This window comes from Rhinolophus sinicus, linkage group LG11, assembly GCF_036562045.2.
Source record: "Rhinolophus sinicus isolate RSC01 linkage group LG11, ASM3656204v1, whole genome shotgun sequence".
In the NCBI taxonomy this organism is placed as follows: domain Eukaryota; kingdom Metazoa; phylum Chordata; class Mammalia; order Chiroptera; family Rhinolophidae; genus Rhinolophus; species Rhinolophus sinicus.
In genome coordinates this window covers 79578547-79650635 of record NC_133760.1, presented here as the reverse complement: position 1 = coordinate 79650635, position 72089 = coordinate 79578547, and positions in this window count along the sequence as shown.

Here is a 72089-nt window from a genome sequence, read left to right as displayed (position 1 = left end):
AGCACCGAAATACACCAAGCAACTACTAACAGAACTAAAGGGAGAAATTGACCAAAACACAATTATACTAGGGGACTTAAATACATCATTGACAGCTATGGATAGATCATCCAAACAGAAAATAAATAACGAAATAGTAGCCCTAAATGACACATTAGATGAAATGGACATAATTGACATTTATAGAGCACTTCATCCTAAAACATCAGACTATACATTCTTTTCTAGTGTACATGGAACATTCTCAAGGATAGACCATATATTGGGACATAAAATCAGTCTCAACAAATTTAAGAAGATTGAAATCATACCATGCATATTCTCTGATCACAAGGCTTTGAAATTGGATATCAACTGTAAAAAGAAAGCGGTAAAAACACAAATACATGGAGATTAAACAACATACTTTTAAAGAAGGACTGGGTCAAAGAGGAAATTAGAGAAGAGATCAAAAGATACATAGAAACAAATGACAATGAAAATACATCCTACCAAAATTTTTGGGATGCAGCGAAAGCAGTTTTAAGAGGGAAATTTATCTCATTACAGGCCTATCTCAAGAAACAAGAAAACTCTCAAATAAATAACCTCATGTTACACCTTAAAGAACTAGAAAAAGAAGAACAAGTAAAACCCAAGGTCAGCAGAAGAAAGGAAATAACAAAAATTAGAGCAGAACTAAATGAAATAGAGAACAAAAGACAATAGAAAAAATTAATATGACAAAGAGCTGGTTCTTTGAAAAGATTAACAAAATTGACAAACCCTTGGCTAGACTTACTAAGATAAAAGAGAAGACACTGATTAACAAAATCAGAAACGTAAAAGGGAAGTTATCACGGACACCACAGAAATACAAAGGATCATCCAAGAATACTATGAAGGACTATATGCCACCAAATTCAACAACCTAGAAGAAATGGACAAGTTTTTAGAAACATATAGCCTTCCAAGGCTGAACCATGAAGAACTGGAAAATCTAAACAGACCGATCACCAGTAACGAAATTGAATCAGTCATCCAAAACCTTCCCAAAAGCAAAAGTCCAGGACCAGATGGCTTCACTAGTGAATTCTACCAAACCTTCAAAGAGGATCTAATACCAATTCTGCACAAACTCTTCCAAAAAATTGAAGAAGAGACAGTACTCCCTAACTCATTTTATGAGGCCAACATTACCCTGATACCAAAACCTGGTAAGGACAGCACAAAAAAACTACAGACCAATATCTCTAATGAATACCGATGCAAAAATCCTAAATAAAATTCTAGCAAATCGAATACAACAATGCATTAAAAAGATTATTCATCACGACCAAGTGGGGTTCATCCCCAGGGCAACATCCGCAAATCCATCAATGTGATACATCACATAAACAAAATAAAGGACAAAAATCATATGATTATATCAATTGATGCAGAAAAAGCATTTGACAAGATACAACATCCATTTATGATTAAAACACTTAATAAAATGGGTATAGAAGGAAAATACCTTAACATAATACAGGCCATATATGACAAACCCTCTGCTAATCTCATAATTAATGGAGAAAAACTGAAGCCCTTTGCTCTACGTTCAGGAACACGACAGGGATGTCCCCTATCACCTCTGCTTTTCAACATAGTGTTGGAAGTCCTTGCCAGAGCAATCAGGCAAGAGAAAGAAATAAAAGGCATCCAAATTGGGAATGAAGAAGTTAAATTATCACTCTTTGCAGATGACATGATGCTATATATAGAAAACCCTAAAGACTCCACCAAAAAGCTATTAGAAACAATCAACGAATACAGTAAAGTTGCGGCTACAAAATCAACGCACAAAAGTCCATTGCCTTCCTATATACTAACAATGAAATCTCAGAAAAGAAATACAAAAAACAATTCCTTTTGCAATTGCAGCAAAATAATAAAATACCTAGGAATAAACTTAACCAAGGATGTGAAAGACCTATATGCTGAAAACTATAAGACATTTTTGAAAGAAATTGAAGAAGACACAAAGAAATGGAAAGACATTCCATGCTCATGGATTGGAAGAATCAACATAGTTAAAATGGCCATATTACCCAAAGCAATATACAGATTCAATGCAATCCCCATCAAAATCCCAATGGCATATTTTAAAGAAATAGAACAAAAAATCATCAGATTTGTTTGGAACCACAAAAGACCCCGAATAGCCAAAGCAGTCTTAAGGAAAAAGAACAATAATGGAGGTATTACACTTCCTGACTTTGGCTTGTACTACAGGGCTACAATAATCAAAACAGCATGGTATTGGCAGAAAAACAGACACATAGACCAATGGAATAGAATTGAGAACCCAGAAATAAAACCACACAAATATGGACAGATAATTTTTGACAAAGAAGCTAAAAACATACAATGGAGGAAAGACAGCCTCTTCAATAAATGGTGCTGGGAGAATTGGATAGCCACGTGCAAAAGAATGAAACTAGACTGCTATCTATCACCAAGTACCAAAATTAATTCAAAATGGATCAAAGACTTAAGCATAAGACCTGACACAATAAACTGCATAGAAGAAAACATAGGTACTAAACTTATGGACCTTGGGTTCAAAGAGCATTTTATGAACTTGACTCCAAAGGCAATGGAAGTAAAAGCTAAAATAAACAAATGGGACTATATGAAACTTAAAAGCTTCTGCACAGCAAAAGAAACCATTGACAAAATAAAGAGGCCACCAACTGAATGGGAGAAGATTTTTGCAAACAGTGCCTCCGATAAGGGGCTAGTATCCAGAATATACAAGGAACTCATGCAACTCAACAACAAAAAAACAAACAACCCAATTGAAAAATGGGCAGAGGACTTGAAGAGACATTTCTCCAAAGAGGACATACAAATGGCAAATAGACATATGAAAAAATGCTCAACATCACTAATCATCAGAGAAATGCAAATCAAAACCACAATGAGATATCACCTCACCCCAGTCAGAATGGCTATCATCAACAAGACAAATAGCAACAAATGTTGGAGAGGCTGTGGAGATAAAGGAACCCTCATACACTGTTGGTGGGAATGCAGACTGGTACAGCCGTTATGGAAGGCAGTGTGGAGGTTTCTCAAAGAATTACGAATACAATTGCCATATGACCCAGCAATCCCTCTTCTGGGTATCTATCCAAAAAATCTGAAAACATTTAGAGATAAAGACACGTGTGCTCCAATGTTCATTGCAGCTTTGTTTACGGTGGCCAAGACATGGAAACAACCAAAATGCCCTTCGATAGATGAATGGATAAAGAAGTTGTGGTATATATACACAATGGAATACTATTCGGCTGTAAGAAAAGATGATATAGGAACATTTGTGACAACATGGATGGATCTTGAGAGAGTAATGCTGAGCAAAACAAGTCAGACAGAAAAAGCAGAGAACCATGTGATTTCACTGATATGTGGTATATAAACCAAAAACAACAAAAGAACAAGACAAACAAATGAGAAACAGAAACTCATAGACACAGAAAATAGTTTAGTGGTTGCCAGAGGGTAAGGGGGGCGGGGGGTGGGGGGTGGGAGATGAGGGTAAGGGGGATCGAATATATGGTGATGGAAGGAGGACTGACTCTGGGTGATGAACACACAATGGGATTTATAGATGATGTAATACAGAATTGTACACCTGAAATCTATGTAATTTTACTAACAATTGTCACCCCAATAAATTTAATTAAAAAAAAAATCCATTTAGATTAGTGTCATTTAAGGCTGTTGTTTATTTATTGATTTTCTGTCTGTAAGATCTGTCCATTGGTGTCTTTGGGATGTTCAAGTCCCTTATGACTATATTACTCTCGATCTCTCCTTTTATGTCAGATAATATTTGCTTTATATATATATATATATATATATGTGCTCCTATGTTGGGTGCAGAGGTATTTATTAGAATTATAACCTCTTTTTGGATTGATCCCTTTATCATTATTTAATGTCCTTCTTATTTTGTTATTATATTGTTAGTTTTAAAGTCTATTTTGTCTGATGTAAGTATTTTTTTTTAAGTTTATTGGGGTGACAATCATTAGTAAAATTACATAGATTTCAGATGTATAATTCTGTATTACATCATCTATAAATCCCATTGTGTGTTCACCACCCAGAGTCAGTTCTCCTTCCATCACCATATATTTGATCCCCCTTACCCTCATCTCCCACCCCCTTCTCCCCTTACCCTCTGGTAACCACTAAACTATTGTCTGTGTCTATGAGTTTTTGTTTCTCATTTGTTTGTCTTATTCTTTTGTTGTTTTTGGTTTATATATCACGTATCAGTAAAATTGTATGGTTCTCTGCTTTTTCTGTCTGACTTATTTCACTTAGCATTATACTCACAAGATCCATCCATGTTGTCACAAATGGTCCTATTTCATCTTTTCTTACCGCCGAATAGTATTCCATTGTGTACATATACCACAACTTCTTTATCCATTCATCTACTGAAGGACATTTTGGTTGTTTCCACATCTTGGCCACCGTAAACAAAGCTGCAATGAACATTGGAGCACACATGTCTTAATGGATAAATGTTTTCAAATTTTTTGGGTAGATACCCAGGAGAGGGATTGCTGTGTCATATGGTAATTCTATTCGTAATGATTTGAGGAACCGCCAAACTGCTTTCCATAATGGCTGAACCAGTCTGCATTCCCACCAACAGTGTATGAGGGTTCCTTTTTCTCCACAGCCTCTCCAACACTTGTTACTATTTGTCATGTTGATGATAGCCATTCTGATTGGGGTAAGGTGATATATCATTGTGGTTTTTATTTGCATTTCTCCGATGATTAGTGATGTTGAGCATTTTTTCATATGTCTATGTGCCATTTGTATGTCCTCTTTGGAGAAATGTCTCTTCAGGTCATCTGCCCATTTTTCAATTGGGTTGTTTGTTTTTTTGTTGTTGAGTTTCATGAGTTCCTTGTATATTTGGGATATTAGCCCCTTATCGGAGGCACTGTTTGCAAAAATCTTCTCCCATTCTGTTGGTTGCCTCTTTATTTTGTCGATAGTTTCTTTTGCTGTGCAGAAGCTTTTAAGTTTCATATAGTCCCATTCGTTTATTTTAGCTTTTACTTCTATTGCCTTTGGAGTCAAATTCATAAAATGCTCTTTGAACTCAAGGTCCATAAGTTTAGTACCTATGTTTTCTTATATGCAGTTTATTGTGCCAGGTCTTATGCTTAAGTCTTTGATCCATTTTGAATTAATTTTGGTACTTGGTGACAGATAGCAGTCTAGTTTCATTCTTTTGCACGTGGCTATCCAATTCTCCCAGCACCATTTATTGAAGAGGCTGTCTTTCCTCCATTGTATGTTTTTAGCTTCTTTGTCAAAAATTATGTGTTCAGATTTATGTGGTTTTATTTCTGGGTTCTGAATTCTATTCCATTGGTCCATGTGTCTGTTTTTCTGCCAATACCATGCTGTTTTGATTATTGTAGCCCTGTAGTACAAGCTAAAGTCAGGGAGTGTGATACCTCCAGTATTGTTCTTTTTTCTTAAGATTGCTTTGGCTATTCGGGGTCTTTCGTGGTTCCAAACAAATCTGATGATTTTTTGTTCTATTTCTTTAAAAAATGCCATTGGAATTTTGATGGGGATCGCATTAAATCTGTATATTGCTTTGGGTAATATGGCCATTTTAACTATGTTGATTCTTCCAATCCATGAGTACGGAATGTCTTTCCATTTCTTTGTGTCTTCTTCAATTTCTTTAAAAAATGTCTTATAGTTTTCAGCATATAGGTCCTTCACATCCTTGGTTAAGTTTATTCCTAGGTATTTTATTCTTTTTGCTGCAATTGCAAAAGGAATTGTTTTTTGTATTTCTTTCTCTGAGATTTCATTGTTAGTATATAGGAATGCAATGGAATTTTGTACGTTGATTTTGTAGCTGGCAACTTTACTGTATTTGTTGATTGTTTCTAATAGCTTTTTGGTGGAGTCTTTAGGGTTTTCTATATATAGCATCATGTCATCTGCAAAGAGTGATAATTTAACTTCTTCATGCCCAATTTGGATGCCTTTTGTTTCTTTCTCTTGCCTGATTGCTCTGGCAAGGACTTCCAACACTATGTTGAAAAGCAGAGGTGATAGGGTACAGCCCTGCTGTGTTCCTGAACGTAGAGCAAAGGGCTTCAGTTTTTCACCATTAATTATGAGATTACCTGAGGGTTTGTCATATATGACCTTTATTATGTTAAGGTATTTTCCTTCTATACCTATTTTATTAAGTGTTTTAATCATAAATGGATGTTGTATCATGTCTAATGCTTTGTCTGCATCAATTGATATAATCATATGATTTTTGTTCTTTATTTTGTTTATGTGATGTATCACATTGATGGATGTGCAGATGTTGAACCATCCTTGTGCCCCGGGGATGAACCCCACTTGCTTGTGATGAATAATCTTTTTAGTGCATTGTTATATTTGATATGCTAGAATTTTGTTTAGGATTTTTGCGTCTGTATTTATTAGAGATATTGGTCTGTAGTTTTCTTTTTTGTGTTGTCCTTACCAGGTTTTGGTATTTGGGTAATGTTAGCCTCATAAAATGAGTTGGGGAGTACTGTCTCTTCTTCAATTTTTTGGAAGAGTTTGAGCAGGATTGGTATTAGATCCTCTTTGAAGGTTTGGTAGAATTCACTAGTGAAGCCATCTGGTCCCGGACTTTTGCATTTGGGAAGGTTTTGGATGACTGATTCAATTTCGTTACTGGTGATCTGTCTGTTTAGATTTTCGAGATCTTCATGGTTCAGCCTTGAAAGGCTATATGTTTCTCACTTGTCTATTTCTTCTAGGTTATTGAATTTGGTTGCATATAGTCCTTCACAGTATTCTTGGATGATCCTTTGTATTTCTGTGGTGTCCGTGTTAACTTCCCCTTTTTGATTTCTGATTTTGTTAGTCTCTTCTCTCTTTTTATCTTAGTGAGTCTAGCCAAGTGTTTGCCAATTTTGTTAATCTTTACAAAGAACCAGCTCTTTGTCACATTAATTTTTTCTATTGTCTTTTTGTTCTCTATTTCATTTAGTTCTGCTCTGATTTTTACTGTTTCCTTTCTTCTGCTGACCTTGGGTTTCATTTGTTCTTTTTCTAGTTCTTTTACGTGTAACGTGAGGTTATTTATTTGAGATTTTTCTTGTTTCTTGATATAGGCCTGTAATGATATAAATTTCCCTCTTAAAACTGCTTTCACTGCATCCCCAAAAAGTTTGGTAGGATGTATTTTCATTGTCATTTGTTTCTATGCATCTTTTGATCTCTCCTCTAATTTCTTTTTTGACCCGGTCGTTCTTTAAAAGTATGTTGTTTAATCTCCATGTATTTGTGTTTTTTCCTGCTTTCCATTTGCAGTTGATATCCAATTTCAAAGCCTTGTGATCAGAGAATATGCTTGGTATGATTTCAATCTTCTTAAATTTGCTGAGGCTGATTTTATGTCCCAATATATGGTCTATCCTTGAGAATGTTCCATGTACACTAGAAAAGAATGTATAGTCTGATGTTTTAGGATGAAGTGCTCTATATATGTCAATTATGTCCATTTCATCTAATGTGTCATTTAGGGCTTCTATTTCATTATTTATTTTCTGTTTGGATGATCTATCCATAGCTGTCAATGATGTATTTAAGTCCCCTAGTATAATTGTGTTTTGGTCAATATCTCCCTTTAGTTCTGCTAGTAGTTGCTTGGTATATTTCGGTACTCCCTATTGCGGGCATAAATATTGATGACTGTGATGTCTTCTTGTTGTATAGTCCCCTTTACCATTATGAAATGTCCATCTGTGTCTCTTGTTACCTTTTTCATCCTGAAGTCTGTTTCATCTGATATCAGTATGGCTACACCTGATTTTCTCTGGGTACCATTTGGTTGGACTGTCAATTTCCACCCTTTCACTTTGAGTCTATGCTTGTCCTTGTAGCTGAGATGTGTCTCTTGGAGACAGCATATGGTTGGGTTTAGTTTTTTGATCCAATCTGCTACTCTGTGCCTTTTTATTGGTGAGTTCAGTCCATTTACATTTAGGGTGATTATTGATATGTGAGGATTTCCTGTCCTTCTATCTTTAGTTTTCTGGTAAGGCTGTGTCTCCATTGTTTCTTTGTCTTTTTGTTGTTGTCTGTTATTTCTGTGTGGTGGTATTCTATGATGTTTCCCTCTGTTTCTTCATTTATTGCAGTATATATTTCAGTTCTGGATTTTTTTTGAGTGGTTACCCTTAAGTTTATGTAAAAGAAAGTTTGATATTTGGCGTATTCCATTTTCTTCAGCACGCTTACTTTCTCCATTCTCATATTCCGGTTCAGGCCTTTACTCTTCCCCTTTTTATGTTTTGGTTGCCACAAATTGTCCCTGTTGATGGTGGTCGAATAGCCTCCTTTAGTATTTCTTGTAGTGCAGGTCGTGTGTTAGAAAATTCCCTCAGCTTCTGTATGTCTGGAAATGTCTTTATTCCTCCTTCATATCTAAAGGATATCTTTGAGGAATTTATTATTCTTGGCTCATAATTTCTCTCTTTCAATAGTTTGAATATTTGGTTCCACTCCCTCCTGGCTTGTAGAGTTTCTGCTGAAAAATCTGATGATAATCTAATGGGCTTTCCTTTGTAGGTTACTCTCTTTATTCCCTGGCTGCCTTGAGGATTCTTTCTTTGTCGTTGATTTTAGACAGCTTCAATACAATGTGCCTTGGAGAAGGCCTGTTGGGATTGAGGTAATTAGGTGTTCTATTTGCTTCTTGGACTCGAGGATCCAGTTCTGTCCACAAGTTTGGGAAGTTCTCATCGACAATTTGTTTGAATATATTCTCTGTTACCTTCTCTCTTTTTTCTCCTTCTGATATGCCCATTATTCTTATATTGCTCTTTCTGATGGAGTCAGAAAGTTCTTGTAGAGTTCTTTCATTTCTTTTAAGTCTCAAGTCTCTTTCTTCTTCCATCTGTGTAATTTCCAGGTTTCTGTCTTCGATGTCACTTTTTCTTTCCTCCATCTGGTCAACTCTACTACCTACGCTGGCTATTTCATTCTTGATTTCTTCTATTGAGTTCTTAATCTCCAGAAATTCTATTTGGTTCTTTTTTAAAATTCCAATCTCTTTTGTAAAGTGCTCATGTTGTTCTTTGATTGTGTTTCTGAGTTGATTAAACTGCCTTTCTGTGTTTTCTTGCATCTTGTTGAGTTTTTTCAGAACTGCAATCTCGAATTCTCTGTCAGTTAAGTTACATATTTCCATATCTTTAAGTGCCTTTTCTGGAGACTTTTCACTTTCTTTCTGAGCTGTCTTCTTTCCTTGGTTATTCATGGCAATGATTCATTTATTATTTCTCTTCCTAGACATCTACAGGAGTGGGTTCTGCAACAGGTTGATAGGAAGAGGTCTTTCTTTTGTTTTCCAGTACTTGTTGGTAGAATGTTTTGTTTTCTCTCCGACTGCAGCCTTTTTTTTTCTCTCTCACACAGTAGTGCGGTTTTCTCTGCACTATTCCAGCTTCTCACACAATGGGGGTATTCCCTGGGAGAAGGGTTTCTCTATTAATAGTTCGCCTGGGTCACAGGGTGCAGTGTCCGTGTGGGTATGCAGAGAGCTTTTGAAGTTCCAAAGCTCTTCCTGCACCAGATTCAGAGCCCGTATGTTTCAGCAGTTCTGTTTCCTCCTGCAGGGATCCACCCAGATAGGTTGGGCCAGGGGCGGGGTGAGTTGTGAGAGGTGGCCCAGAGCAATGGCAGCAACCACCGCCACAGCTGGTCCTGCTTCCACAGTTCCCTCCCCTTTGTCGGAACTAGTTGGGCTGCGAATCTGTGTCTGAGGTCCACAGTTCTCAAAACAGCAAATATTCTATTCTTTCGATCTGACACTGCTACTGTTCTGCTTCTAGCACCGAGCAGGTGGGGGCGGGGTGAGCTCTGGGAGGGTAAGGAGGGGGCGGCTAGTCTCAATGCCTAAGCCTTCTGTTCTCTGCTTGGCAGTGAGGGCTTAAACCACCTTTTTCAGCCGCCCTCTTCCCTCAGTCTTTTCTCCGAGGTCTCTGCCGTGTGCGTTGGGTTCAGCTGTGTTATATGCTGCCCCCTCAGACCTGTGGGCCATAAGCGGAGCCCTACCAGTCCAAGTTCTTCCCTCTCCTGCAGCTGAGGTAGTTCCAGGATGCAACGAGCTCGGAGCACTGAGCTAGGCCTGCGTCCTGTGCCCGCGCGGCTTCGTCTCCGCACTTCTCCCTTCCATCCTCCCCCGCTTGTGCGATTCGCCCACCTTTAGGTGAATTCAGTATTAGGCCTCTTCGTCTTGCCTGTCTGCTGTGCAGGGAGTCCTTTGTGGTGTTATTGTTGTTCGATTAGTTGTAAATTCCAGGGAAGCTTTACATAGGCTCACTTCACGCCGCCATTTTGATGACAACTCTCTGTTTTAAAATAATTATTAAGAATATTTCAGTGTGAGGAAAAAAATTTGTACCATTTATCAACAAGCTGAAGTTATAAAACATTTTAATTTCTCATTTATTTTATCTTTTAACTTTCCTATTATTGTAGGTTTTGAAATGTTCCTAGTAACACAGTAAAACATAGATATAATTTATATGTTACATATATTATATACATGTATATGAATGTTAAAATGTTTTTACTCATATAAGAGTATAGTATAAAAATTTGGAGACACTGGTCTAGGTTCAATTCACTGGGAGTGAAAGAGAAACACAGTATCATATTTCTTTTCCCATGAAACATAGAAGAGTGGATCTCCACCCCATATGCATCTGCTTCTTTTCCCAATGAGAGAAGCGCCCTGTCATTCAGTTATAGGAAACCACTATTAAGTTAGCAATTTATTTGTACTTGACAGAAATTTATACTTAAAGTAACAGATAATGCATTGCTGTGGCAGGGCTCTTTTTCTGTGTGGCAATTTCTACCTATATATAAAACTTATATTTTCTTAAAAGGGTGGCACATCAGCATGTGCTGTTTTCCTGTGATCTATTTAGGAGTTTTCTTTGTGTCTATATGCTAGGTTTACATTAGCTAAGACAAATGAGACTACAGATTGATGACCGAGTAATTAATTTCTGTACTTCAAAATGGTGGTACCAAAACAACAACAACAAAATTCAGAAAAAAACAAAGACCTCAAAACCTAGAATTCTTTCATATCCTTTGAATTGAGAAGTGGATGGGATAAAAGAATAGTTGATTCCATGGCACCTTTTCGTTTATATTCAAAGGAGATATTTTATAACATTTTTATTTTTTATGTTTAAAAACATGTTTATTAAAATATAGCTAGCATACAATATTATATTAGTTTCAGGTGTACATCATAGTTATTCAACAGTACCTAGCTAGCCTGCAAACTTTCTGTTGAGAAATCAGCTGGTAGTCTTATGGGGTCTCCCTTGTAGGTAACTAACTGCTTTTCTCTTTCTGCTTTAGGATTCTCTCTTTGTCTTTAACATTTGCCATTTTAATTATGATGTGTCTTGGTGTTGGCCTGTTTGGGTTCATCTTGTTTGGGACTCTCTGCACTTCCTGAGCTTGTATATCTATTTCCTTCACCAGGTTAGGGAAGTTTTCCATCATTATTTCTTCAAATAGATTTTCAATACCTTGCTCTTTCTCTCTTCCTTCTGGTGTCCCTGTGAGGTGAATGTTGGTATGCTTGATGTTGTCTCAGAGTCCTTTTAAACTCTCCTCATTTTTTTTTTGTGTGTGATTCTTTTTTCTTTTTGCTGTTCTGATTGGGTGTTTTCTGCTACCTTCTAAATCGTGGATTCAATCCTCTGCTTTATCTAATCTGCTGTTGATTCATCTTCTTCATTTCTGTTATTGTATTTTTTAAAATGACTGGTTCTTCTTTTTTATGTTTTCTATCTCCATTTTTATGTTTCCTCTCTCTTGTTGAAGTTCTCCCTGAGATCATTGAGCATTCTTATAACCAGTGTTTGGAACTCTGCATCTGATAGATTGCTTGTCTCTATTTTGTTTAGTTCTTTTTCTGGAGCTTTGTTCTGTTATTTTATTTGGGACATGCTTTTTGTCTCCCCTAATTCTGGCTGCCTCCCTGTGTTTGTTTCTATGTATTAGGTAGGGCTGCTATGTCTTCTGGTCTTCATAGAGTGGCCTTAAGTAGTAGGTGTGCTGTGGGGCTCAGTGGTTCATTCTTCCTGGTCTCTTGAGCCACACACTCCAGGTATGTCCCTTGTGTGTGTTGTGTGTGCCCTCTTCTTGTAGTTGAGCCTTGGTTGCTATTTGCACATCAATGGGAGGAACTGACCCTCAGGGCGATTGGTTGTGAGGACTGGCTGTGACTATAGTGGAGGAGTTGTGGTGCAGGAGCTGACCCTACAGAGCAAGATCTACCTCAGCATGCCTGCCCAATCCACCCCTTGGTTACGTTGTCCTTGGAGGTATCTGGGTGATGCTCCAGCTCATTTTGAAGCTGGCCACTAGGGGCACCAGCACCAGGGCCACCTGGGAGGGGATCCACTGCAGGTCTATTTCAGCTACAGCCTGTGTGCCACCTGGGGCCACAAAGTAATCGACAGATGGTTGCTGCCTGTGCTGTGCTTGGAGGTACCTTGAGGGGCCAAGCTTTGAGCCAAGGCCAACTGCCACTAGTACAAGGCTTAGGGCTGCTCACCCAGAGGTACAGGACACACTCTAGCCAGATGCTGCTTGTCTGGGTTCCGCGAACTTTGAGAGACTTTGAGAGGAAAGTCTGAAGCATGAGGCAAGGCAGACAATTTGTAGGAAAAAGCCACTGGAAGCAGCTTGGTTGTGTCTGAAAGCCGGGTGGGATGGGGTCTCAAATCACCAGGGTGTGGCAAATGATTGATGTCAGCCAACTTGATGGAGACTGAGATATGGTGGCCTCCTACATCTACACACTGGGAAGGGGGAGGGCTCAACAAAGAAACAATGGCCTCCACTAGCTCCTACATCCGGGAGAAAGCTGCCCCTCCAGCCCTGGTCCTGAAGCCAGACAACTAATTTCCCTGCTTCCCTATATGTCCCTGTCACCTCTCCAGCTGATGTCCCAGCGCTGGAGCTCAGAGCCAGTGATTCCATCAGTGAATAAGTCCATGTGTGGTCCCTTTAAGAGGGGAGCCTGGGAGTGCACCCACCCTCTGTCTCAGTCACAATCTCTGCTGGTTTTCACAACCAGAAATTATAGGGACTTCTTTCCTGAGCACTGGCACCCTGGACTGGAGAGGCATATCTCCATAATTGAGATATGCCTCCCAATTTTTAATTGTCCTTCTGTTAACCAGGCCATATCTAACCACAGTGAAAAGCAGCTTTCCAAAAATTTCATGTCACCAGCGTGACCCTGAAACAATAAATCTTGATTTTTATATTCATAAAACTAGAGAGATTTCTTAGCAAACTCATGACTTGGTTTTCTGGAGAATATAAAACCATATATTTCAATATTTATAGAACTTGGCTTTGATGATATCAAGGTCTCTGTCAACCCTTAACAGTATAGAGTTAAAATGGCCAGGGTGCATGTGTGTCTAAGCATTTAAATGTGGGATGCAAAGCTGAGCAGCTTAATTCGTTGTTCTTTATCCTGGATCTTTATCCACACATGCTACAGTTAAAGCAGTCATGAAACAAAATGGTTGGACAGTTTTCACTTTTAAAAACAAATCCTGATGTGTTGGGGAAGCAAAAAGTGAGCACCCATTGGTGATAATCAATTTCTATGGGGGCATCAAGTAGGTAGAGGAGAAGGCATCCTGGAAGAACTAACATCTGAGATTAATCCTTTACACTGAGTGAGAATCAGCCATGTTAAAGGCTGGAATATGGCAAAGAGGGTTTGCTAGAAAGGGGAAACAGGTGCAAAGCCCTCAGAGAGAGCTTGTTTGAGTTCATGATAGATAGAAAAGGCTATTTTTGTAAGAGTCTGTAAGGAGAAGGGAGGTTAAAAGATTAAGCAAGGGTCTGATTTAAACAAATGATATGGTGAGTATATAAGACTTTATCATAAGTACATGGGGAGCCATTGAACTGTCTTAAGCAGAGGAGTTCCTTGCATTTTAGATTGATTATTTACAGTGTGGAGAGCAGTTGGAGTTGGCCATGAGTAGAGGCATCAAGACCAGTGGGGAAACAAAGAGGAGACTGTGGGGACCCAGGTTGTATAGACAGTGAGAAGGTGGAAACTGAACAGAATTTGAGAGGTTTTAGCAAGAACGTTGTGTCTTGGCAACTTATCAGATGCAGGAGGATGACAAGCCAAGGTGGCATGCCTAAGCTTTTGATGTAATCACCTAGGTAGACAAAAAATAGTTTATTTTTTTCCACTGGGGTAGATGATGTGCGGGGGTCTACCTTGTACGATTGTTACCAGAGAGTGGGCCCTTCTCGGTGAGAAGTCTGGGCTTGGCTCCCTGTGGGGACAGTGCCAGCAGTGCAGTTTCCAGGCTCTCGGCCTCACATGGAAAGGTGATGGCTCAGGTAGTAAATGGCCATCAACTGTGATTGGATGGCCATCAGCTGTGGCTAGTTGGCCGTCAGCTGTAACGAGTGAGCCATTGGCCACTAATATAACTGCCATGGCTTCGCTAGCAGAAATGGGGGCTAGCAAGAAGATGGTGGCTGAGCTAGCAAAAGCAGATTGCAGTTAGCATGTCAGATTGCAGCTAGCAAGTGAGGTTGGTTGGCAGAGAACTGGACGGCAGGTGGGATATTGTGGCTCCTGCATCCTGTGTCTCCAATCCAGCCGCCAGTGAGAATATAGTGGTGTGACTCCCGTATCTGTGGCTCCATGGGTGTTCCTTTTTGGTCTCACCATATCCTGTGTTCTTATGTGGGGAGCAGGACCAGAGACCCTGCCTGACGCCCCGCATGACACTCCCACACCCCGGGGGTTGAACCCGAGCCTCAGGGAGGAACACTGGGAAGCTACTGAGCAGCTATATTACTGGAGGATAGGCCCACTTTGACGCGGTGTCCAGGTTCTTGGTGTCTCGAGCAAAGAATTGAACAAGATACCGAAGTAAAGTAGTGAAAGAGCAGTTTAATAGAAGAAAAAGTACATTCCAGATGGTTTGGAGTGGGCCCCTGAGGAAAGGCAAGGCTCAAGAGATGGGCAAAGGCCCAAAGGCCCAAAGGTGGCATTCTTATTAGGAGAAAATGTACACTCCAAATGGTTTGGAGCAGGCCCCCGAGCAAAAGCAAGGCTCAAAAAGGTAAAGGCCCAAAGGAGTTTGGGGGTTTTATCTGGGATGGGCAGTTCCTCTTCAGGTGCGGGACCACTTGATTAATACCTGTGATGACAAGAGGCTATTTACTACCTCATCTCTTCAGACTGCCCATGTTTTCTGTAGTTTGAAATTGTTAACTATAAGCTGATTGGCTCTTCCCTGTAACTGGGCAGTTAATCTTGGCGGGCTCTGCAGCTTGAATGGCTTTGTTACAAGCTAAATGCTCCCTCCCGTCCCTGCCCCCCCCCCCCCCCCCACACACACACACCTGAGTCGATTATTCTGGCTGGGCCTGCAGTTTGAATAAAGTTATTTCCTCTGGCTTCGTTGTGGTCTCGGCCTTAATTTCTTCCACTGTGGCCATGTCCCTGAGTGCCTTTGATTTTTCTGTCTCTTGATGATCCATTGGTCTTCAAATACAGTTTCAGATAGGGATTGAGGTGTATGCAGATGTATTGGTACTTTTTTTTTTTTTCGTACAATTAGAAGAAAAGAGAAGCTGGAGAGATGAAGAAAGGGAGAGAGTGAGGAAGAAAAGAAAGAAAGAAGGAAGGAAGGGAACCTGATTGGAATTAACAAGGGGAACAAAGGCCTCATTTTATTAGATATCAGTTGGAGGTACCTAAATGACATTAAATGAATACAGCTAGTGTATTAGTATTATCATCACCACCCACAGTGATCAGACTTCATGGCACAGAGAGCAGAAGTTTCTCGGATGCTTTGTGAAACTGCAAAAGCAGTCCTGACTTCTATTTCTTTGGGGTCCTATTTTTTGTGAAAATACCTCATTTTGGCAAGAGGACATTGTAGGGTATTCTGGTATATATTTAAAATACTTTTAGCAATGGAAATAGTATTACCTGTTTTGGAGATATTCTATAAGTGGAGTCTCTGATCTCTGATTTCTTTTTGTGTGCTTAAGGAAATCTGTAGGACAATTAAAAATACATCTTTAAAGGCAATAGAAATAGCACAGTCACTAAAATATCTGGTAGAATCTATTACCAGAAGTTGTTTCTTTCCTTTGTTAAGGAGAAAGTGTATTTTCACCCTTGAGATATTTATGAGATCCATTAATTTCCCTTTGAATTTCTTTTTTGTTAATTTGTATTTTTCTAGTGCTGAAGTTGGTCAGTTGGTAATAAGGCCTTTTCTTTTGCATGTACATTACTTGAAATATATACATCATATGCTAAAATGTCTGTGTAAAGTTTTATGATACACACATTGTCATTTTAATATATGACTGCTGTAGAAAACGCACAAGCAACAATCTACAAGCATTGTAAACCCTCATAAACTACTCAAAAAGTTTCGGTGTGAGTCATCTTTCTCCATGAATCTTCAGGCACTTTATTTTCCCTCTGGGCAACCGGAGAACTACAATGGGATGAATAAACATGCTATTATATATGAGAAGGGGATGAATAAACACACTATGATGTGCAAAAAGGCAGGACTCACCTTAGTCCTTAGCCTACTGTCTTCTGATGTCATAATTGCAGTTTACTTTTCTGCAGGTATTGAACATGGGAAAGCTATATAACCGTTTATCTTCAGTTTGGCATGTGATCAGAGATTTTGATAATTCTGGATGTGGGGATCGGACTAAGAAGACTGATTGTGAGAGATAAAGAGTTTTGGGTTCCCAATTCCTAGTAAGTTACTTTCATGTAATGAGAACCTATTATTATATCCTGGGAGACATAATCTTCACTAAATAATGCTAAAATTACCCCAAATAACATTGACCTTCATATTCCTTCTGATCTGCTTATGTTTTAACTAGTATCACTATTGTTTATTATAATAAATGAAGAAATGTCACTGGAATTAGCCTGCACAATTTCATCTGTACATCTAATGTGTACATCTAATTAAAGTGACTTTATTAAACATTTTTTCACTAAATAATTTTATTTTTCATAAGGAAAATTACTTTTAAGCCTCCCTATAAAAATTATTGGTCTTTTTCAAGCCTGAGACTTTATATTCATAAATAATATTGACCTTTTGGCATTGGAAATTGTGTTTAGAAAAAAATAATTTCTACATAAATACATTTGTCAAAAAAAAAGGTACTTCTGCTCACAAAGACCAATATTTGTAACTGAGGCAGTGAGGCTTCTAAACACAAGTTATTATGAGGAAATTTAAAATCCTTTAGAAGAGCAGTGAGACAGGTTAGTTAGCATGTTGTTAAGCAGACAAGAAAGTCCCTGCTGGAATAAACAAAGACAGCCATATCCTGAAACTTCAGGTTCTGAGATAACTCCTTCACTCCAGGAAACAATGTAACAGTGCCTTGAAGTTAATAAATTATCTCACAAATTCCTTTTGGCCTGACAAACCGAACAGATCTGATAGATAGGAATGGGATATTTTACTAATCCCTTCAGGATGGGCTAACAGAACAAACCCGGTAGACGAATTCCATTAAAAGGCGCCAGCTCCCCTTCCCCAAACAGGCAAGGGAAGGTATAAAAGTAAGAGCTTTTGCCTCAGTCATGGGGCATCCCCATTCGGGACCCCTTCCTGCTCTGGAGCTCTGACTCTTTGCTTTCAATAAACTATCCTGTTTTTTAAAACTCCTCACCTCTCCTCGGTCTGTGCTTCCATTCTTTGGTTTCACAAGACATGATCTCGGCACTCACTCAAAAATCTCCTACATCAGCAGTAGAAACTGCCTGATGCTTAGACCCTTAACTAAATCTCAAGGTGACATCCTACAATTGTAGTAAAATGCTAGGGTTCAGTAATAGACTGATACATTTCTCTAAGCATACTGAGCACCAACTCTGTGCCTCAAGGTGGTGCTAGATGGAGTGTGATGAAGTGGCCATGTACAAAGGGGGGCACTATCAAACCACAGCTTTTCTTTCAGTTCTGTTGCACATCACTGTCAGGTCTCCCACCTTCATCCTTTTGTGATCCCAGTTTCTCTCTTGTGCTTAGGTGTTTTAATGGAGGAACTAGCAGCTAACAAATTCCGGCTCTATTTTTGATGTCTTCAGGGGTCCCCTTATTTATCTTGCCCTCCTCGTCTCCTCTGCATAATTCATTAAAACTGTTTCTTCTGCTATATTCCTGCTACTCTACACCAGAGAAGCATTCATCTCCAGTAATACATGATCCGCTGGAAAGTGTCTGCTTGTTTCTGCAGATTCAATTTCGGGAGCCTCCTTTCTCAGTCCTCTGATTTCCTCTGGGTAGAGCTAGCCACTCCTGCCTTGGCTCCCCAGTGTGTCTTGGACCTGTTTCTTTCATAACCACATAGCCCTTTATTGTACTTATCCTTGTTTTCCACTGCCACTCCAGACTGTAGGCCCTTCTAGGACGGGAAGTGTGTCTTATTCATTCTTTTTTTTTTTACCTTTTGGATTTGTAAATTATTTATTTATTTATATTTTCCATTACAGTTGACATACAATATTATATTAGTTTCATGTGTACAACATAGTGATTAGATATTTATATAACTTACAAAGTGATCACCCCATAAGTCTAGTACCCACCTGACACCATACATAGTTATTACAATATTATTGACTATATTGCTTTCTTATGCTTTACTTTACATCCCCATGATATATCATAAATACCAATTTGTATTTCTTCATCCCTGTACCTTTTTCACCCAGCTCCCCAACCCTACTCCTATATAGCAAACCTCAACTTTGTCTCTATATCTATGAGTTTGTTTCTTTTTTATTTATTTATTTTGTTTTTTAGATTCCACATGTAAGTGAGATCATATGCTATTTGTCTTTCTCTCTCTGACATATTTCATTTTGCATAATACCGCCTAGGTCCATCCATGTTGTTGCAGATGGCAAGATTTCATTATTTTTTATGGCTGAATAATATTCCATTGTATAAATGTACCACCTCTTCTTTATCCATTAGCCTATCAATGCACACTTAGGTTGCTTCCATATCTTGATTATTGTAAATAACATTGCAGTGAACATGAGGAGGGTATGTATACCTTTTTGATTTAGTGTTCAGATTTCTTTGGATAAATACCCAGAAATGGATTGCTGGGTCATATGGTAGCTCTATTTTCAATTTTTTCTTGGAAGCTCCATAGTGTTTTCCATAGCAGCTGCACCAATTCTCAATCCTACCAACAGTGCATGAGGCTTCCCTTTTGTCCACATCCTCACCAACACTTGTTGTTTGTTGATATATTGATTATGGCCATTCTGACAGGTGTAGGTGATATCTCATTGTGGTTTTAATTTGCATTTCCCGGATGATTAGTGATGTTGAGCCTCTTGTCATACATATGTTGGCCATCTATATGTCCTCTTTGGAGAAATGTCTATTCAGGTCTTCTGCCCATTTTTCAATTGGATTGTTTTATTTTTTTGGTTCTTTATAAATTTTGGATATTAATCCCTTATCAGATGTATCATTAGCAATATCTTCTCTCATTCAATAAGATGTCTTTAGAAATGAAAATATGTCTTTTCATTTCGTTGATGGTTTCCATTGCTGTGCAAAATCTTTTTAGTTTGATATAGTCCTACTTGATTATGTTTTCTTTTGTTTCCCTTGCCAGAGGAGATAAGCAGAAAAAAATATCGCTAAGAGGAATGTCAGAGCGTTTACTGCCTGTTTTCTTCTAGAAGTTCTATGGTTTTGGGTCTTCCATTTAAGTTTTTAATAATCTATGTTGAGTTTATTTTTGTATATGGGGTAAAAAAGTGATCTACTTTCATTCTTTTGCATGTGTCTGCTTATTTTTCCCAGCACCATTTATTGAAGATTCTGTCTTTACCCATTGTATATTCTTACCTCCTTTGTTATTGATTGACCATATAGGTGTGGGTTTATTTCTGGGCTCTCTGTTCTTTTCTGTTGATCTATTTGTCTGTTTTTATGTCAATATCATGTTGTTTTGATTACTATAGCCTTGTAGTATAGTTTGATATCAAATGGTGTAATATCTCCAACTTTGTTCTTTCTCAAGATTGCTTTGGCTATTTGGGATCTTTTGTGGTTCCATATAAATTTTAGGATTATTTGTTCTAGTTCTATGAAAAATGCTATTGGTTTTTTGATAGGGATTGCATTGGATCTATAGATTGTCTTGGGTAGTATGGACACCTTAAAGATGTTAATTCTTCCTATCCATGAGTGTGGTATATCTTTTCATTTATTTGTATCTTCTTTAATTTTTTTCTTCTTCAATGTCTTATAGTTGTCTAAGTACAGATCTTTTACCTTTTGGTTAAATTTATTTCTAGGTATTTTTTTTTTATTATTCAATTGTAAATGGGATTGTTTTCTTATTTTCTCCTTCTGGCAGTTTATTATTGGTGTACAAAAATTCAACTGACTTCTGAGTATTAATTTTGTATTCTACTACTTTATTGTATTCATTTATTAGCTCTCATACCGGTAGCTTTTTGGTAGATTCTTTAGGGTTCTCTCTTTACAGGGTCTGAGGATTACATTCGCAAATTCATCCTAGAAAAAGTGCTACATATCTCACTGCTGAATATCATTATTGTCACCAGTGCCTAGTCCACCGTTCAAAGCAATTTTGGAACTCTTTTTCGGAATGGCCATCTGAGCTGTTGTTGTATTACCCTTGATGTCCTGAATGTCATCAAAATGTCTTCCTTTCAATATTTCCTTTATCTTTGGGTAAAAAAAGAAATCATTAGGGGCCAGATCAGGTGAGTAGGAAGGGTGTTCCAATACAGTTATTTGTTTATTGGCTAAAAACTCCCTCACAGACAGTGCCGTGTGAGCTGGTAAATTGTCATGATATAAGAGCTCCTTTGGGAACTTTTTTGCACACACATTTCTCATTCTGAGATTTTCAATTAAGATTTTCCTAACTGTTTCTCTATCAATCTTGAATTGGTCTGCTATGCTTCTCACAGTCAGCCAAAAATTTTGATGAACAATGAATTTTTGCAATGTCTTCGTCAGTTCTGTTCCTTACTGGCCACCCTGGCCTCTCTTCATCAGTGACGCGTTCTCTCCCCTCAGAAAAACCTTTAGTCCATTTGAACACTGCCATTTTCTTCTTGGCATTATCCCCATACACTTGGACCAACATGTTCTTGATTTCACTTCCACTCTTGCCAAGTTTAACAAGAAATTTAATGTTTGTTTGTTGCTCTAATTCAAACTCAGACATTCTTGCAACAGCACACAAAAACACGCAACAACAATAATGAACTCCACTCAGCAAGACACCACCATACATTAACAGGAACACAGCTGTGAGACACTGATATACAAGCTGTTTGTACAGTGCTGTTTGTACAGTGCTGCCAGTGTAAGTGCATGGTAGCAAGTTCATGAACTTAATTGACAGACCTTGTATAGTATCATGTCATCTAAAAATAATGACAGCTTTACTTCTTCCTTTCCAAATTGGATGTCTTTTATATCATTTTGTTATCTGATTGCTGTGACTACAGGACTTCCAGTACTGTATTGAACAAAAATTGTGAAAGAGGTCCTCTTTCTTTTGTTCCTAATCTTAAATGTCTTAATCATTCCTAATACTCCCGTGCCTACCACCATGCCTACTTCATTTTGAAATGACAAATGCTTACATTTATGCTTTCTCTTTTCCTGAACAAATTATTTAAAACAGAAAAGTCTGGTGGGCAGGGAGTTAGACACATCCAGTTCATCACCAAATGCTGCTTATTTTGCCATTTAGAAATGGCAAAACTAGGAAACCTAGTTCTCTCTCTCGCTCTCTCTCTCTACTAAAGTTCAAGTTTTCATCTTCTCTCTGCTGCATACTCAAGCTGTGTACTTAAAACTGTTAGGAGGGTAATTATATGTTAGGTGGTTTTTATCATCATCATCATCATCATCATCATCATCATCATCATCACTGTCTCCTAATGGACTCCCTTCCCTTTAATCTTTTTATTATAGTTACATAATATTTTATTTCCTGACCTCTCTCAAACATGTCAAAATTCATATGGCTAATGGAACTTTTCATATTAAAGTGTTGCTCAACATGACAAATTCATAACAAAAATATTTTAATGTAGGACTCAATGTATGAACATTATATTTAGGTGGTAAAATTTAGGTTACAAATATAAGATAAATATCAAATAATATCATACTTTTGGTTTAATGGAAAACTTAACAAGTTGAGACAGTCATGCCTAACACCTTGGTTAAGTGTAGAGAGTAATGGGTAGGGCTGTCAAAGAGGAAGGCAAAGTCCTACCAGTTTATATAATTCTAAATCCTTCTGAGAAACTATAGATAAGAAATATATGGCAAACATTCCTGTAATATGGTGCTTTCAGTCCATCAGTGATCATTCTGTTCATGCATTTAAAATAACTGCATTTGTTTTGAGCACTGAAAACTAGATTCAAAGTAAGTCTGCTCAACAAGCTAATACTATGAATCTCTTATATTAAAAAAATATAGTTTAAATTTGGAAAGTTTAAGATAAGCCATCCTTATTTTCATAGTTATTTTTGGATATAATCGAGACTACACTACAATATATGATCAGGTATACTGCTGTATAGTTAATTCTAGTTACCATATTTTATATTTGTTGGCCATCACATATGTGTTGACACACATTTTATGCTCTAAAAGAAATCTGTCAATCCAGCAAAAGTGGTTACATTTAATTTTCTTTTAAAGATGGATAAATTAAATTTAAGGAAGAATAGGCTTTTATTGTCATCTCATTTTCAAATTACTGTTACAAATTTACCAAAAGAAATAACTATAAGTTTTACCCAGCATCAAATAATCTCAAAGTTTCCAATATAGATGCATTTCTTGTTCAATTTCCAAAAATAAAGGCTTTCTAACTGAAAGCAATTACATTCCTAGCTCTGTAAGGTAAACAATAAAAAACAAATTGCAAAAAATGATCTCTCAGCTTCTGAATAGCCCAGTTACATAAAATATTTTCTGTTCTAATACTTCCTCAAATTCAAAAGATATTTACTTCCTAGGAACATGGCAAACAGTCTTCATTTCAAATAATTCAGTCCGTTTCCATGGCAACACTTAGGGATTCCTTGGCTACCATAAGTAGCATTAGTCAAGTGGAATTTCTCAGTCTTTAAGTCATGAGCTTGGTCTGTTCTATACACTAAACAAACTAAATCATCTGTTACTTTAATTCACAAACTCCCTTCAGAATGCCTATATTTGAGAACCACAGCTGCCATCATGGGGTCTGTGAGGTAGAGTTAGTTTCTTGACACGTAACTGAAGCTGACCCCGCCCCCCGGACCTGCAACTTTGTGGGCCTGCCACGGAGTGAAAGAGGGAGGCAGGCAAGGTGGTCACAAGGAGGCGCGACCCAATCCATCCACCTACCTCACTCCCACCGCCACCAGCCCTTCCCTCTAGTCTTAGGTTCATCCTCCAAAAATCTGACTTAATCATTTATTAATGTGCAAATCTGAAGACACCCCTCCATACTTTGTAGGGCAAATTCTAAGAGCCTTAGCATGTTACACAAGACCTTTTGGTATCTGGCTCATAATTCTCTAATAGCTCTTGTTATTTCCTGCCCCAGCCATACTAATATGGTCCCATACAGTGCAGTTTCTTGCCTTGTGCCTTGCTCTGATTTTTCCTGTTTGCAAATAATGCTCCTTTTCAGCCCACTTTTCTGGCAAACTTCTACTTATCTGCAGCATACTGTAGAGATGAAGAGAGAACAGGTTCAGATTTTGGTTCAGCCACTTACCATCAACTATTTCAACTCAGGCACCTTGCTCCCTCTCAGTCTTCAGTTTGCTCATCTGTCAATTAGGCTAGTAATAGTATCTGCCTAGCAAGTGCACAAATGGGAGATGTTATTGTTTATTCTATTTCATAAGATTTAACAAAGAAATCTACTCCTCCAGCAAAATGTTCAGGATTTCCCAGAATGGATGAAGTTTCTCTCCTATGTTCTCCCTAACTTTTGCATATTTCTGTTCTTGAACTCACCACACTTTGTTGGAATGGGCTCTTTATGTAACTGCTTGCTCACCTGACTGGGAGCCACTTGAAGGAAGAAATCATGTGGGGTTTTCTTGTTTTTTTGATTGTTTGTTTGTTTTGTTTGGTTTGGTTTTTTTTTTTTTTTTTAGTTTTATATCTTCAGCACAATACTTGCTCTAGTAAATGATCAATAAATGTTTGATTAATGAATGACTTGTATAGTGGAAAGAATTCATGCTTTGGAGTCAGACAGATGTGTTCAAATCCAACGTTTACTATATCTGCATCTGCAGGCAAGTAACTTAATTTCTTTCATGGTTTCTTTATGTATAAATAGAGATAATTACCCTCCTTTTTAGGATTAGTGATAAGTATGTAGATGCTACTGCGGTGCCTGAAATAATATGTTTTTTTTTGTTGTGGTTTGTTTGTTTGTTATTGTTGTCTTGAGACTGTATACTAATTTTCTGTTAGAGTTAGAGTTAGTGGGCAGATGCAATTGTTTTCCCTGAAGAATCATAGCTCTAAAGTATATGTACTCTAGTGCTTTTGTATTTCTAAAGCTAATCTTTCGCTGAATTTCTTCTGAAGTACCCACTACTTCCCAAATTCCTGCATTGTCTGTGACACTCAGTGGATGATAAGGACTTTTTCCTTACAGTTCTACCAATCTCTTTGTCTGTGCAAATAAATTGTAAGCCTTTTGAAGACAATAATCATGTCTTATATGACTTCTTATTTTCTTACCTTTCCTATCCATTGTTTTCGCCCCTCTTCCTATAGAGATCTCTGTATAAACTAACAGATCAATAAGCGAATGTTGATAGATGATGCTGAGTGGAGGCCCAACAACAGGAAGGGGCCACTGCAATGTCTTGCTCTGGGAGGGTCCATTTCATCTGAAGTAGAATCTCAGCCAACAGTTAATGCAAAGATTGCATTAGATATGAAGGAGAACATAAAAGAAAGATAAGACATGATCTCTTCTCTGCTGCAGCTGACAATCTAGGTGGCAATGTAAAGCATGCCCATGCTGATCTTTTAAGGAGCAGCACTGGACAGAATGTGATTACATAGTGTTCAGAGAGAAGAGAAATTAGAAATTCAGGCAGATGAGTCTGAAGTCAGGAGATTTTGGGGAGACTCAAAGATATTTGAATGAATGCTTACAGTGTGCAGGACCTTGTGATGAATAATCAACCTGTGTATGTGTGTGCATGTGCCTGTACACCTGTATATGTGATAGGAACTTTTTATTCATTCATTCAATAGATATGTTTTAATTGTGGTAAAAAACACAGAATATTAAATTTACTATAATCATTTTAATTTTTTTTGGAACTCTTGCAATTTATCATTTTTATTTTCATTTTCTTTTTTTTTCTCAAATGAAGAGGCACAAATCTTTTTTTTTTTTTAAATTAAAATTTATTGGGTTGACAATGGTTAGTAAAGTTGTTGGGACGTTTTTTCCTGCGGACACCGCTAGGAGCTCCATCCCCCTCCTCCTCTGATACCTCATCGGAGCAGTCTCCGGCACCGCAGTTAGAGGCCTTCCTGTCAAAACAAGGTTGAGCGATCACAGATGTTAGGGATGGACCTCCCTGGCACCCCGGCCAGATTTCCCCCCCAACCTGGAGGCCTAACCCTATAAAACAAAGCGCTCGACCACGGTAAGTGCTCAGTCTTTGGGAACAATCCCGCTGAGCCTACCGGTGTAATAAAGTTGTGTTCTTCCTGATCTCTGCATGCCGCTTGAGTCTCTTGGTACTCGCCGCTTTTCCGCAACGAAGTTACATAGGTTTCAGGTGTACAATTTTGCAATACATTATCTATATATCACATTGTGTGTTCACCACCCGAAGTCAGTTCTCCTTCAATCACCATATATTTTATCCCCTTTACCCTCATCTACCACCTCCCTTACCCTCTGGTAACCACTAAACTATTGTTTGTGTCTATGAGTTTTTGTTTCTTTGTTTGTCTTGTTCCTTTGTAGTTTTCAGTTTTATAACCCACATATAGTGAAATCATATGGTTCTCAACTTTTTCTGTTTTACTTATTTTGTTTAGCATCATAACCTCAAGATCCATCCATGTTGTCACAAATGGCACTATTTCATCTTTTCTTATTGCAGAATAGTATTATTCCATTGTGTATATATACCACATCTTCTTTATCAAATCATCTATCGAAGGATACTTTGGTTGTTTCCATGTTTTGCACACCATAAATAAAGCTGCAATAAACATCAGAGCACATATATCTTTATGGATACATGTTTTCAGATTTTTTTGGTATATACCCAGGAGAGGGATTGCTGGGTCATATGGTAATTCTATTCTTAATTTTTTCAGGAACCTTCACACTGCCTTCCATATGTGTACAGTTCAGTAGTGCTAAACATATTCACATTGCTGTACAACAGATTTCCAGAATTTTTTCATTTTGTGAAACTGAAACTATAGGCACTACACAACAATGCCTCATTTTTCCCCTCTCCTTGAACATGTATTGTTTTATTTAATTCCTACAACAAATCTCTGAGATAGTGTTAGGAATTCTATTACACAAGGGATTAAATGAGACTTAGGGGTTTAAGAAAGTTTTCTAAGGTGTTATACTAACTATAAAGATAGAACCATATGAACCATGCATCAGGAAAGGAATGAAATATTAGGAACCCATAACTTCAGAAAAGATAGCAGAAGAGCTATATTTTGCTTTTTTTGTACGAGTTGATGTTTTGGGGCATTTGATGGCCATGGAGGCTCTCACCTGTAAAATGTGCCATAAAGCTTCTGATACTGCTCTAATTTCAATAACTCTCCTTCCGTGGGCCTAAGGTCTCTGTTGTCTGGAATGTTTCTCTTAGATTGAGAACATCAGAAAAATGGTAGTGGGTTCCTTTGTCTGCTTTTTGAGCATGAGATCCTCCTTGGCCGCAAGGTATTGAAGACTATTGTTTAGGGTGAAGTGTGTTGGATCAAGTTTTAGATCTTGTTAGAACTCTTCATGAGATGGAAAGAAGGAACTCGAGTTGTCTTACTGGAAATCTGGCCTATTGGCTTGGTGGTGGCAAGGATAAGAAAGTACATAGATTATGTGTGTGTGTGTGTGTGTGTGTGTGTGTGTGTGTGTATTATATTATATTATTTTATTTTTTCCCCCAGATTTTCAGGGTGACAGGGAGGAATGGAAGTGAAAATATAAGAGCCAAATATGGATCCCAACCTAGAAGAGCTCCCTATTGGTTTAGGCCTCATAAATAGATTTTTCCTGCTGAGGTACGAGCATATTCTGGCAACAGATTAGGCACACATGGAATGCTAGAAAGCAGTCCTTTAAGGAAAGCATTAAAGGTGACATATGTACTTGGAAGGATGAATCAGGAGTGGAAATCATTAATGGCTGTGACATAATACATTTTATTTGTCAAGCACTATGTGAAGAACTTTATATATATATTTTGTCTAATTCTCAAATCATCTTTTTGTGATTGACATTATTGTCCTTATTTGACCAACTGTGTCTTAAAAAGATAAAGAATTTGCCCTAGATTGCTGTGCTGGTTATTAAACTGTCATTTCTCAGCTTCAAACCCACTCGTGCATATTTTGCTTTCTGATACTGGGGATGGGTGTCTGCAAATCATGTTTCTGGTTTGCCGCTTGGTTAAACTTACAGTGCGGGTTACTAGAGGGAGATTGCAAGTGGGAGTAGATAGAGGGAACATACTCCTTCCCCTCAGCAGTTGTTTTCTGTTTTTCTTCTGTTTTGTTCTGTTGGCTTCCTTCCCCCTGCGCGCCACCCCAGAGATGTTCCCTTAGCCTGCAGCAGCAGGTTGTTCCAAAAGCAACAGCTGGGTCCAGTGTGCAGGCTGTTCCTACACCCGCAGAGCCAGCTCTTAGAGCCAGCTGGCTCCCCGTCTTCAGAGATCTGGAACCCCTCCCCCAACACACACACCTCCTACCTCAGAGCTCAGGGATCCAACGCCATCTGAATATCACCCCCTCCTCAGAAGTTTCAACACTGTGGGGTCTGTCCTCCAGGCTTTTAACCGTTATTAATTCCAACTTCTTTCCTTTGTTACTCCAGACTTGGAAATGGCAGTTGCATCTTGCAGTTTTTATCTCTATGATACCTGAGAGTTCTCTTTTTTGTCTTTTCAGTATCTAAGTAACAACTTTATTGAATTAACAATTCTTTATATTAATTTCTTTTTATGTTTAAATAACTAGTGTGATTTTGGTCTCTTGGTTGGACCTGAAACAATGATATAACTTCTCATCATCATTGTTATAATGGCCTTCGTTTATTATTTAGTGGATGTTTATAAGGTGGTAGAACCATACTTCTTTTCTTGCTGCCAATGGGGCTGCCTATGGGCTGGAGCAGCATTTTTCTAGGGCACTGGCAGCTCAGTCTTGCTAGCACTGTTTGTGTTTATGAGCCCTGTTTTGATGAAGTTTTTTAAACTTATATATTTACTACTTCTCAAGCCCCAAAGCAATTCCAGCAAAGCTCTTAAGAAAGGCAGGGATCATGCTTATTTCCCCCATTGAAACCATAGGGCCAGAAACAGTATCTGGCAGGGTTTGGTAGTTGTTTAGTATGCAAGTATTGAGCAAAGGATTGGATGAATGAATGAGTGAATGAATGAATGAGCAAGGCTCTGCTAGAACTTCATCCTTCCCAGTGGATGAATTCTAGGAACTGACTTCCTGGATTTTTGACCTTATTCTTGACTTGCACTTCTATTATCATGTGGGACTCAAGCCTCGATCTGGAACCCAGTATGTCTGACTGAGGCTTAACAGCCATTCTAGAACTTGTCACCTCACACTTCTTGTTCCTTTCACTATCTACACCCTTTGGGCTACTGGCTGGGAAAGTGCTTCCTATCAGATGGACCTTGCTTGAGGCATTACCTTGCAGCAGGCATTACCACAGTACTACCTACTGCCTGAGCTGTCTCTGTGGGGGTAACTTCGCCCTGAGCACTGGGGAAGTTTTCTTTGTCCCTAGGATTTGCATGCTCTCTGATTCCTCTCATGCTCTGTGCTTCCAGCTGGGTGAGTTCCCTTTGTCTCTGCCTTGACCCCAGACCTTGCCCCACAAGGATCCTGGCCCATGCTCTTCTCACTGCAAGACTTGGGAGTTTCTACATGTTTTGTGGTTAAGGTTGCACAATTTAGGATGTTTATAATTCACATATTTTCATTGGTGTTTATCATATGCAGCACAAGCCAAGAAAATAAACTTTCTGCTTAATCTTACCTCAGAGGTGAAATAACAATTACTCTTGTGTTTAAACTTTTCTGGTCATTGTTTATTCTTGAATAAACTTGTCCTGGGTTTATGAGTATTTCAGTAATAGTATATATATTAATGAAACTATATTTTTTAATGAAACATGACTTTGTTATTCTTCACATTGAAGTAAAAAATGATTTTATGTAAGATTTAAAATTAATATTTCATGTTTTGTTTCCACTTGTTATTGTCTCTAACTTTTTTGTTTTCCATGCAGAAAAGAACCATTCATGGGTCACATCACCTTAACTGACTTCTTTCTGGTTTTGCTCTCTCTATCTATAATATAATATCAGACAGTAGTAGAAATTTACGTATTACTGTTACAAAACATAACAGCATATCCTGTGATGATTTTTCTTTTAATGATCAGAGTTCTGGTTGTCAGGTCATACTAAGACGCTTTTCAAGATGGGATGCCTTTGAAGTAACCACACAGTTGCTTCTCCCCTATTTCCTCTATGATTACTCTTCCTTTGAGATGAGTAAGTAAGCTATTGATTTTATGGCCAGAACCCAACAATGAGACCCACAGAACAGAGATAATTGGAGCACAGAGATGGAATGAAACCACAAGGTTCCACCCACAAGAGCAGACCTGGGAAGATACCAGCAGGAAATCACCCAGCGAAGTCCCAACAAATAGATTATGGTCAGCTGGGAAGAATGTGGCAGGTAGTAGGGACCCAGCAGTGTGTCTGGGTACAGGCAGTACTGCCTAAGAAAACTGGAAGCCAGGAAGGATTTAGGTATGGAAGGGAAAAATAGAGCCAGGTGTTGGAACAGAGTGTGAGGTCAGGGACTTAGAGCCCAAGTTCACGCAGGCTAACTCAGTGCTAGGCCCCCGAGCTGTGGCATAAGGCTTTGTGGGGCTTTGCGCCAGGAGCTTGAGCAAGCAATCATGAACACAAATTAGGAGCTCAGTGGGATACACAGCCAGTAAGCTGGGCCTGATTTTCCTGTGTATGAAATTTAGAAATGGTAGCATTGCCCCTGGGCCAGGGTTAGATACTGCTTAGGACAAAGGAGGAAGATAGTGCACTCCTTCTCCAGAGAATGACCCCTCCACTTTTTCCTCACTGTTGTCTGGGAGATTCCGTGATATATTGAAAAGGGGAAAGAATTAGAAGTGATCTGGGAAGTCATTGTAATAAAATATTTGTGAATGTCAGGTTTGGTCTGGGGTACTACTTACTTCTGAGGCACGGATGATGCTTGATGCCAAATTCAACACCTTTTTTCTGTAATCCACATGTCTTCAGCCAGGTGTGATTTTCTCCCTCCTCCCTCGACTCAGAACATCTGTCATTGTCTGGAGACATTTTTGGTGGTCGTGACAGAGGGAGAGGAAAAGGAAGCTGCGAGTACTCCATCTAGCGGGTAGAGGCTGGGGATGCTGTTAAATATCTTACAATGCACAGGAGCCCCCATGATAAAGAATTATCCAGTCCAAATGTCAGCAGTGCTGAGGTTGAGGAATCCTCCTTTAAACCAAATGGACTCTCAGCTTTTTATTATCCTGGGACTCTTTGTCACTGTGGCTATATTTCTTGGGAAGTTGTAATACCTCTATAAACATTTTAAACTTATTTTGAAAGTGACGTAATCATCTGTCAGAACACAGTTATCTACTCAGTGTCCACAGATTAGCATTCTCAAGCTATGTTCTCCTCTCTCTCTCTTTCAGTGAAGTTCATAGTGGTGGAACACAATGACACTGCAGATCTTCAAAGATGGATATTCACAAGGGATTAACACATGACCTTGACTTTTGAAGCTTTCACCATCTGAGCTTCTCAATGAAATAGGTGCTTTACACAGAGATGCAAAAACTGTTTTCCTTTCTCTTTAAGTTTGAAGCTGCAATGTGACCTAATATTTGTTTTAATACTTATTAGTTCCTTTAGTGCAGTCAAAAGCAACAAAACCTGGAGTGAAATCCTATTATTCTTGCAAGCTGATGTGCATATTTTCCCCTCATCCAGAAACAACCTGTAGACTTGGCCTGGATTTCATAGTGTCTATATGCCCTGGGCTACCAATAAAATGTGCAGACTTACCAGAATTGAGGGACCTTTGTTAATCTGTGAATCAGCTGGGTTTACTTAGGCCTACTTGATTTTTTCTGTAATGGGAATTTCTATGACTCTTTAATTCTGGGTCACTGAGGGACTAGAAGAGTCCATGCCCCCCCCCCCCCAGGTTGTGTTTAGGTGCCCTAGATGTATCTGACATATAGAATTATTAATTTGAAAAAGACCTGGAGAGGTTGGCAAGCTACTGACAAAACCAAATCTGTCCTGCTCCATGCCTGTTTTTGTAAATAGCATTTTATTGGGACCCAGAAATGCTCATGTGTATACACATTACCTGTGACAGCTTTTGCATTAAAATGGCAGAGCTGAATAGTTCCGACAGACTGTGTGTCCCACAAAGCCTGCCATACTTATTATCTGTCCCTTTACAGGACAAGTTTGTTGACTCCAACCCAATCCAACTTCCTTATTTTACAGGTAAAGATAATCAATCCTATAGAGATAAATGACTAGCCCAAGGTCATACTGTCTATAGAATTGAGGTTCAAGCTTGATTAATACATGTTTTGAGGAATGAAGAAGATGAATATCAAGCTGTGTTCTAACAGCAAAGTGAGGGGAAAAAATAAATATGCTATAAGTTCATTTACCTAAACACAGAAAAAGATTCTTGATTGATTTACCTCATTGAATCAATCAGTTGTCTGTATGTCATACAGATATAGCTGAAGTAAGACTTTAGTCAAGTAATATCACAGTTGTATGCAGTGAGGTCCCTGTTTTCCAAAGACTAGCATAATACCTATTGGTCAGCCTTCTATGTCTCAGTATTGTATTCCTCGAAAGTGAAATTATTGATGGTAGGTCAGGGATGACATTTCGGTAATTGCTGAAATCCTGAATTTACTGAGACTGATTACCTATCCCTGTGTTGTTCTGGGCCACCAGCTGACAGTGATGAAATCCATAGAAGTAGAACACATTTCCATAGTATGAATATTTAAGGATGCTGATGCAAGAATTCTTATTTAAGCACTGGGAAGGAACACATTCTCCTTATTATTTGATTGAATACTAAATACTGCCTTTTCAAAATAATTCAGTATGAATACTTTGATAATGAGGAAAGAGAGATGCTTGGGGAAAAAAAATCTTGTACCTTTTCTCTTGGTACATAACAAGGAAATTAAATTAAGTTTAAAATGCATAGCTGTCTAGAAGAACTGTTTTGAAATCATTAGCTATATTTCACCTAAAGCTGTCTTACATGTACTAAAGTATAATGTGATAGAAGTCAGGATAGAGATTGATTTAAATTATCTATACAAAAATAGAATATATAAAGGAACATGTTTACCCATAAAGAAAACTCCCTGAAAATAAGTAAAATGCCTATTATAAGCAACAATAATTATCACCAAAACAGTATTTGTTAGACATTGGACATTACCCCATTTCTGAGTAAAAATATTTGCTTTCTGTAAATGACGCAGTTTATACTTCTCTAAGGGCCCTCATACCTCTAGGGATCCTGAGTACACAGCTGACATGCCTCCATATGTGAAGTGCATGTGGTTCTTCACGGCAAAGTTTTTATGTATGAGCAATACAAAAGAAAGAGAACCCACTCACCCACTGGACAGTAACTAAGCCTCTGCTCCATCCAGGCAATACACTGGGCTCTGGTCCCACACCAATAAATCAGAGAGAGTCCCTGTCCTCCACAACCCATGACCTGAAGGAACGTTCACGTCAACAGGCTCAGGGGGCTGCTGTGCCCAATTTCTCTTCCGTTTTGCTAGTTTCTCATCATTTGTTCTAGTTCTTCTCCCCCAGTCAGTTTAGGTGGGGTTGTCCCTTTGGCCAAGATTGGCCTTGGTACCCTTCTGTTTTTCTCTTCCCTCCTTGAGGGTTTCATCTCTACCTTGGTTTACTCCTTGGTTTGTGATTCCCTTTACCCTCCCCAAGCTGCCCCACACCTCACTAGTGTGTTGAGCTTTAGACTTCTCACTTCTTCCATTTTCTCTTCGTTTTCCCCCTCACTAAAACTAAACTTCCAATGCCCCGTAACTGAGGCTTACCTTGTCAACCAGTAAACCCAATAAATATTCAGTTAACTCATTAGGTGTTCTCCCAACAAATACATCTCAGTAGCATTTTAAGTGGGAATTCTTCATGACTACAAATCCTTTATCCAAAATGAAAGGAGGGGGAGGAAGGCTTAAGTTTCAGGCAATGTCATCAAGAGGTAGAAGAGATATTTTTTGGTTCCTCAGACCACACTATATACATAAAAGATAAATGAAGAAGAGATTTGGTGAGACAAGATCAGTGAGAGACTGGAGCAGCCATAGATGTGTCACAGGCAATTCTTTTTAGCACAATGGCCACTCATCCCATACTTTCCCCCATTTCTTCAAAGGACACCAGCTCTGTATAATGCATGGCAGCAGGATGTACTGGGAAGAATATGGATTTTGGATTCAGTCACTGCTCAAATGAGACTCAGTTTCTAAAAAAATAAACATATATGTGTGCACACATAATATAGTGTGTGGCTTCAGATGTCAGTATATGTATCCAGATCACTATATGTCACATTTTTTCCCCCTTCCTTCCTTCACTAACAGGGATAATAAGCAACAGATATTTATGAAAGTCTGAGTAAAGAAGGTTTGTAGAGAGAGGAAAACGTTTGTCTGGAATTGACCTCCACAAGGCAAATTCAGAAATTGACGGATCTATATTATTTATTCAAAGAGGAGAGTATATCTTAATTACACTCCTGGATGCACAGGGTGAATGAACGGCAGCTGAACATCCGGTCACTGTGAGATGGCAACCCAAAATTGGTGCCTCTGAGGGGATGGTCAGAGACCTCCTCCAAGTTCACGCAGAAGAAAGACAACAGGCAGCACTGAGGGGAGGCAGCTGCCTGGAGAGTCAGGCTGCCGAGAGGATGCATTATGGGACTCTCTCTGAGGTGGGATGACAGTGTGTATACATTTCAAAGAGTCGGCCGCTACAGATCCTCTCCAAAGGGTCACTCTTTTATTATTATTATTATTATTAGTATTAGTATTAGTATTAGTATTAGTTTCAAAACAACATAATGATTAGACATTTATACCCCTCATAAAGTGATACCCCACAGGTCTACTACCCATGACATCGTACAGAGCTATTCCACTACGATTGACTATATTCCCTGTGCTGTACTTGAATATATATACGACATTCAATATTATTTTATATTAGTTTCAGGTGTATAGTGCAATGCTTAGGTATTTATATAACTTATGATGTGATCCCCCATAAGTATAGTACCCATCTGACACCCTGCATAGTTTTTACAACATTATTAACTATATTCCCCATACTGTATTTCACACCCCATGACTATTTTGTGACTACCAACTAGTACTTCCTAATCCCTTCACCTTTCTCATGCAGCCTTCCAAACCCCCTCCCACCCATCAACCATCAATATGTTCTCTATCTATGAGTCTGTTTCTGTTTTGTTTGCTCATTTATTCTGTTCTTTAAATTCCTCATAAAAGTGAGATCATGTGGTGTTTATTTTTCTCAGTCTGATTTATTTCACTTAGCCTAATATTCTTTAGGTCCATCCATGTTGTAAATGGTAAGATTTCATTCTCTTTTATGGCTGAATAATACTCCATTGTATAAATGTACCACAATTTCTTTATCCAGTCCTCTATTGATGGGCATTTAAGTTGTTTCCATATCTTAGCTATCGTGAATAGTGCTGCAGTAAACATAGGGGTGCATATATTTTTTTGAATTAGTGTTTTGGATTTCTTTGGATAAATACCCAGGAGTGGAATTGCTGGGTCATAAGATAGTTCTATTTTTAATTTTTTGAGGAACCACCATAATGATTTCCATAATGACTGCACTAATCTGCAATCCCAGTAACAGTGCACGAGAGTTCCCTTTTCTCTACACTTGTTTGTTGATTTATTGATGATAGCCATTCTGACAGGAGTGAAGTGATATCTCATTGTGGTTTTTTATTTGCATTTGTCTGATGATTAGTGACGTTGAGCACCTTTTCATATGTCTATTGGCCATCTCTATTGGAGAAATGTTTGTTGAGGACTTCTGCCCATGTTTTAATTGGATTGTTTGTTTTTTGGTGTTGAGTTGTATGAGTTCTTTTTTTAAATACAAATTTTGGATATTAACCTTTCATCAGCCGTATCATTGGTGAATATCTTCTCTCATTCAGTAGGATGTCTTGTTGTTTTGTTGATGGTTTCCTTTGCTGTGATAAACTTGAGTCGTTGTGTTTTCATTTATGTTTGTCTCAAGGTATCTTTTTATTTCTTTCTTTTTTTTAAATTAAATTTATTGCGGTGACAATTGTTAGTAAAATTACATAGATTTCAGGTGTACAATTCTGTGTTACATCATCTATAAATCCCATTGTATGTTCATCACCCAGAGTCAGTTCTTCCATCACCATATATTCGATCCCCCTTACCCTCACCTCCCTCCCCACCCCCCTTACCCTCTGGCAACCACTAAACTATTGTCCGTGTCTATGAGTTTCTGTTTCTCATTTGTTTGTCTTGTTCTTTTGTTGTTTTTGGTTTATATACCACATATCAGTGAAATCACATGGTTCTCTGCTTTTTCTGTCTGACTTGTTTCGCTCAGCATTACTCTCTCAAGATCCATCCATGTTGTCACAAATGTTCCTATATCATCTTTTCTCACTGCTGAATAGTATTCCATTGTGTATATGTACCACAACTTCTTTATCCATTCATCTATCGAAGGACATTTTGGTTGTTTCCATGTCTTGGCCACCATAAACAAAGCTGCAATGAACATTGGAGCACACGTGTCTTTATCTCTAAATGTTTTCAGATTTTTTGGGTAGATACCCAGGAGAGGGATTGCTGGGTCATACGGCAATTCTATTCGTAATTCTTTGAGGAACCTCCACACTGCCTTCCATAACGGCTGCACCAGTCTGCATTCCCACCAACAGTGTATGAGGGTTCCTTTTTCTCCACAACCTCTCCAACATTTGTTACTATTTGTCTTGTTGATGATAGCCATTCTGACTGGGGTGAGGTGATATCTCATTGTGGTTTTGATTTGCATTTCTCTGATGATTAGTGATGTTGAGCATTATTTCATATGTTTATTTGCCATTTGTATGTCCTCTTTGGAGAAATGTCTCTTCAAGTCCTCTGCCCATTTTTCAATTGGGTTGTTTGTTTTTTTGTTGTTGAGTTGCATGAGTTCCTTGTATATTCTGGATACTAGCCCCTTATCGGAGGCACTGTTTGCAAAAATCTTCTCCCATTCAGTTGGTGGCCTCTTTATTTTGTCAATGGTTTCTTTTGCTGTGCAGAAGCTTTTAAGTTTCATATAGTCCCATTCGTTTATTTTAGCTTTTACTTCCATTGCCTTTGGAGTCAAGTTCATAAAATGCTCTTTGAACCCAAGGTCCATAAGTTTAGTACCTATGTTTTCTTCTATGCAGTTTATTGTGTCAGGTCTTATGCTTAAGTCTTTGATCCATTTTGAATTAACTTTGGTACATGGTGACAAATAGCAGTCCAGTTTCATTCTTTTGCACGTGGCTATCCAATTCTCCCAGCACCATTTATTGAAGAGGCTGTCTTTGCTCCATTGTATGTTTTAGCTTCTTTGTCAAAAATTATCTGTCCATATTTATGTGGTTTTATTTCTGGGTTCTCAATTCTATTCCATTGGTCTATGTGTCTGTTTTTCTGCCAATACCATGCTGTTTTGATTATTGTAGCCCTGTAGTACAGGCCAAAGTCAGGAAGTGTGATACCTCCATTATAGTTCTTTTTTCTTAAGATTGCTTTAGCTATTCGGGTCTTTTGTGGTTCCAAACAAATCTGATGATTTTTGTTCTATTTCTTTAAAATATGCCATTGGGATTTTGATGGGGATTGCATTGAATCTGTATATTGCTTTGGGTAATATGGCCATTTTAACTATGTTGATTCTTCCAATCCATGAGCACGGAATGTCTTTCCATTTCTTTGTGTCTTCTTCAATTTCTTTCAAAAATGTCTTATAGTTTTCAGCATATAGGTCTTTCACATCCTTGGTTAAGTTTATTCCTAGGTATTTTATTCTTTTGCTGCAATTGCAAAAGGAATTGTTTTTGTATTTCTTTTTCTGAGATTTCATTGTTAGTATATAGGAAGGCAATGGACTTTTGTGCGTTGATTTTGTAGCCGGCAACTTTACTGTATTCGTTGATTGTTTCTAATAGCTTTTTGGTGGAGTCTTTAGGGTTTTCTATATATAGCATCATGTCATCTGCAAAGAGTGATAATTTAACTTCTTCATTCCCAATTTGGATGCCTTTTATTTCTTTCTCTTGCCTGATTGCTCTGGCAAGGACTTCCAACACTATGTTGAAAAGCAGAGGTGATAGGGGACATCCCTGTCGTGTTCCTGAACGTAGAGCAAAGGGCTTCAGTCTTTCTCCATTAATTATGAGATTAGCAGAGGGCTTGTCATATATGGCCTTTATTATGTTAAGGTATTTTCCTTCTATACCCATTTTATTAAGTGTTTTAATCATAAATGGATGTTGTATCTTGTCAAATGCTTTTTCTGCATCAATTGATATAATCATATGATTTTTGTCCTTTATTTTGTTTATGTGATGTATCACATTGATGGATTTGCTGATGTTGAACCATCCTTGTGCCCCGGGGATGAACCCCACTTGGTCGTGATGAATAATCTTTTTAATGCATTGTTGTATTCGATTTGCTAGAATTTTATTTAGGATTTTTGCATCGGTATTCATTAGAGATATTGGTCTGTAGTTTTCTTTTTTTTGTGCTGTCCTTACCAGGTTTTGGTATCAGGGTAATGTTGGCCTCATAAAATGAGTTAGGGAGTACTGTCTCTTCTTCAATTTTTTGGAAGAGTTTGTGCAGAATTGGTATTAGATCCTCTTTGAAGGTTTGGTAGAATTCACTAGTGAAGCCATCTGGTCCCGGACTTTTGCTTTTGGGAAGGTTTTGGATGACTGATTCAATTTCGTTACTGGTGATCGGTCTGTTTAGATTTTCCAGTTCTTCATGGTTCAGCCTTGAAGGCTATATGTTTCTAAGAACTTGTCCATTTCTTCTAGGTTGTTGAATTTGGTGGCATATAGTCCTTCATAGTATTCTTGGATGATCCTTTGTATTTCTGTGGTGTCCGTGATAACTTCCCTTTTACGTTTCTGATTTTGTTAATCAGTGTCTTCTCTCTTTTTATCTTAGTAAGTCTAGCCAAGGGTTTGTCAATTTTGTTAATCTTTTCAAAGAACCAGCTCTTTGCCACATTAATTTTTTCTATTGTCTTTTTGTTCTCTATTTCATTTAGTTCTGCTCTAATTTTTATTATTTCCTTTCTTCTGCTGACCTTGGGTTTTACTTGTTCTTCTTTTTCTAGTTCTTTAAGGTGTAACATGAGGTTATTTATTTGGGAGTTTTCTTGTTTCTTGAGATAGGCCTGTAATGAGATAAATTTCCCTCTTAAAACTGCTTTCGCTGCATCCCAAAAATTTTGGTAGGATGTATTTTCATTGTCATTTGTTTCTATGTATCTTTTGATCTCTCCTCTAATTTTTTCTTTGACCCAGTCCTTCTTTAAAAGTATGTTGTTTAATCTCCATGTATTTGTGTTTTTCCCTGCTTTCTTTTTACAGTTGATATCCAATTTCAAAGCCTTGTGATCAGAGAATATGCATGGTATGATTTCAATCTTCTTAAATTTGTTGAGACTGATTTTATGTCCCAATATATGGTCTATCCTTGAGAATGTTCCATGTACACTAGAAAAGAATGTATAGTCTGATGTTTTAGGATGAAGTGCTCTATAAATGTCAATTATGTCCATTTCATCTAATGTGTCATTTAGGGCTACTATTTCGTTATTTATTTTCTGTTTGGATGATCTATCCATAGCTGTCAATGATGTATTTAAGTCCCCTAGTATAATTGTGTTTTGGTCAATTTCTCCCTTTAGTTCTGTTAGTAGTTGCTTGGTGTATTTCGGTGCTCCCTGATTGGGGGCATAAATATTGATGACTGTTATGTCTTCTTGTTGTACAGTCCCTTCACCATTATGAAATGTCCATCTTTGTCTCTTGTTATCTTTTTCACCTTGAAGTCTGTTTCATCTGATATCATTATGGCTACACCTGATTTTCTCTGGGTACCATTTGCTTGGAGTGTCAATTTCCACCCTTTCACTTTGAGTCTATGCTTGTCCTTGTAGCTGAGATGTGTCTCTTGGAGACAGCATATGGTTGGGTTTAGTTTTTGATCCAATCTGCTACTCTGTGCCTTTTTATTGGTGAGTTCAGTCCATTTACATTTAGGGTGATTATTGATATGTGAGGATTTCCTGTCATTCTATCTTTAGTTTTCTGGTAAGGCTGTGTCTCCATTGTTTCTTTGCCTTTTGTTGTTGTCTATTATTTCTGTGTGGTGGTATTCTATGATGTTTCCCTCTGTTTCTTCTTTTATTTCAGTATATATTTCAATTCTGGATTTATTTTGAGTGGTTACCCTTAAGTTTATGTAAAAGAAAGTTTGATATTTAGAGTATTCCATTTTCTTCAGCACGCTTACTTTCTCCATTCCCATATTCGGTTCAGGCCTTTACTCTCCCCTTTTTGAGTTGTGGTTGCCACAAATTGTCCCTGTTGATGGTGGTCGAATAGCCTCCTTTAGTATTTCTTGTAGTGCAGGTCGTGTATTAGAAAATTCCTCAGCTTCTGTATGTCTGGAAAGGTCTTTATTCCTCCTTCATATCTAAAGGATATCTTTGCTGGATATATTATTCTTGGCTCATGATTTCTCTCTTTCAATAGTTTGAATATTTGGTTCCACTCCCTCCTGGCTTGTAGAGTTTCTGCTGAAAAATCTGATGATAATCTAATGGGCTTTCCTTTGTAAGTTACTGCCTTCTTTTCCCTGGCTGCCTTGAGGATTCTTTCTTTGTCGTTGATTTTAGACAGCTTCAATACAATGTGCCTTGGAGAAGGCCTGTTGGGATTGAGGTAACTAGGTGTTCTATTTGCTTCTTGGATTCGAGGGTCCAGTTCTGTCCACAAATTTGGGAAGTTCTCATCGACAATTTGTTTGAATATATTCTCTGTTCCCTTCTGTCTTTCTTCTCCTTCTGGTATGCCCATTATTCTTATATTGCTCTTTCTGATGGAGTCAGAAAGTTCTTGTAGAGTTCTTTCATTTCTTTTAAGTCTCAAGTCTCTTTCTTCTTCTCTCTGTGTCATTTCCAGGTTTCTATCTTCGATGTCACTGATTCTTTGCTCCATCTGGTCAACTCTACTACCTAAGCTGGTTATTTCATTCTTAATTTCTTCTATTGAGTTCTTAATCTCCAGAAATTCTATTTGGTTCTTTTTCAAGATTTCAGTCTCTTTCGTAAAATGCTCATGATGTTCTTTGATTGAGTTTCAGAGTTTATTTAACTGCCTATCTGTGTTTTCTTGTATCTCGTTGAGTTTTTTCAGAACTGCAATCTTGAATTCTCTGTCATTTAAGTCACATATTTCTGTATCTTTAAGTGCCTTCTCTGGAGATTTTTCACTTTCTTTCTGAGCTATCTTGTTGCCTTGGTTATTCATGGCGATTACTGGTTTACTATTTCTCTTCCTAGACATCTACAGGAGTGACTTCTGCAACAGGTTGATAGAAAGCGGTCTTTCTTTTGTTTGCCAGTACTTGTTGGTAGAATGTTTTATTATTTCTCCAACTGCAACTTATTTTTCTTCTCCCACACGGTAGTGCTATGTTTTCTCTGCACTATTCCAACTTCTCACACAATGGGGGGATTCCCTGGGAGACGGGCTTCTCCTCTATTAATAGTTCGTCTAGGTCACAGGGCGCAGTGTCCCGGTGGGTATGCGGAGAGCTTTTGATGTTCCAAAGCTCTTCCAGCTCCTGATTCAGAGCCCGTATATTTCAGCAGTTCTGTTTACTCCTGCAGGGATCCGCCCAGATAGGTGGGGTCAGGGGCGGGGTGAGTTGTGAGAGGTGGCCCAGAGCAATGGCGGCGACCACCACCACAGCCGATCCTGCTTCGACAGCTCTCTCCCCTTTGCCGGAACTAGTTGGGCTGTGAATTTATGTCTGCGGTACACAGTTCTCAAAATAGCAAATTTTCTGTTGTTTTGATCTGACACTGCTACTGTTTCACTTCTAGCACCGGGCAGGTGGGGGCGGGGTGAGCTCTGGGAGGGGTGGGAGGGGGCGGCTAGTCTCAGTGCCTAAGGCTCCGGTCTCTGCTCGGCAGTGTGGGCTTAAACCACCGTTTTCAGCCTTTTTCCCTCAGTCTTTTCTCCGAGGTCTCTGCCGTGAGCGTTGGGTTCAGCCGTGTTATATGCTGCCCCCTCAGCCCTGTGGAGCCCTGGCGGAGCCCTAGCAGTCCGATCTCCCGCAGCTGCGGTAGTTCCGGGGAGCAGCGAGCTCGGCGCACTGAGCTAGGTCTGCGTCCTCCGCCCGCGCGGCTCCGTCTCTGCGCACTTCTCCCCTTCCTCCTCCCTCCACTCGCGCGAATCTCCCACCTGTAGGTGATTTCAGTCGGTAGTGGGCCTCTTCGTGTTGCCTGTGTGCTGTGCAGGGAGTTCTTTGTGGAGTTTTTGTTGTTCGATTCGTTGTAAATTCCAGGGGAGCTTTACAGAGGCTCACCTCACGCCGCCATTTTTCTGGAAGTCCTTTATTTCTTTCTTTATCTCATTGTTGACCCATTCATTATTTAATAATGTGTTATTCAGTCTCCTTGTATTTTCATTTTTTTCGTTATTGATTTCCAGCTTCATACCATTGTGGTCAGAAAAGATGTTTGATATAATTTCAATCTTCTTAAATTTATTGAGACTTGCTTTGTGGCCTAACATGTGGTCTATCTTGGGAAATGTTCCATGTGTGCCTGAAAAGAATGTATATTATGCTGCTTTGGGGTGAAATGCTTTAAAAATATAAATTATATCCATCTGGTCTAGTGTGTCATTTAAGGTGACTATTTTCATATTGATTTTCTGTCTGTAAGATCTGTTCATTGGTGTCAGTAGGGTGTTAAAGTGATCTCTGTCTTTATGTTGGTTAATATTGGCTTTATATATTTAGGTGCTCCTATATAGGGTGCATAAATAATTACTAGGATAATATGCTTTTGTTAGATTGATCTTTTTATTATTATGTAATGCCCTTCTTTGTTTCTCATTATAATCTTCATTTTAAAGTCTATTTTGTCCTATATAAGTATTGCTACCCCAGATTTTTCTTGTTTCCATTTGTATCAAATATCTTTTTCCATCCTTTCACTTTCAGTCTGCATGTGTCTTTTGATCTGAGATAAGTCTCTTGTAGACAGTGTATGCATGGGTCCTGTTTTCTTATCCATTCAGCTACCCTATGTCTTTTGGTTAGAGCATTTGATCCATTTACATTTCAAGTGATTATCAATAGGTACATAGTTATTGCCATTTATTATTCATATTTTTAAAATCTTTGTTGGCCTGTTTTTTTTCCTTTTTTTTTGATTAAAGTAGTCCTTTTAACATTTCTTATAATACTGGCTTGGTGGTAACGAACTCCTTTAGCTTTTTCTTGTCTGGAAAACTCTTTATCTCTCCTTCAAATTTAAATGATAGCCTTGCTGGGTAGAGTGGTCTTGATTGTAGGTCTTTGCTTTTCATCACTTTGAATATTTCCTGCCAATCCCTTCTGGCCTGCAAAATTGCTGTTGAGAAGTCAGCTGATAGTCCTATGGGAGCTTCCTTGTGAGTAACTAGTTGTCTTTCTCTTGCTGCTTTTAGTGCTCTCTCTTTTTCTTTAACCTTTGCCATTTTAATTATGATGTGTATTGGTGTGGGCCTATTTGGGTTCATGTTGTTTGGGACTCTCTGTGCTTCCTGGGATTGTATCCTTCAGCCTGTTAGGGAAGTTTTCAATCATTATTTCTTCAAATACATTTTCAATTCCTTGCTCCCTTTCTTCTCCTTCTGGTACTCCTATGATGCAAATGTTGTTACACTTGATGTTTCCCCACAGGTCCATTAAACTATCTTCATTTTTAAAATTATTTTTTCTTTTTCTTGTTCCAATTGGGTGCTTTCTGCTACCTTGTTTTTTAAATCGCTGATTAGATCCTCTGCTTCATCTAATCTGCTGTTGATATTTTCTAGTGTATTCTTCATTTCAGTTATTGTATTCTTCACTTCTGACTGGGTTTTTTTTTCATGGTTTCTATGTCCTTCTTTATGCTTACTATCTTTTTGTGGAAATTCTCACTAAGTTCCTTGAGCATTCTTATAACCAGTGTTTTAAACTGTCTGTGGTAGGTTGGTTGCCTCCATTTCACTTAATTCTATTGCTGGAGGTTTCTCCTGTTCTTTTACTTAGGGCATGATGCTTGTTTTCTCATTCTGGCTGCCCCTCTGTGTTTGCTTCTATGTATTAGGTAGAACGCCTGTGTCTCTCAGCCTTTGTGAGTTGCCTTATGTTGTATGTGTCCTGTGTGGCCCAATGGTGCAATCTCCCTGATCTCCTGTGTGTGTTCCAGGACTGTCCCCTGAGTGTATTGTTGTGTGTATTTCTTTTGTAGTTGAGCCTTGATTGCTTTTGATGTGTCAGTGGGTGAGATTGACTTCCAGGTTTACTGACTGTGAGGATTGGCTACACCCACGGTGTATGAGATGATCTGTGGGGGCTGACACCTCAGAGGAGGATTTGCCCCTGTAGGCTCTTGTGCCTGTGGAACCCCCGCCCCCACCCCTGCTTTGGGTGTGCCACTTGTGGAGCTAACCAGGTAGTGCTCTGGTGTGGTCTGAGACTGGTCTCTGGAAGTGTTGCTTTTGGGGTCTCTTGGGAGGGGCTCTTGTGCAGGTTAATTTAGTGTTGCCTGTGACTGGCCCACGGGTACCTGGTAGGAGCTACAAAGCTAGATGTCGTTGGTTGCTGCCTGTGCTGGACCTGGAGGCATGTAGGAGTGGCCTTGTTGTGAGCTGAGGCTGGCTTAGTATTGGGACTGAGGCAGCTTAGCAAAAGGCCCAGAGCCCCTTAGGCCTATTGCCACCTGCCAGCTGCCTGTAAGGCTCAGACATTGCAAGAGTCTCCTTAGGTGTGTTAGGCTGGTTGACCTGGTGTTGAGAGTGTCCTCTGGGTGCAGCACTGGCTGGGCAGGGCAGGGCACCAGGATGTCACAGGATGTGGCCAATGGTTTTAAAAAGTTAGTGCAATTTTGGTTCTTACACTGGTGCTGAGCCCATGACCACTTAGCAAAAATGCCCTGAGAACACCATGGCCAGCCATCATTTGCCCAAGGCCCGCAGTTCTCTGTGAGCTGACCAAGAGAAGCTGTAGCATAGATTTTGGATCACTGCCTAACACCATAAGTTTTCTGGGCTGCCATGGGCTGTCTGCTGCTGTAAAAAGCTTCCGCAGCTTGAGGGGTGGGGTCAACAGCTCAATAGTTAAGAGTGTTCTGGGCGATGCAGTACTAGCTGTGCAGGGTGGCAGACCCAGGTTATCACCAAGGAGGTGCACACGTGCAAATTTTACAAGACTAATGCGGTCTCAGATTTGGCTTTGTGGGGGAGGGTTCAACATAGAAAAAATATGGCGCCCTCCTGTAGGCTACACATGAGACAGGCTGCACACAGGGACAATGGTGGATGTCCCTTTAGCACTTGCCACACAGCTCAGTTTTACATCGTTTGTCTCTGGAATCTCTCGAGCTGCTGTCTCTTCACTGGAGACCAGGTGAGTATTTGCGAGCGAGTGAGTCTGTGTGCTCAGTTAGAGGGTGCCTGGGTTCCCAGCTGCCTACCATGTCACTGGGAGAGGGAACCAGATCCTCGCTGATATTCACTGCCAGATGTCATCGGAATTCCTCTTCTTGCCATAGGACCCCTGGGCTGGAGAGCCCAGCATGGGGCTGGGACCCCTCTCTCCTCTGGGGGTATCTTTTCCACCAAGGCGACCCTCCTGGTGTTCAACCATTATCTATGGGTTTGGGGTCAGCCTATCTCACATCTCCACCTCTCCTACCAATCTTGATGTGGCCTCTTTTTTATATCCTTAGTTATAGGTGTTCTGTTGAGCTAGTCATCAGATAATTCCTGAGGTTGATTGTTCTATAATTTATTTGTAATTTTGGTGTGATTCTGAGATGCCGCAAGCATAACATTTACCTAATCCGCCATCTTGGACCTTCTCCCCCAAAGAGTCGCTCTTGAAACTCTGGTTTTGGCGTTATTCTTTGAATTTTTAAAAAGCAGTACCCTTAAGCTATTTTGTCTTATTTTGCTTTTAATGACTTACAATATTACAGCATGGGTTTAAGCACAAGAGAGTTTAGGAAACATTTAGAGAAATAGAAATTCTCTGATGTACGAGGTGTGATCAAAACATACAGTGAGTGTTTAAATAAAAATAATATTACAGTAAAAGACACATTACTATTAATCTCCTTCAAAATACTCTCCCTTGCTTTGAACACACTTATCCCATTGTTCTTGCCAGTTTCTGAAGCAGATCTGGAAGTCCTCTTTCATGAGTGTCTTTACCTCATCCTCCATCATGACAGTGCTCCATATCACACTCGCTTCTGGTATGGCAATTTCTGTCAAATAAAAACATTATGGTGTGTTCTTATCCACCTTATTCACTGGATCTAGTACTATGTGACTTCTGGCTCTTCCCCAAAGTCAAAATGACCATGAAAGGTAAACGTTTTTAATGAATTCAGGACATTGAGGCAGCCATGACAGCACAACTAAAGACATTCATGAAAGAAGACTTCCAGAACTGCTTCAGAAAGTCGCAAGAACAATGGGATGAGTGTGTTCAAAGAGAGGGGAAGTATTTTGAGGGGTACTAATGGCAATGTGTCTTTTACTGTAATAACTTTTTTAATTTATGTATTCACCGTGTTGTTTGTTCACACCTCGTATTTCTCCTCATGTTGATTCTTGGGGACTTCACAGGAGCAGGGCAATATCCCAACATTAATAGGAGTATTGACACCGGAGACATTTCCATTTTTACTTCTTATATTAGTTTATTAGGGCTGCCATAACAAAATACCACAGACTAGGTGGCTTAACTAACAGAAATTTATTCTCACAGTTCTGGAGGCTGGAAGTCTATATCCAAGTGCCAGTAGGTTTGGTTTCTCCTGATGCCTCTCACCTTGACTTGCAGAGGGCCACCTACTTGCTGTGATCTCATGTGGCCTTTTCTCTGTGCATGCACACCCTTGCTGTCTCTTCTCTTCTTACAAGAACACCAGTCTTATTGGTTTATGGCCCCACCCTTATGACATTACTTAACCTTAATTACTTCCTTAAAGGCTCTATCTCTAAATATTGGGGGTAAGGGCTTCAACATATGGATTTGAGAGCTCACAAATTGGTCTATAACACTTGTGCAGCTTCTGTTTGTGGAGAACATCAGTGGGGTGTAGCATGAACTAAAAATAAATGTGCATGTGCTTTTTTTTTTTTTTTTTCTTGAGCCACTGAAGTTTTAAGATTGCTTGCTAAAGCAGTATGGCACTGTCTACTCAGATTGACAATTATAGCTTACATTTTCTCTGAGTTGATCTGTAGCCTATTGTCCTGTTTAATAAGACATGATGACTTTTAGTAGATCCTGAACTGTATATACCTGCACATAACCAGGTATACTAGACTCCCTAGAAAGGATGTTTGAGAGTGGTGACATTTAGGTGAAAGGTGGCATTACAAGCATATATAACAACTATTTGTTGGGCACCCACATTGCCAGGCTCCAGAGATACAGTAGTAACTAAGACACTGTGTCCCCACTGACAGCCCAGGGAAAAAAAGATATTAAACAAACACATAGATTAATATTTTATTACAATTTAGTTAAGTGATAATAAAAGACTATATTTCAATTTTCATCTTTTCATCTTTGGCTTCAAAGATTACTGGTTTGTTGTAAATCAAGACCAGTCCATCTAGAAATTAGGTGATAGCTACTACATGGACACAGAGAAACACTGAAAGGGTAGTGTGCTAGACAGGGTGAGTGTGAAATTATGTCAGCTCTTTGTGGTCAGAACTGGGAGTCATTAGTATACATGATAAGTGAAGTTACAAGAACGGGTGAGATCATCCATGTTGTGTGAGATTAATGTTGGGTGAGAAGAAAACTGGGACTAGAGCAGGAGCCTGAGAATATCACCACTTAAAGAACAGGTAGAGAATGAGGTTCATTCAAAATGATTGAGACAGAACCTCTTGAAGAGGTAGGGGGAAAAAGTCAAGAAAGCAGTACGGTAAGTGAAATGAAGAGAACATTTTCAGGAGTAGGAGGGAGGGGATAGTTCTGCTAATAGTTAAGTAGCTTGAGAACTAAAACATTCACATGGGATTTAGCAACAAAGAGGCCATTGGTGACTTTAATGAAAGTGATTTTAATAACACGGTGAAGATAGAACCAGATCCAGTAGGATGAGGTGTGAATGGAGTTGAGGAAATGGACCTAGGGGTATGTACGTCTCTTTTAAAAAATGTTGCCATGATAGGATTGAGAAAAAGTGATGGTTGGGAAGAAATAGAAACAGGAAGGTTAAGGGCGAGTTCTTGTTTTAAATCAGGAGAAGCAAATGTAAATCAATGATGACAAGGGGCAGGAGAACACAAGGAGTTGAAGACACAGAGAGGCCCAGTTGATGGAGCTGGGTCCTGAGACATTAGGGGCAGAGCCAGAGGGCTAAATGTCAGTTGGGAGGAAGGCCTTCTCTTCTGCTGTTACAGTGGGGCAGGATGAGCAGGTGGCTGGAGGACAGTTCATAGATCTGTAACAGGCATGTGAAGGAATTTATATCTGATGTTGTGGTAGCGGTTAGTGCTGTTGTCAGTTATTTCTGGTTTCTCCTGCAGGGCATTTTGGTATTGCACTTCCTGGCCTCTTTGGAGTGGTCATGAGACATGCTTTGGTCATTAAATTGTGAGCAAAGTCTTCTAGGTTGAAACATGTAGAGCCAACGGGTGATTTGCCACCCTTGGTCCTTTACCCTTCACCAGTGGGATTCACAGCATTCTAAATAGTGGCTGCTCGATTGGCCAGGGTCGTGAGTGAGGGCAGCACAGCACAGACCCAGGTGAGCTACACTGGACATGTAGTGAAGGGAAAAATAAACCTTCATTTTATTTTTGAGCCAATAAGAATTTTAGGATTGCTTGTTCATGCAGTGTAATCTTGTCTATTTGAACTATAATTGTGGCTTGTATTTCATCTGAGAATCCAGAAGGGAAATCCTTCTGAGCCAAGCTCTAAAGTGAAATTATTATTAATTTTAAAGTCAATGTAGCTTATCAATCACACTTACCAATTTTACTCAATTGGTTAAAAGTAGAAGAAATGATTGACGTGTTCATTTATTTCAGGATTTTAATTTTTCTTCATATATAAGCAGTAGTGAATCACAGTTATAACAATAAAAAACAGCTTTTTTGAAATATGCAGAATAGGCATTTGTGTTGAAAAGTTTTTAAAAAGTGAAGGACAAGCAGGCCACTGACAAAGGAAAGCTTTATTGCTAAAAACTTGTTTTAGACAATGCCCTTTGTAAATTACCACAGAATAAAAGATAAAAGCATAATATGAAGAGATCTACAATGTGGGAGAAGGACCCGTGGGTTTCTGGGACATCAAGGAGACTTGCTTTTGAACCAAAATATCAAGGCAAGGTTAGGAACTTAAGAACACAGAAAAAGATGGTAGAAGACCAGATCTTGATTCACGATAAAAATATGGGAAAGCTGATGGTTTTATAAAATCTTTTAAACAGATAACTAGTGTTCAATTAAAAACAGTTTCAATACATAGGACCCCATATACCGATATCTAGCTCACAAACAGAAACACACACATCTATACACGTATAGTATATATGAGTAGTTCAAAGAGCCTAGATAATTCTAAATGCCAATCTTATAACAACAATTTGATAATAAGAGGTTTTTTGGGGGAGGTCTTCGTTCCACTTTAGTTTAACATCATTTTAAAAGATTTTGTAGTGAAAGACTGCAAGAGAGCCAGAAAAAAATTCTCATTTACCTCAAAACTCCATCATCGCCCACGATCATTGTATGTGTTTAGTTGCTTAGATTGTTTAAAAGCAAATAAACAAAAAACAATGCATCTTCTTATATTTTTCTAATTTCTTACCTCAAATGAAATTCTAGGCGAAGTTACTGCTACTGTTTAGAGCCTCAGACAAGCTTTAGTATGAATTAGTGTAGGTTCAAAGGCTCCGCACTGAAGCTGGAATTCATAACAATATTCACACAATAGAGGAATAGAGAGACAAGTCAGTTTATCTGAAAAGAAATATATTTTATTCTAATTAATTTGGAAATATTCCATACAGCCACAAAAATTATGAAAAACGATGATGAGCCTTAGTAAAACAAAGGAAATGCCAGGGTGTCCTGCTTGAGTTTCAGTGAGGCAATTGGTGTTTGGCTCCACCAGCTTTTCTTTGGTAAAGTTGCAAAGTTATTAAAAATAGAAACAAAACAAAGGAAAATAAAGGAACCAGTAGCAACAGGAAGCCCAGCTGAAATGATGTTAAGCAACACAGAGGGGTGTTGGTCCCATGTTTATAAGTCCAGAGATACCGTGGGCTCAGCGCTGCCTCCACCAGTGTTCTCTTCACTGAATGAGCTGATGGCCGCAGTTCTTGGCTTTAATCAGCCAAGAAAACATCCCAAAGAAGAAGAGGAAATGCTTGCGCACCATGGTCATATGATACGGAATTAATAATAGAGGCTAGAAAAATGGAATGTTTTGTTTAGTTTAAGTCAGGTAAGGACAGTATCCATAACATCGTTCGCGCGATTGACACAGCCTCTCTTACTTCCTCCGCCTGTGGTAAGATTGGCTATAGCAAGTTAAGGTGTTCTAGCAGCTGAATCCTGCTGGAGTCAAGGCAGTGAGATAATGGGGGTCCCTTAGGGAGACTAATTTATATACATGTACTTAATGTCATTGCTAAGGAACACATTTCTCAGTCCTTCCCCCTTCTCCAAAGAAGGTCACAAAGTGCTCAGACTGATTTGCTGCAAAGGGAACTCTCATAAGCAGTTAATGACATTTCAGTGGCTGCACTGCAGGGAACCTGATTATTGGGAAATCTTCACCTTAGTCCCAAACTCTTATCAGCTCTTTAACTCTACCATTCAATGAATGTCCTCATTGGTCAGTTTACCTCCACTGATATCGATCTTGTTCCATCTATTTACAGACCTTGCAGTGTCTCACTGTGAACAGGGAAGGCAGTGGAGAATGCAGTACAACTTCTTCCACTCTCCACTTCCATGTACAGAATGCTTTTTCCCATGGACGTCACTGAATTTCTAGCATCACAAGACCAAAAGGGTATATTTTATGTGAGGTGTGCTTTTCTTATCATACTTTTTCATGGCTTGTACTAAGGTTACCCTTCCCACAGCGAACAGGACTCAGCATGTAGGTTTCACTGTGGTCCCCTGTCCCTCTCAATCGTCTCACATTTTCTCATCTTTTCTCTTGGTTTCAGCCACAGCAGGGAGACCAGTTCTAAGCGGACTTCTGTCCTTTTCATATTGTCAGTGCCTCATCTCAGGCAGAACTATGCATCTTTTGCTCTTGGCCCTGGAGCTTCTTTGAGTCTGCAGGGTGGACACCAGGCTGACACATTTGTCAGCCATGCGTGTGTGGCGTAATCAACACTCCGTCACAGGCACTGGGATGTGATGGTTCAATGTTTCTCCCTTTCACTCCCTGGGGAGCAGTTTTAAGGTTTGTTCCAAACACCACCTAGAAGGTCCTGGCAGAATTGAACATCTGTGGCCCGCAGTGCTGGTCAACTAAATAAAGTATTTTCTTAAAGATTTTTTTTTTTTTAAACGAGGCACAACTTACACAAAACTTCACAAATCTGAAACATACATCTTTATGAATTTTTACATGTGTTTACATTTATGTAGCCACTCCCAAGTTCAAGATACAGAATATTTTGAGCACCTGAGAAGGCTGGCTTGTGCCTTCTGTGTTTTCAAATTTTACATGACTAGATTCGTGTGTACAACGTGATTTGAGTCTGACTTCTTGCCCTCAGTGCTGTGCCAGCAGGGTTCACCTGTTTTGTTGGAGGTGTTCGTGGCTGGGTCTTGTTCACTGTTGGGTACAATTCCATATGAATCCATTCACTAAGCACTGTTACACCGGCTTTCTTCCTTTCCTGTTTTATTCTGCCTGGCTCCTCACTCTGTTTACTGGGATCACATTCCAAACAAACTCTATGCACTCCTTTTCCTTCTCTCACCAAGCCCTTCTTTCAGGCTCCCAGTGCTGCAAGGTTATTATGGTGAGTTAGGGAAAGTGAGATAAGGATTCTCTCTTAACTCTGCTCTTCACTTGATGTTTGATCCTGGAGAAACCACTTTCTCACTTAGGGCTTCAATTTTTCTCATCTATAAAATATAAGAATCTCTGAGTCTGGTCTCAAATTTCTGCAATTCAAATCTGCAGTTAAAAGAGGTCTTCTAATAAAGACAATATTTAACAAATGGAAATAAAGGGTAACATTTCATGTACAAGAGACCATGGGTTGAGAGGTAATATTTTTATGTAGAGATGTTCTGTGCCACAAAATCTCACCACCTGAGCAGTTGCCTACCTGTGGCTTCTTTGCTGAGTCACAGTCTGAAAGAGTCACTGGATGGAGACTTTAGCACTCAGTATAAGGCACAGCTGGGAGGAGGCACAGATCCTGGAAAAGCAGAGCAGTACAGGGGCTATGGATGACCTCTTTTCATTTTCCCTCTTTTCTGAGGTTAACTGAAACTGTGGACCATTTCTGAGATGAGTTATGTGCCAAAAGGTGTCCAAAATAAGCACAAATTTTGAGTGTGGCTGATGATAGAACTCACCTGAGATTACTGACAAAAAAACTCTGATGGGTGAGCAAACACCACCCCCATTCTATGACATTTAGATTGGATAACTTTTTCTAAGTAACTATTATAAATTGCAGCCATTACATTAATTGATTTCATATTTCACTTGTGCATATGTCATGCAGGGAGGCCTGCGGGGTCTCAGCAACCACTCCCCACACAAGAACACGGGATATGGTGAGGCCAAAAGGGAACACCCATGGAGCCATAGGTAGGGAAGTCATACCACTATATTCTCGCTGGCGGCTGGGTTGGAGACACAGGAAGCAGGAGCCACACGATCCGCAATCTGATGTCCACTTCTCTGCCAACCAACCTCACTTGCTAACTGAAATCTGTGCTTGCTAGCTCAGCCACCATCTTCTTGTTAGCCCCCATTTTTCTGCTAGTGTAGCCACGGCAGTTATATTAGTGGCCAATGGGTCACTGGTTACAGCTGATGGCCAACTAGCCACAGCTGATGGCCATCCAATCACAGTGGATGGCCATTTACTGCCCGAGTGAGCACCTTTCCAAGTGAGGGTGAGAGCCTGGAAACTGCACTCCTGGTTCTGTCCCCACAGGATGTCACCAAGGTTTGCCCTTATTCAATGACATTGTTTCCATGGTAACTAATGTATTTTAAGTGATAAGAAACATGAAGAGTAGAAAAGATCAATTAGAAATACATAACTCCAATTAATATATAAGTGTTTTAGATGTAAAGATGTTATAAATGTGAAATGCAATTGTTCAAAGTGAACAAAATGGTCCAAAAAATGTGGTTGGACACTGGTGGATGGTGCATAGACTGGTGACACAGAAATCTATGCTCTGTTGCACAATTATTTGACCATGCCACACTTTAGGCTTTTATGTAAAGGAAAAAATGTGAAAGAATAATCATACAATAAGACATTAATTAACTGTGTACTATCTGGATACCTCCTGCCTCCTTCTCTGTTTTTTCTGCCATTCATTCTTTATTGGCATTTTTATCATAAAAAAAGGAAGAGAAGGTAAAATTAAAATGATTTTTATTTTGCTTCTCAATTGCCCTGTCTGGGAGGATATATTGTTTAATTAACTCATTTATCAAGGGTTCATTGAGCACATACCAAAACTAGCCCATGCTTTAGATACGATGTCTACAAAGATACATGGTTCTCAATTTCAAGGAGCTCATTGTCTATTGGAAATACTGACAAATTAACCAATAACTGCAACCACGTAAAATAAGCCATTTCAAGTTGTCATTATCTGTATTTTTGCCTCTGTTGCTATAATTGCATGACCAAGTGTAGGGAGTCCCAGAGAGCAATTTCCGCTCTTGACCGCGTGTGGAAAGGTGCTGGCTGGGGTAGCAGATGGCCATCAGCTGTAACTAGTTGGTCATCAGCTATAACCAGTTAGCCATTAGCTATTAATATAACTGTTGTGGCTACGCTAGCAAGTGCAGATTGTGGCCAGCAAGTGTGGTTAATGAGCGGATTGTGGAGTGCGGATCGTGTTGATCCTACTTCCTGTGTCTCGCCCAGCCACCAGCAAGATGGAGGTGCAGGAAGATCCCCTGTTGGGGTACTGGCGGATGTCTGCTTTTGTGTCTCGACCAGCTGCCATCGAGATATAGTGGTATGACTCCCCTATCTATGGCTCTATTGTTGTTCCTTTTTGGCCTCACCATCCTGCATTCTTGTTGGGGGAACAGGAGCTGAGACCCTGCATTACATTAGGTAAGTACGTATAGTTACTAATTTAGATACAAAGCATATAACTTACTGGAATTAAAGTGCTCTTTAAAGATATTACAATTCAAAAAAGTAAGAAAGCTGAATTTGATTATGAGATTTTGTTTATGTCTCTTCAGATAATCGTCCACTTACTATCGGACCACTTAACTCAAAATTGCCAGAAGAGCTTCCAATGTAGAAAATGTTGTTTTCCCAAGCAGGCTCATCAGCGAAGGGCATGCTTTTGGCTGAGGAGGTCCCTGCCGCTGAGGGGACCAGTCTACAGTCACTGACAGCTGTGGCCGTCTGCTGCCTGTACTTCCTTAAACTGGGAAGCAAATCCTTCCTTGGGGAGAATTTGGGTGGTGGGTCCATCTCTAGGGTCCTGTACTCACTGTGACAGTCAGCTTTATCTGACGGTTTCTTCTTATCCACCAGGTATCTTAACCATGGTCAGCTCTGAGTCTTTGGCCCTCTTCTCCTACAATAATGCCCTTTGTAATTCCATCCTATGTTGTGTTATTTAATACCACCTATGCCCTGGCCAATCCCAAATTTATATCTCCAGTCTGGACATCTTTTCTGAAGTTCAGTTATAAATATCCAATTGTTTCTAGTCATTGCTACTTGGATGGATAATAGGCATCACAAATTTTGCCGAGGACTGAACTCCTGATTCTCTCCTTGACTCCCACTCCTAACATGTTGTGGGGACAGAGACCCAGAAAGCAGTTTCCAGGCTCTCGGCCTCACATAGAAAGCTGCTGGCTCAGGTAGTAAATGGCCATCAACTGTGAGTGGATGTCCATCAGCTGTGGCTAGTTGGCCGTCAGCTGTAACCAGTGAGCCATTGGCCACTAATATAATTGCCATGGCTACGCTAGCAAAAAAATGGGGGTTAGCAAGAAGATGGTGGCTGAGCTAACAAGTGCGGATTGCAGAGAGGCGGATGCCGCCAGTGAGAATATAGTGGTATGACTTGCCTACCTATGGCTTTGTGGGTGTTCCTTTTTGGCCTCACCATGTCCTGCGTTCTTGTGTGGGGAGTAGGAGCAGAGACCCCGCAGGCCTCCCTGCACGACACATGTTCCTTCCATAATGTTCTCCGTCTCAGTATATTAACAACTTCCTTTGTGGAGTTCCTCAGGCCTTGACTTATTTTGACTTCTATTTTTCATACCCCACATGCAATCCATCAGCAAATCCTATTGGCTCCACCTTCAAAGTATATCCAGAATCTGACGGCCTTTTGCCATCCTAGCTGCTCCCAATCTGATTCACTGCACCTTCATTTCTTGCATTTCATTAAGGCAATGACTTTTAAACTAACTGGTCTCTTTCTTCTACCTTTACCCTTTATTCATCTGTTCTCAATGCAGTAGCCAGTAATATTATTAACACCTATGTCCTATCTTGTCCCTCCCCCAGGGGCTTCCCATCTCATTCAGGGTAGAAGCCAAAGTCATCACAAAAGTAGACAGGGCAGAGGTTGTTTGGGGCGGGAAGGTATCTCTCCATAAAGGTGACATTTGAGCAAAGACATGAAAGAAATCGTGTGGGGACGGAGTCCCAGAGAGCAGTTTCCAGGCTCTTGGCCTCACATGGAAAGGTGCTGACTCAGGTAGTAGATGTCCATCAGCTCTTACCGATTAGCCATTAGCCATTGATATAACTGCCGTGGCTGCAATGGGGGATGGGATGGTTGGCATAGAAGTGGACAGGGGATTGTGCATCGTGTAGAGCCTGCTTCCTGTGTCTCCAACCCAGCCTCCAGTGAGACTATAGTGGTTTGACTCCCCTATCTATGGCTCCGTGGGTGTTCCTTTTTGGCCTCGCCATATCCTGCGTTCTTGTGCGGGGAGTGGGACCAGAGGCCCTGCATGACATAAACTTACCTGCCTGGACCCTTTAGGAATCTGAGTCAACAACCTCTGATTTAGCATATTCCAAGGATTTGGAGGTTTCCTGGAATGTTGAGCAGTGTGTATGCTGAGCCTGAGGTCTTGCAAGCCTTAATATGAATTTGAATCATTGATCTCGAACATTAATGCTATTTTGTGGTTTCAATAACATTGGATAAAGTGTCATAACTTTTGTAAAATTCATAGTAGTTTTAAAAAATAAATGCATGTCTGACTGCTGTATTTTTAGGACGGAGAAATTTGAATCAAAATGACCAAACCATATACTATTTAGAAAATGTAAGAGTTTTTAAATAGGCATATTTGAAATGGGCTTTATTTCCTTCTCTGTTCATTTTTGGTGGTGAGGTTGTGGTGGTGGGGGTTAGCATAGCTTGTGATGTACCAAGAAGCAGCATGCAGAGCTCAGCTTTATTAGACACTGATCACATGTGTATGTTGTTCACGGGCTAGCTAGGCAGCAAAGTGGAGCATTCAGGAGTGCAAACTCTGCAGTCAGACTCCCAGGATTTGAATTCAGACTTCCCTAATTACCAACTGTGTGACTGGGGGAAGTTACTAAATCTTCTTGTGCCTCAATTCTCTCCTCTGTAAACTGGGAATAATAATAGTGCCTACTTGGTAAGGTTGTTATGAAAATTAAGTTAATTTATGTAAAGTAATTAGAACAGTGTTTGTTATTCAGTAATCTCACAATAAATGTTAGCCACTGTTACTATTATTCTAATAATTATTAGAGAATGTCCAAGAAAATTCTGGAAGATGTTAAACACTTTCCTGGATACAAAACACATTGTACTGACCATTCATATTGCTCTCAGGAAGAAGGTGAAATGTAGAACAACAATCTCATGCCTGACAAATAAGAACATTATTAAGACTGAAGTCATTTCATTTAACATCATGGCTATTGATTTATGGAATTTGAAAAAAGAGACCCCACAGGTGGAGATGTCATCAAAATGGCAGTGTGAGGTGAGCCTCTGTAAGCTCCCCTGGAATTTACAACGAATCAAACAACAATAACTCCACAAAGGACTCCCTGCACAGCAGACAGGCAAGACGAAGAGGCTCACTACTGAATTCACCTACAGGTGGATGAATCCTGCAAAGTGGGGGGAAGGGAGAAGTGCGGAGACAGAGCCGCGCGGGCGCAGGACGCAGACCTAGCTCAGTGCTCCGAGCTCGCTGCACCCCGGAACGACCACAGCTGCAGGAGAGGGAACTCGGACTGCTAGGGCTTCGCTTATGGCCCACAGGGCTGAGGGGGCAGCATATAATACGGCTGAACCCAACGCTCACGGCAGAGACCTCGGAGAAAAGACTGAGGGAAAAAGGCTGAAAACAGTGGTTTAAGCCCTCACTGCTGAGCAGAGAACGGAAGCCTTAGGCACTGAGCCTAGCCATCCCCTCCCTCCCCTTCCAGAGCTCGCCCCACCCCCACCTGCCACTGCTAGAAGCGGAACAGTAGCAGTGTCAGATCAAAAGAACAGAATATTTGCTGTTCTGAGAACTGTGGACCGCAGACACAAATTCCCAGCCCAACTAGTTCCGGCAAAGGGGAGGGAGCTGTGGAAGAAGGACCGGCTGTGGTGGTGGTCGCCGCCATTGCTCTGGGCCACCTCTCACAACTCATCCCAACCCAGGCCCCACCTATCTGGGCAGATCCCTGCAAGAGTAAACAAAACTGCTGAAACATATGGGCTCTGTATCGGGAGCTGGAAGAGCTTTGGAACATCAAAAGCTCTCCGCATATCCACTGGGACACTGCGCCCTGTGACCTAGACGAACTATTTACAGCGGAGAAGCCCATCTCCCAGGGAATCCGCTCATTTTGTGAGAAGCTGGAATAGTGTAGAGAAAACATAGCACTACCATGTGGGAGAGGAAAAATAGGCTGCAGTCAGAGAAAACATAAAACATTCTACCAAGTACTGGAAAACAAAAGAAAGACCTCTTCCTATCAACCTGTTGCAGAACCCACTCCTGTATATGTCTAGGAAGAGAAATAGTAAATCAGTAATTGCCATGAATAACCAAGGCAATAAGATAACTCAGCAAGAAAGTGAAAAGTCTCCAGAAAAGGCACTTAAAGATACAGAAATATGTGACTTAAATGACAGAGAATTCAAGATTGCAGTTCTGAAAAAACTCAACGGGATGCAAGAAAACACAGACAGGCAGTTAAATGAACTCAGAAACACAATCAAAGAACAGCATGAGCATTTTACGAAAGAGATTGAAATTTTAAAAAAGAACCAAATAAAATTTCTGGAGATTAAGAACTTAATAGAAGAAATTAAGAATGAAATAACCAGCTTAGGTAGTAGAGTTGACCAGATGGAGGAAGAATCACTGACATCGAAGATAGAAACCTGGAAATTACACAGATGGAAGAAGAAAGAGACTTGAGACTTAAAAGAAATGAAAGAACTCTACAGGAACTTTCTGACTCCATCAGAAAGAGCAATATAAGAATAATGGGCATACCAGAAGGAGAAGAAAGAGAGAAGGGAACAGAGAATATATTCAAACAAATTGTCGATGAGAACTTCCCAAATTTGTGGACAGAACTGGACCCTCGAATCCAAGAAGCATATAGAACACCTAATTACCTGAATCCCAACAGGCCTTCTCCAAGGCACATTGTATTGAGGCGGTCTAAAATCACGACAAAGAAAGAATCCTCAAGGCAACAAGGAAAAGAAGACTGTAACTTACAAAGGAAAGCCCATTAGATTATCATCAGATTTTTCAGCAGAAACTCTACAAGCCAGGAGGGAGTGGAACCAAATATTGAAAGAGAGAAATCATGAGACAAGAATAATATATCCAGCAAAGGTATCCTTTAGATATGAAGGAGGAATAAAGACCTTTCCAACATACAGAAGCTGAGGGAATTCTCTAATACATGACCTGCACTAGAAGAAATGCTAAAGGGGGCTATTTGACCACCATCAGCAGGGACAATTTGTGGCAACCAAAACATAAAAAGGGGGAGAGTAAAGGCCAGAACCGGAATATGGGAATGGAGAAAGTAAGCGTGCTGAAGAAAATGGAATACTCTAAATATCAAACTTTCTTTTACATAAACTTAAGGGTAACCACTCAAAAAAAATCCAGAACTGAAATATATACTGTAATAAAAGAAGAAACAGAGGGAAACCTCATAGAATACCACCACACAGAAATAACAGACAACAACAAAAAGGCCAAGAAACAATGGAGACCCAGCCTTACCAGAAAACTAAAGATAGAATGACAGGAAATCCTCACATATCAATAATCACCCTAAATGTAAATGGACTGAACTCACCAATAAAAAGGCACAGAGTAGCAGATTGGATCAAAAAACTAAACCCAACCATAAGCTATCTCCAAGAGACACTTCTCAGCTACAAGGACAAACATAGACTCAAAGTGAAAGGGTTGAAAAGGACATTCCAAGCAAATGGTACCCAGAGAAAATCAGGTGTAGCCATAATGATATTAGACGAAATAGACTTCAAGGTGAGAAAAATAACAAGAGACAAAGATGGACATTGCATAATGGTGAAGGGGACTGTACAACAAGAAGACATAACAGTCCTCAATATTTATGCCCCCAATCAGGGAGCACCGAAATATACCAAGCAACTGCTAACAGAACTAAAGGAAGAAATTGACCAAAACACAATTACACTAGGGGACTTAAATACATCATTGACAGCTATGGATAGATCATCCAAACAGAAAATAAATAACGAAACAGCAGCCCTAAATGACACATTAGATGAAATGGACATAATTGACATTTATAGAACATTTCATCCTAAAATATCAGATTATATATTCTTTTCTAGTGTACATGGGACATTCTCAAGGATAGACCATATATTGGGACATAAAATTAGCCTCAGCAAATTTAAGAAGATTGAAATCATACCAAGCATATTCTCTGATCACAAGGCTTTCAAATTGGATATCAACTGCAAATGGAAAGCAGGAAAAAACACAAATACATGGAGATTAAACAACATACTTTTAAAGAAGGACTGGGTCAAAGAAGAAATTAGAGGAGAGATCAAAAGATACATAGAAACAAATGACAATGAAAATACATCCTACCAAAATTTCTGGGATGCAGCGAAAGCAGTTTTAAGAGGGAAATTTATCTCATTACAGGCCTATCTCAAGAAACAAGAAAACTCCCAAATAAATAACCTCATGTTACACCTTAAAGAACTAGAAAAAGAAGAACAAGTAAAACCCAAGGTCAGCAGAAGAAAGGAAATAGCAAAAATCAGAGCAGAACTAAGTGAAATAGAAAACAAAAAAACAGGAACTTCCGGAAAAATGGCGGCGTGAGGTGAGCCTCTGTAAAGCTCCCCTGGAATTTACAAAGAATCGAACAACAAAAACTCCACAAAGTACTCCCTGCACAGCAGACAGGCAAGATGAAGAAGCCCACTACCAACTGAAATCACGTACAGGTGGGAGATTCGCGCGAGTGGGGGGAGGAGGAAACGGAGAAGTGCGTGGAGACGGAGCTACGCGGGCGCAGGACGCAGACCTAGTTCAGTGCGCCGAGCTCGCTGCTTCCCGGAACGACCGCAGCTGTGGGAGATCGGACTGCTACGGCTCCGCCAGGGCTCCACAGGGCTGAGGGGACAGCATATACCACGGCTGAACCCAACACTCACGGCAGAGACCTCGGAGAAAAGACTGAGGGAAAAAGGCTGAAAACGGTGGTTTAAGCCCGCACTGCCGAGCAGAGAACGGAGCCTTAGGCACTGAGACCAGTCGCCCCCTCCCTCCCCTCCCAGAGCTCGCCCCACCCCCAACTGCCCGGTGCTAGAAGCGAAACAGTAGCAGTGTCAGATCAAAACAACAGAAAATTTGCTGTTTTGAGAACTGTGGGCGCAAACACAAATTCACAGCCTGACTAGTTCCAGCAAAAGGGAGAGAGCTGTTGTGTGGAAGCAGGACCGGCTGGGGTGGTGGTCGCCGCCATTGCTCTGGGACACCTCTCACAACTCAACCCGCCCCTGACCCCACCTATCTGGGCGGATCCCTGCAGGAGTAAACAGAACTGCTGAAATATACGGGCTCTGAATCAGCAGCTGGAAGAGCTTTCGAACATCAAAAGCTCTCCGCATACCCACCGGGACACTGCGCCCTGTGACCTAGACGAACTATTAACAGAGGAGAAGCCCGTCTCCCAGGGAATCCCCCCATTGTGTGAGAAGTTGGAATAGTGCAGAGAAAACATAGCACTACCGTGTGGGAGAAGAAAAATAAGTTGCAGTTGGAGAAATAATAAAACATTCTACCAACAAGTACTGGCAAACAAAAGAAAGACCGCTTTCTATCAACCTGTTGTAGAAGTCACTCCTGTAGATGTCTAGGAAGAGAAATAGTAAACCAGTAATCACCATGAATAACCAAGGCAACAAGACAGTTCAGAAAGAAAGTGAAAAATCTCCAGAGAAGACACTTAAAGATACAGAAATATGTGACTTAAATGACAGAGAATTCAAGATTGCAGTTCTGAAAAAACTCAACGAGATACAAGAAAACACAGATAGGCAGTTAAAGGAACTCAGAAACTCAATCAAAGAACAGCATGAGCATTTTACGAAAGAGATTGAAATCTTAAAAAAGAACCAAATAGAATTTCTGGAGATTAAGAACTCAATAGAAGAAATTAAGAATGAAATAACCAGCTTAGGTAGTAGAGTTGACCAGATGGAGCAAAGAATAAGTGACATCGAAGATAGAAACCTGGAAATGACACAAATAGAAGAAGTGAGAGACTTGAGACTTAAAAGAAATGAAAGAACTCTACAAGAACTTTCTGACTCCATCAGAAAGAGCAATATAAGAATAATGGGCATACCAGAAGGAGAAGAAAGAGAGAAGGAACAGAGAATATATTCAAACAAATTGTCGATGAGAACTTCCCAAATTTGTGGACAGAACTGGACCCTCGAATCCAAGAAGCAAATAGAACACCTAGTTACCTCAATCCCAACAGACCTTCTCCAAGGCACATTGTATTGAAGCTGTCTAAAATCAACGACAAAGAAAGAATCCTCAAGGCAGCCAGGAAAAGAAGACGGTAACTTACAAAGGAAAGCCCATTAGATTATCATCAGATTTTTCAGCAGAAACTCTACAAGCCAGGAGGGAGTGGAACCAAATATTCAAACTATTGAAAGAGAGAAACCATGAGCCAAGAATAATATATCCAGCAAAGATATCCTTTAGATATGAAGGAGGAATAAAGACCTTTCCAGACATACAGAAGCTGAGGGAATTTTCTAATACACGACCTGCACTACAAGAAATACTAAAGGAGGCTATTCGACCACCATCAACAGGGACAATTTGTGGCAACCAAAACATAAAAAGGGGGAGAGTAAAGGCCAGAAACAGAATATGGGAATGGAGAAAGTAAGCGTGCTGAAGATAATGGAATACTCTAAATATCAAACTTTCTTTTACATAAACTTAAGGGTAACCACTCAAAATAAATCCAGAATTGAAATATATACTGAAAAAAAAGAAGAAACAGAGGGAAACATCATAGAATACCACCACACAGAAATAATAGACAACAACAAAAAGGCAAAGAAACAATGGAGACACAGCCTTACCAGAAAACTAAAGATAGAATGACAGGAAATCCTCACATATCAATAATCACCCTAAATGTAAATGGACTGAACTCACCAATAAAAAGGCACAGAGTAGCAGATTGGATCAAAAAACTAAACCCAACCATATGCTGTCTCCAGGAGACACATCTCAGCTACAAGGACAAGCATAGACTCAAAGTGAAAGGGTGGAAATTGACACTCCAAGCAAATGGTACCCAGAGAAAATCAGGTGTAGCCATAATGATATCAGATGAAACAGACTTCAAGGTGAAAAAGATAACAAGAGACAAAGATGGACATTTCATAATGGTGAAGGGGACTGTACAACAAGAAGACATAACAGTCATCAATATTTATGCCCCCAACCAGGGAGCACCGAAATACACCAAGCAACTACTAACAGAACTAAAGGGAGAAATTGACCAAAACACAATTATACTAGGGGACTTAAATACATCATTGACAGCTATGGATAGATCATCCAAACAGAAAATAAATAACGAAATAGTAGCCCTAAATGACACATTAGATGAAATGGACATAATTGACATTTATAGAGCACTTCATCCTAAAACATCAGACTATACATTCTTTTCTAGTGTACATGGAACATTCTCAAGGATAGACCATATATTGGGACATAAAATCAGTCTCAACAAATTTAAGAAGATTGAAATCATACCATGCATATTCTCTGATCACAAGGCTTTGAAATTGGATATCAACTGCAAATGGAAAGCAGGAAAAACACAAATACATGGAGATTAAACAACATACTTTTAAAGAAGGACTGGGTCAAAGAAGAAATTAGAGGAGAGATCAAAAGATACATAGAAACAAATGACAATGAAAATACATCCTACCAAAATTTCTGGGATGCAGCGAAAGCAGTTTTAAGAGGGAAATTTATCTCATTACAGGCCTATCTCAAGAAACAAGAAAACTCCCAAATAAATAACCTCATGTTACACCTTAAAGAACTAGAAAAAGAAGAACAAGTAAAACCCAAGGTCAGCAGAAGAAAGGAAATAACAAAAATTAGAGCAGAAGTAAATGAAATAGAGAAAAAAAGACAATAGAAAAAATTAATATGACAAAGAGCTGGTTCTTTGAAAAGATTAACAAAATTGACAAACCCTTGGCTAGACTCACTAAGATAAAAAGAGAGAAGACACTGATTAACAAAATCAGAAACGTAAAAGGGGAAGTTATCACGGACACCACAGAAATACAAAGGATCATCCAAGAATACTATGAAGGACTATATGCCACCAAATTCAACAACCTAGAAGAAATGGACAAGTTCTTAGAAACATATAGCCTTCCAAGGCTGAACCATGAAGAACTGGAAAATCTAAACAGACCGATCACCAGTGTAAATTGAATCAGTCATCCAAAACCTTCCCAAAAGCAAAAGTCCGGGACCAGATGGCTTCACTAGTGAATTCTACCAAACCTTCAAAGAGGATCTAATACCAATTCTGCACAAACTCTTCCAAAAATTGAAGAAGAGACAGTACTCCCTAACTCATTTTATGAGGCCAACATTACCCTGATACCAAAACCTGGTAAGGACAGCACAAAAAAGAAAACTACAGACCAATATCTCTGATGAATACCGATGCAAAAATCCTAAATAAAATTCTAGCAAATCGAATACAACAATGCATTAAAAAGATTATTCATCACGACCAAGTGGGGTTCATCCCGGGGCACAAGGATGGTTCAACATCAAATCCATCAATGTGATACATCACATAAACAAAATAAAGGACAAAAATCATATGATTATATCAATTGATGCAGAAAAAGCATTTGACAAGATACAACATCCATTTATGATTAAAACACTTAATAAAATGGGTATAGAAGGAAAATACCTTAACATAATAAAGGCCATATATGACAAGCCCTCTGCTAATCTCATAATTAATGGAGAAAACTGAAGCCCTTTGCTCTACGTTCAGGAACACGACAGGGATGTCCCCTATCACCTCTGCTTTTCAACATAGTGTTGGAAGTCCTTGCCAGAGCAATCAGGCAAGAGAAAGAAATAAAAGGCATCCAAATTGGGAATGAGGAAGTTAAATTATCACTCTTTGCAGATGACATGATGCTATATATAGAAAACCCTAAAGACTCCACCAAAAAGCTATTAGAAACAATCAACGAATACAGTAAAGTTGCTGGCTACAAAATCAACGCACAAAAGTCCATTGCCTTCCTATATACTAACAATGAAATCTCAGAAAAAGAAATACAAAAACAATTCCTTTTGCAATTGCAGCAAAAAGAATAAAATACCTAGGAATAAACTTAACCAAGGATGTGAAAGACCTATATGCTGAAAACTATAAGACATTTTTGAAAGAAATTGAAGAAGACACAAAGAAATGGAAAGACATTCCGTGCTCATGGATTGGAAGAATCAACATAGTTAAAATGGCCATATTACCCAAAGCAATATACAGATTCAATGCAATCCCCATCAAAATCCCAATGGCATATTTTAAAGAAATAGAACAAAAATCATCAGATTTGTTTGGAACCACAAAAGACCCCGAATAGCCAAAGCAATCTTAAGAAAAAGAACAATAATGGAGGTATCACACTTCCTGACTTTGGCTTGTACTACAGGGCTACAATAATCAAAACAGCATGGTATTGGCAGAAAAACAGACACATAGACCAATGGAATAGAATTGAGAACCCAGAAATAAAACCACATAAATATGGACAGATAATTTTTGACAAAGAAGCTAAAACATACAATGGAGCAAAGACAGCCTCTTCAATAAATGGTGCTGGGAGAATTGGATAGCCACGTGCAAAAGAATGAAACTGGACTGCTATTTGTCACCATGTACCAAAGTTAATTCAAAATGGATCAAAGACTTAAGCATAAGACCTGACACAATAAACTGCATAGAAGAAAACATAGGTACTAAACTTATGGACCTTGGGTTCAAAGAGCATTTTATGAACTTGACTCCAAAGGCAATGGAAGTAAAAGCTAAAATAAACGAATGGGACTATATGAAACTTAAAAGCTTCTGCACAGCAAAAGAAACCATTGACAAAATAAAGAGGCCACCAACTGAATGGGAGAAGATTTTTGCAAACAGTGCCTCCGATAAGGGGCTAGTATCCAGAATATACAAGGAACTCATGCAACTCAACAACAAAAAACAAACAACCCAATTGAAAAATGGGCAGAGGACTTGAAGAGACATTTCTCCAAAGAGGACATACAAATGGCAAATAGACATATGAAAAAATGCTCAACATCACTAATCATCAGAGAAATGCAAATCAAAACCACAATGAGATATCACCTCACCACATTTAGAATGGCTATCATCAACAAGACAAATAGTAACAAGTGTTGGAGAGGCTGTGGAGAAAAAGGAACCCTTATACACTGTTGGTGGGAATGCAGACTGGTGCAGCCACTATGGAAGGCAGTGTGGAGGTTCCTCAAAGAATCACGAATAGAATTGCCATATGACCCAGCAATCCCTCTCCTGCGTATCTACCCAAAAGATCTGAAAACATTTAGAGATAAAGACACATGTGCTCCAATGTTCATTGCAGCTTTGTTTATTGTGGCCAAGACATGGAAACAACCAAAATGTCCTTTGATAGATGAATGGATTAAGAAGTTGTGGTATATATACACAATGGAATACTATTCGGCGGTAAGAAAAGATGATGTAGGAACATTTGTGACAACATGGATGGATCTTGAGAGAGTAATGCTGAGCGAAACAAGTCAGACAGAAAAAGTAGAGAACCATGTGATTTCACTGATATGTGGTATATAAACCAAAAACAACAAAAGAACAAGACAAACAAATGAGAAACAGAAACTCATAGACACAGACAATAGTTTAGTGGTTGCCAGAGGGTAAGGGGGTTAGGGGGTGGGGGGTGGGAGATGAGGGTAAGGGGGATCGAACATATGGTGATGGAAGGAGAACTGACTCTGGGTGATGAACACACAATGGGATTTATAGATGATGTAATACAGAATTGTACACCTGAAATCTATGTAATTTTACTAACAATTGTCACCCCAATAAATTTAATTTAAAGAAAAAAGACAATAGAAAAAATTAATGTGACAAAGAGCTGGTTCTTTGAAAAGATTAACAAAATTGACAAACCCTTGGCTAGACTCACTAAGATAAAAAGAGAGAAGACACTAATTAACACAATCAGACGAAAAAGGGGAAGTTATCACGGACTCCACAGAAATACAAAGGATCATCCAAGAATACTATGAAGGACTACATGCCACCAAATTCAATAACCTAGAAGAAATGGACAAGTTTTTAGAAACATGTAGCCTTCCAAGGCTGAACCATGAAGAACTGGAAAATCTAAACAGACCGATCACCAGTAACGAAATTGAATCAGTCATCCAAAACCTTCCCAAAAGCAAAAGTGCGGGACCAGATGGCTTCACTAGTGAATTCTACCAAACCTTCAAAGAGGATCTAATACCAATCCTGCTCAAACTCTTCCAAAAAATTGAAGAAGAGACAGTACTCCCTAACTCATTTTATGAGGCCAACATTACCCTGATACCAAAACCTGGTAAGGACAGCACAAAAAAAGAAAACTACACACCAATATCTCTGATGAATACAGATGCAAAAATCATAAATAAAATTCTAGCAAATCGAATACAACAATGCATTGAAAAGATTATTCATCATGACCAAGTGGGGTTCATCCCCGGGGCACGAGGATGGTTCAACATACGCAAATCCATCAATGTGATACATCACGTAAACAAAATAAAGGACAAAAATCATATGATTATATCAATTGATGCAGAAAATGAATTTGACAAGGTACAACATCCATTTATGATTAAAACACTTAATAAAATAGGTATAGAAGGAAAATACCTTAACGTAATAAAGGCCATATATGACAAGCCCTCTGCTAATCTCATAATTAATGGTGAAAAACTGAAGCCCTTTGCTCTACGTTCAGGAACACGACAGGGCTGTCCCCTATCACCTCTGCTTCTCAACATAGTGTTGGAAGTCCTTGCCAGAGCAATCAGGCAAGAGAAAGAAATAAAAGGCATCCAAATTGGGAATGAAGAAGTTAAATTATCACTCTTTGCAGATGACATGATGCTATATATAGAAAACCCTAAAGACTCCACCAAAAAGCTATTAGAAACCATCAACGAATACAGTAAAGTTGCTGGCTACAAAATCAATGTACAAAAGTACATTGCTTTCCTATGTACTAACAATGAAATCTCAGAAAAAGAAATACAAAAAACAATTCCTTTTGCAATTGCAGCAAAAAGAATAAAATACCTAGGAATAAACTTAACCAAGGATGTGAAAGACCTATATGCTGAAAACTATAAGACATTTTTGAAAGAAATTGAAGAAGACACAAAGAAATGGAAAGACATTCCGTGCTCATGGAATGGAAGAATCAACATAATTAAAATGGCCATATTACCCAAAGCAATATACAGATTTAATGTAATCCCACATCAAAATTCCAATGGCATTTTTTGAAGAAATAGAACAAAAAATCATCAGATTTGTTTGGAACCACAAAAGACCCCGAATAGCCAAAGCAATCTTAAGGAAAAAGAACAATAATGGAGGTATCACACTTCCTGACTTTGGCTTGTACTACAGGGCTACAATAATCAAAACAGCATGGTATTGGCAGAAAAGCAGACACATAGACCAATGGAATAGAATTGAGAACCCAGAAACAAAACCACATAATATGGACAGATAATTTTTGACAAAGAATCTAAAAACATACAATGGAGGAAAGACAGCCTCTTCAATAAATAGTGCTGGGAGAATTGGATAGCCACGTGCAAAAGAATGAAACTAGACTGCTATCTGTCACCAAGTACCAAAATTAATACAAAATGGATCAAAGAGTTAAGGATAAGACCTGGCACAATAAACTGCATAGAAGAAAACATAGGTACTAAACTTATGGACCTTGGGTTTGAAGAGCATTTTGTGAATTTGACTCCAAAGGCAAGGGAAGTAAAAGCTAAAATAAACGAATGGGACTATATGAAACTTAAAAGCTTCTTTACAGCAAATGAAACCATCGACAAAATAAAGAGGCAACCAACTGAATGGGAGAAGGTTTTTGCAAACAGTGCCTCCGATAAGGGGCTAATATCCAAAATATACAAGGAACTCATGCGACTCAACAACAAAAAAACAAACAAACCAATTGAAAAATGGGCAGAGGACCGGGAGAGACATTTCTCCAAAGAGGACATACAAATGGCAAATAGACATATGAAAAATGCTCAACATCACTAATCATCAGAGAAATGCAAATAAAAACCACAATGAGATATCACCTCACCCCAGTCAGAATGGCTATCATCAACAAGACAAATAGTAACATGTGTTGGAGAGGCTGTGGACAAAAAGGAACACTCATACACTGTTGGTGGGAATGCAGACTGGTGCAGCCATTATGGAAGGCAGTGTGGAGGTTCCTCAAAAAATTACAAATAGAATTCCGATATGACCCAGCAATCCCTCTCCTGCGTATCTACCAAAAAAATCTGAAAACATTTATAGACAAAGACACTTGTGCTCCAATGTTCATTGCAGCTTTGTTTACGGTGGCCAAGACATGGAAGCAACCAAAGTGTCCTTCGATAGATGAATCGATAAAGAAGTTGTGGTATATGTACACAATGGAATACTATTTGGTGGTAAGAAAAGATGATATAGGAACATTTGTGATAAGATGGATGGATCTTGAGAGTGTAATGCTGAGCGAAATAAGTTAGACAGAAAAAGCAGAGAACCATGTGATTTCACTGATATGTGGTATATAAATCAAAAACAACAAAAGAACAAGACAAACAAATGAGAAACAAAAACTCATAGACACAGATAATAGTTTAGTGGTTACCAGAGGGTAAGGGGGGTAGGGGGTGGAGATGAGGGTAAGGGAGATCAAATATGTGGTGATGGAAGGAGAACTGACTCTGGGTGGTGAACACAGAATGGGATTTATAGATGATGTAATACCGAATTGTACACCTGAAATCTATGTAATTTTACTAACAATTGTCACCCCAATAAATTTATAAAATAAAAAAAATGAAAAAGAAATGTGACTATTTTTAGATGCCAAAGAAGAACATTTGCAAGTTTTAAACAAAAATATCTAGCAGTGTAAAAAAAACTTCACATAAGCAATATTTTAATCTTAAAGGGAGACTCCCACAATTTAATAATGGTTTTGTGTACAAATTCTTCAAGTATGCTTCATAAGGATGAAGTTGCGGGGGTGTTTTGTCTCCCCCTTATTTAGTCTTTGGTAACATTGAATTAGGCAATGAAGCTGACTGTCTCTTCTTAGAATATGACATCTCACTGCACACCTCAAGAAGGATGTAACAGTGGCTCCTGGGAAGTTGCAGCTGGACCAACAGCTGAAGGGAAACTCTAATTTTTCTCTCATTCTTAAGGACAAAGTTGCCTTTGGAAGAGAATGTGAATGAGGCAGTTGACTATTTCCAGGCTTGGGAAATGGAAATTAACCCTGTCATCTCATTTTGATGTCATCTCATTCACCTGTCTTATTTGTTTGTTCATAATCAAGATCCACTGAAAACAGGGTTGGAGGAAAGGAAATCTCAGAAGCTTGGATCATATAGTCAATCAGTCAGAATGAAAGGGGTTCAACTAATATTGCCTCTTCAGAGATAGTTGTTGTCTTCTACCAACATTTAAACTTTTAGAAACAAGTATTCCCAAGCATATTTTTTCAGGTATTTTAAAGCATTCAGACAATTAGCTAAAGGTTTTTTGTTTTTTTTTTGAGCTCTCAGCATAAATACATTTTGCATACCTTATTTATGGTATAAAAGAAGATGCATTTTTTTTGGTTTGTTTATTTATAATTGTAGTTGACGTACAATATTATATTAGTTTCAAATGTACAACATAGTAGTGGTTCAATATATACAAGGTGTAATTAGAAAATATGATGAATGTTTAAATTAAAAAATTATTACAGAGAAAGATACTTTGTCATTAATTCCCTTCAAAATACTCCCCCTCACTTCAAACACACATATCTCATCAGTCTTGCAACTTGCTGAAGCAATTCTGGAAGTCCTCTTTCATGAGTGTCTTTAGTTGCACTGTCATGGCTGCCTTGATGTCCTGAACTGATTCCAGACATTTACCTTTCATGGTCATTTTGACTTTGGGGAAGAGCCAGATGTGTCACAGTGCCAGAATTGGTGAATAAGGTGGATGAGGACACTTCGTAATGTTTGTATTTGACAGAAATTGCTGTACCAGAAGTGATGTGTGACACGGAGCATTGTCATGATGGAGGATAGGTAAATACACTCAGGAAAGGGGACTTCCAGAAGTGCTTCAGAAACTCAAAAGAACGATGGGATAAGTGTGTTCGAAATGAGGGGATTTCTAATCCCCTCATCTTCCCCCAATCCCCACCCCCCTCCCATCTAGCAACCCTCAGTTTTTCCTCTCTGTCTCTGAGACTATTTCTGATTAGTTCATTCCTTTATTCTTTTCTTTAGATTCCACATATATGTGAGATTATATGGTATTTGTCTTTCTCTGTCTGACTTATTTCACTTAGCATAATGTTCTCTAGGTCCATCCATATTGTTGCAAATGGTAAGATTTCATTCTTCTTCATGGCTACGTAATACTCCATTGTATAAATGCACCACAGTTTCTTAATCCCGTTGTCTACCAATTGGCATTTTGGTTGTTTCCATGTCTTGGCTATTGTGTATAGTGCTGCAATAAACATAGGGGTGCATAAATTTTTTTGAATTAGAGTTTTGGATTTCTCCGGATAGATACCTAGGAGTGGAATTGCTGGAGTGGTAGTTTCATTTTCAGATTTTTGAGATACCTCCATACTCATTTCCATAGGGGCTGCACCAATCTGCAATCCCACCAACAGTGCATGAGGGTTCCCTTTTCTCCACATCCTTGCCAGCACTTGTTGTTTGTTGATTTATTGATGATTGTCATTTTAACTGGGGGAGAGGTGGTATCTCATTGTGGCTTTTATTTGTATTTCTCTAATGATTAGTGAGGTTGAGCATTTTTTCATATGTTTGTTTGCCATCTGTATGTTGTTTTTAGAAAAATGTCTCTTCATGTCCTCTGCCCGTTTTTAAACTGGGTTGTTTGTTT